The sequence below is a fragment of the Schistocerca serialis genome, chromosome 3 (assembly GCF_023864345.2).
Source record: "Schistocerca serialis cubense isolate TAMUIC-IGC-003099 chromosome 3, iqSchSeri2.2, whole genome shotgun sequence".
NCBI lineage: Eukaryota > Metazoa > Arthropoda > Insecta > Orthoptera > Acrididae > Schistocerca > Schistocerca serialis.
Genome location: NC_064640.1, coordinates 601,437,611 through 601,509,699, shown reverse-complemented (window position 1 = coordinate 601,509,699; position 72,089 = coordinate 601,437,611). Strand labels below are relative to the sequence as shown.

At 42.2% G+C, this 72,089-nt stretch overlaps 1 protein-coding gene across 1 annotated transcript; it reads left to right on the top strand.

Annotated features, from left to right (window-relative positions):
• The first annotated feature begins 21,177 nt into the window (after positions 1-21,177).
• Positions 21,178-69,157, top strand: LOC126470483 (phosphatidylinositol 3-kinase regulatory subunit alpha). The gene is made up of 10 exons (XM_050098353.1): positions 21,178-21,840; positions 24,583-24,717; positions 55,449-55,944; positions 62,752-62,880; positions 64,956-65,163; positions 65,272-65,502; positions 65,687-65,963; positions 66,072-66,496; positions 66,581-66,829; positions 66,917-69,157. Exons 1-10 carry the CDS (start codon positions 21,256-21,258, stop codon positions 67,170-67,172), a joined length of 2,991 nt encoding a protein of 996 aa, XP_049954310.1. The 5' UTR covers positions 21,178-21,255; the 3' UTR covers positions 67,173-69,157.
• Positions 69,158-72,089: the final 2,932 nt, after the last annotated feature.

The following is a 72,089-nucleotide window of genomic DNA, read 5'->3' as shown; positions in this document are numbered from 1 at the left end:
TTTGAAGCCTGTAGACCGTGGCCAATAGTTTACGAACAATGGTCAATTCCCCCTGCATCCGTACGCAAAAGGTGCAGTCTCTATCCATCTTTAATCAATTTTGGTCTGTACAACAAAGAAGAATGTAACTGTAATTCTAGCACTCGTCGGACGCAATTTATCTACTTCCACTACGCTACTTACCGTTTTACTACTCAACGAAGTCAGTTCACACAATTCACAGGATAAACAAAGTAAAATCCACAGATACAATTCACTTCTATGCTGAATCACGTAAAAACAAAAGCTAAACTGAATCCTATGTAATAAACGGAGATTTCTTTGCTGCTAGACCTATCGTTGGGCTACGGGACGTTGGATTTTAACGTAGCGTTGCGTTGATTCCGATGGAGCGCTAGCTTGAAATGAACAAAAAATAATTATATAAAAGCGGCTGTGCACTTGTTGAGGGAACGATACTGGCATTCACTTAACGCGATCACAGGACTGTAATTTGGAGCCGTTCCACGCCAATACAAGATAAATGTCTAAACTATTGACATTTCGCTGAATACAATTCTACTGTCGCAGATTGCTTTCTGCAAAGAGTATACACCAGTCGTGGATTGTTTTCTTTTAAATCGATTAAAATACATAAAATTAAAAGTACTTTCAAGTACATGCTTTCTACTTTTCTTGTGCAAATACGATACATATTTTTGAGAGTTCTCCAAATCAACAATTAAAATGTATCAACTTAAAAATTTTCATTAGCGTCCAACTCTGAATGCCTCAATCACTCTAAAAACCACAATTCCTTAAAAACTTGAAAAGTTTATTAATTTTGTACTTGCAAGCAGTAAAGCAGCAGTATACACGTTTCCCGAGTTTTTGAGAGCAGAAACAAGTTTTGCGTTTCCTAGTTCCATATGTAGGACAGTGCAGTCATTCCAAACCCCCACAGTAAATATAAAAGCTTAACCATTCATGATACTCTTCAAAAGAACAACTTATACTACTATTCATGCACATCGACGAAATTTCTCCATTCTGTAGCGTTTAGCTATTCGCCGAGAGCGGGGTCAATAGGTGCTGATTAGCGTAACGTATCGCAAGATATGAAAGTAACTATGACGTCACCAACCGAATAAGATGCCTGAACTTTGCTTCTGTCGGCGTTTTGTTGCACTTCTTGGTGTGTAGGCGGAGGAGAAAAAGACATAATTTTGGAACCGACGTAAAATAGTTACAACGAATACTACAGCTTGAGCTTTTGCACTGTTAAAGGGCTCTGCGCTACAAAGATTCAAAGTGTTAATAAAAGAAGCTAATTTCAAGTAAATATGTGCTATTTGTAAACGTTATAGGATGACGGTGGGCGGGTTTAAGAACTGGAGAATGCGCAAAACTTTAATAGCGGTAGATAGACTGTGATTCCACCCACAGTTCACTCTATTAACGCGGTAAATTGTAAACGTTACGGCACGTAACCTCACATGAAGGGCAGTATTTCAAGAATAAAGATGTTACAGAGGACTTCAGTAAACATCAACGGTACTAAAGTTCGACCATACGCATTTCAGTGCCGCAACAAAAGCGTTGCAGTCGGGTTACATGATACACTGTCCTTGTGTAATAATGTTTATCTTCAATTCTTTGACGTAAAATCAACTATATAGTTTGTTCATAGGCTTCTGTGTTCACTTCTTTCATTGTTCTGGGAGACTTCGTGTCTTCGGCCTCACACACAGGACTTTATTTCGTATTCCGTAGAAACCTTTGTTCTAAATCCAAATCTTAACCCATCACTTGTAGCTGGTTCGTCACTACTTCAGAAATCTCCACCAAGACGGAAAAGGATAATAGTTCAATACCAAGACACGTGCGAGCGCACTAAGGTACAACACTCGCCACCAAAAACGAATTAGAACTGATCATGCCCGCAGCATAGAATAAACTTCAGAATTCTTGTAAGGGAGAATAACTGCCGAATCGCTAACTTTGACGTCCATTAGCAGTAACACTACCAAACAGCAGAACCATTCCAGAGAACCCGCAACTTGCCTCGTACATCAGGAATTCTGTCGGACGGTTCCTAAACTTCACCAACATCAAACCACTCCTGAAATTTTTAAAATAAGTCTTTCACCAAACAGGCTTGCCGAGCAGAACACAGTTATTGTCATTGGTAATCAATTTCCGTCGCAATAGAACAGTTATTGTCATTGGTAATCAATTTCCGTCACAACAGAACACAGGTATTGTCATTGGTAATCAATTTCCGTCACAATTTGCACTCCTTATCCCTCTAATAGCAGTTCTGTGGAAGGTACTGTCCTCTGCCTGGTTTTCCCTATAGTTTTCTAATGTAAATTGGTACGGAAAAAATACTTAGCCGCGGTAAAGCTTCGAATTCATGAGCGAGTCCAGCAGACGCGGACAGTCACTCTCTCCAGCATGCATTCTACTACATCTGTACTCCACAAGCCGACTTATTGTGCCCCCAGGGGGCTCAAATCTCTTGCGAGTATTGTGATGAGTATGCAGTACTGCTCCCTTTCCTGTGCTGCAGTCTTACTGAATTTATCTTCTATCGGACCTATTCCGTAGGACAAGTTCACTACAGATTTCTTAGCTGTACCGTGCCACTTATTTCGATATCAGCCATTTTGATGTTCGTGCGATGATTTAGTAGAACAAAAACAGTACAATCTTCCTCATTGAAACAGGGTGGAAAAAGGCGTTTAGTATTTCGGCGTTATGTGTTATCATTCGTTGCAATGCCATTATGGTCACAGTGTCTGTACTGATGTAACATGATACCAAAACTTCTTAGAATTTTCTGTCAAGTCGGTTCATGAAATTTACTGTCGAATTCGTTAGACGCTTCACGCATTATGTACCTCTTCTGAGGCACTCTTTACGCGGGTCCCGGCAGTGGACAGAGTCAGTCCTCTAGCCCAAAGAACTTGAAATGAAATAAAACCGCCGGCCGTTGTGTCCGAGCGGTTCTAGGCGCTTCAGTCCGGAAACGCGCTGCTGCTGCTGCTGCTGCTACGGTCGCAGGTTCGAATCCTGCCTCGGACATGGATGTGTGTGATGTCCTTAGGTTAGTTACGTTTAAGTAGTTCTAAGTCTAGAGGACTGATGACCTCAGATGTTAAGTCCCATAGTGCTTAGAGCCATTTGAACCACTTGAAATAAAGCCTTGCTCCATAAAATCTGCATAAGTTACTAGCTCCTTTGAACTACTTAACCTTTCAGTACATCAATCGATTTAGGTAAATTACCGAACAAATATGGTAAGATATTAGCACACTGGAATAGCTGTTGAGAGGGGCTGGATTCACCGTCTCCCCCTAAATCGCTGAAGGAAAATGCCAGAAAGGTGGCTTCTTTCGATAATTTTGTCGGGGCCGAACTTGGGCCCAGCATCTACTGACACGGTCGATGAGGGGGCGTTAAATTCCAATTTACCTTCTTTCGTAGAGAAACTGAGAAAGTTATAAATCATTCCGTGATTTGATTCACTTCATTACACCTACGTAATTTAAGCTCAGAGGTGCTATGCATGGCATTAGTCACAGTCCGTGGCTTTATAAAGATCTTATTGGTTAGAAGAAACTAGGCGTTCACGATTGCGTCTGAGTCGCAGTTATAGCCCTGAAATCACACAATTAATTTGTCACGTACTTGGGAAAAAAGTGTTCCACAAAATATAGGTTGAGTCTTTCAAAGAAGAAAACACCCAGCCATTATTGATAATGTTGTTTATCTAGCGTGCTTACTCGATACAGCGGCGCCAAATTAGTATAGTGCGATATTCGTTTTATCAGTATGTGTTAACAGGAACATTAACACACTGTGAATAACCAACATTCCGACAGCGACTCTCTGTACGGCGCCGACTGCTACCGCCAAGCAGCAGTGGTGCGCAGTCCCAGCTAACGTACTGGTTATTCGTCGTGTTTTAATGTTTTTCTTAACACATACCAACAAAGAGAATATCGCACTAGACTAACTTTGGTCAGGTTTATCGAATAGGCAGGTAAAATTCTGCTTAACGAATCATTTTGTTTGTGACGGAAAACATACCGACGCCCCCCTGTCGACGCTAGATTTCGCAAGAAATATGTGACAAGCAGTATTTGTTTGGGCTGACACCAACTTCACATAGCAAAAACTTGATTGCGAATGTATGCCGAAACAACAGATAAAATGCACCTGATCACTCATATGAGGGACACCCGGCATGTGGAGCGGAAGCTCGGAAGGCTATCCGATCGCGAGAAACTTGGGACTCTCACCGAATCCAGATAACGAAGTCCTTGAGAGCGCACAGTTCCGAGTAAGAACACTCAAGTATCTAGCCTGCCGCTACCGAAGCAAGACAACTTCTAAACTTGTGCATTAGGGTGATGCCATTAAAACTGCATGTCAGTAACACAGAAAGCGACGCGTTTTATATTAAAAAAAGTAGACTATATTCAATTCATTAAGAGACTTAGCATTCATCCTTATATGTGGATACTACTTCTCGAGTAGGAATTATCTGTTGTGTATTGCCTCGTGTTAAGAGCTGTCAGCCCACTAAAGGGTAGTAACTGCATGATCTTTTTTATTTAAACGTAACATAATGAAGGTGAATACTTTTAAGCCTCCTAGTAATTCTTGTTTTCTAAAATAGTTATTATTTTTGTTCCAGGCAATGACTATATTTGGGGCACTGGAAGAGTTGGTGTGCAATGCGAGCGTAAGTAGCCTTCAAATTTCAGATCATTATACGTGGAAACGTGTAACGTTTGCATAATCTTCACATGTACACTGATTAGCTGTACAGTTATAATAGTGAAAGGCATACTGCAACCTCAGTTCAGTCTGTTACGTTAGAAATAGTTTTGAAAACTTTGACATACTGTTTTATGCTGGCGGTCGTTGTAACTTGTTTAAGTTATGTTTATAATAACATGTGTTCAGTCACAGTCGGACAGTCAGATTTGTATTTGTTATTATTGTTTGTGGTACATTCCGTCGGTACCTGGAAGAACATGAACATATTACAAACCGAAGTACATAGTGTTAATGTTGAACACTAATATTTATATTTCGTTATGAACAGGCTTTCAACATTCTAGGCCACCTCAGATAACTTAAGACTGAATAGGTAGTCCACACAACATAAGCGACAGATTATAACTGTACAGAAATTGTTGTTTCTGAAGACGTGTGACCATTTTACGGCTACGTACACTCTCTCATCAAATGTATCCTGACACCCCTGTGTAATGCGGAACTGACTACTGGATATCGCGGAAGGCGGACCCGCCAGCATAAAAACAAGCGGGGAGTAGTGTTCCGGCCGTAGAGAAGCAGTGAAATCAAAATGGATCGGTCAGGAGAGGTCAGTAACTTCGAACATGGATTTACAAACCCATCGGTGAAGTTTCAACACTTCTAAAGAGCCCTAAGTCGACAGTTGGTGACGTAATTGTGAAGTGGAAACACGGACAACACAACTAAACCAAGGCCAGATATAGCTCATGTACTGACGGACTGGGACCATCAAGCGCTGTGGTGGCTGGTTGCAAAAGTCTCATGAAATCAGCAGAAGGAGTCACTGTTGAGTTCCAAAATGCTACCAGCAGTAAAGCTAGTACAGTGATTGTGCTTAGGGAGTAAAAAAAAAAAATTGTTTACAATGGTCGAGCAGCTCCTCATGAGCCACACGTTTCTGTAGTCAGTGGTAAGTGAACCTTGAGGTGTAAAGAGCGACGCTACAGGGCAATGGATGACTGAAAACGAGCAATTTTGAGTAATAAATCACGATGTACCCTGTGGTAATCCGATGGAAAGGTTTGGGTTTGGAAAGTGCGGGAGGAAGATACGTGCCATCACGTGTAGTGCCAACAAGGAAGTACGGAGGAGGTGGTGTTAGGGTGTTATTCGCGATTCGGTTGTGGTCCCCTTATTGTGTTTAATATAACGCACTGTTTACAGAATTGTGCAGTGCGTACTATAGAAGAACAATTTGGAGACGATGACTTTACCAGCATGACAATGCATCCTGTCACCAGCATCATCTGTGATGCAATGGTTTCTGGACGGTAACATTCCTGAAATGGACTGGACAGCCCAGAACCCCGACCTGAACTGAATGGAACACCTTTGGGATAAGTTAGAACGTAGATTCTCCTCCAGAACCCAGTGTCCCAACGTGACTACAGTCTCTGGTTGCGGCTGTTGAGGAAGAATGGGCTGGCACTCCCCCGCAGACACCTCAGTCAACGTGTCCCCGGCAGAGTTCGCCGCCATCATAAAGGTGCAGGGTGGACCCATTCCATATTAATGTCCGCTAACAGGTGTCTGGATACTTTTGATCAGATAGTGTACGAGTATATTTACGAAAAACTCTAAGACTATTGAAATACAGAAATTGTTCATATCTTCTTTGTATATCATATTTAATATGTTCCAGAACGCCGCGCATAAAACGGGATTTCACGGTGCTCGTACCTAGGGTTTTATTGGTGATAAAAAGGCAGGGTCAAGTGTTTTGGATAGCCCTTGCTCTATGGACCATTTATATACCCAATAGAAGGCTCATCTTACTATCACTATCCTACATTACAGAGTCAAAGTATGAATATTACATATTTTCTTCTGTGTAGGTAAACGGAGCAAATCGGTGGATTCTTTTTGCATTTGATGTGGAATACGGTGGGCATGATGGGACTTAAGGAGGTACCATTGGTTCACGGGTGGTTCCCTGGAAATCCTCACAAAACGGGGTTTTTACTAAATTTTCGCCGTCCCCAGCGGACAAAAGCTCAGATGAGATTTCCAATACAGCTATGCACAGCAAATGGTTGAAATTTTTACCTATATTCCTAAGACGCAGATCTCAAACAACCTTGAAAATTTTCGTGATACCTTCATCCGTATCCACGATACAGAGGTTCAAAGTTACACTACATGTACAAGTAAAATACGCACGTGAAATCCGGTTGAGGCGAAAACGTAGTTTATAAAGTGACTTGTCAAGTGTCTCCGAATGTTCTATTACTGAAGCACATGTAAAATTTTTTTGCACGTAAAATAAGGTCTGAGGTGGAAAATTAGTTTTGCATTATTTCAGTTTCACATAAGTAAACTACCTAAATTTTACTGACCAATACATTCGTTTTCATGAGTTACATATCCAGCTGTAGCAGGCAAAAGGAGGGAACCAGCGGGAAAATGCTCCTCTCGGAGGACAAAAAGGTGTTCATGTTTATTAAAATGACTCTAACTGAAAAGTAGCCGGCCGGAGTGGCCGTGCGGTTCTAGGCGCTGCAGTCTGGAACGAGCGACCGCTACGGTCGCAGGTTCGAATCCTGGCTCGGGCATGGATGTATGTGATGTCCTTAGGTTGGTTAGGTTTAATTAGTTCTAAGTTCTAGGCGACTTATGACCTCAGAAGCCAAGTCGCATAGTCTTCAGAGCCATTTTTTTTAACTGAAAAGTGGGATACCAGCTTCCTTCATTCTACCTTACTCAGTACCTCTAATAATTTTCCCAAAAATTTGGGCATCCTAACGTATTCGCACTTTTTTATGCTTAGAGAGAAGACAAGTGGCAGTGGCAGAGGGGCGGACAATGAGTTGGCCTGAATGAGTGGTTGAGAAAGGGCAGCTTGGAGTGGATGGGTATGCTCCACTTACAGCGATGGACTAGTAAGTGAGAATGAGTTAGTTAGGAGAGCCTGTGGTAGTTTAAGATGAGTTACGTGTTAAAGAAGTCGCGAATGTATTTGTATGCCAAAATTTTTGGGAATATTTTTAAAGGTGCTGAAGAAGGTAGAATGAGGGAGTTGGTACCCCAGTTTTCAGTCAGTCTCATAAATAAACGGGAACATTTTTTGTGCTCCGATCGGCGCATTTTTCCGCTGGTAGACGTATAGTCGTAAAATCGTCACATGTCTTTGGAAATAACACTTGTACAACTGCAAGATCTCGCTGATGATACTTGGACTGTCTATTCAGTGTAAATTGCCTGATCGGGCCTAGGAAGCCGTAAGCTGGTTCACTGCGAAATATAAAATAGATATTATTGTGGAACATTTATACTGCGTATTTCAGTTTTTAATGTCGTCGTCGTCGTTGCTGTTTTAGTAGCTGAAAAACACCCACTTCACTTGGTCTTCTGTTTTCTTAAAATATTCGACAATATGTAAAAACCAACATTCACACAAATCATAGAAATCTTAGTATTTCGCGCACAAAAGTACTCTCGGATGTTCAAATAATACTCTCACATCTACTTGCTTTCTGAGTGTCACACTGTTAAATGTTAAGTAATATTAACACACTAACATTCCACTTAAAACACTGTTCACTACCTCAAGAAATCGACTTTGTTAAATTTATTTCGCTTCCTATCACCTCCCCTTTCCCTTGAAGTACTCTGATCGATTTCGAAACGTATACCGCATGCATCTCGCCATCGCCCATGGAGGGTGGCCAAAACTTTCTGAAAAGCTTGCAAGGGCGTTGCGGGGTCGGTTCTGCTGAGAAATTATTTTTCAGAAAAAATTCGGTACCCTGCGCCGTTTCAGAGTTAATTAGCATTAAGTTAGCCAAATTGAAGCGGCCCGCCAGGTACGGTGTCGCCAAATGTATGCTTCTTTTGGTTTCCGAAAACCGAACAAGAGAGCGGCGCAAAAACTGGATGTGGGGCGGTAGCAAAGCCAACGGCTGAACAGTCTCGTGCGCTACATTTATGCTATGAGAGCAACTGACACTAACTTGCCCGCAACGGCCTGATGGCCGAATTTAAATGCTAATTAACTCGGAAACGGCGCAATGTAGCGATTTTTTTCCTAACAATTATCTATCAGCACAACCTACCCTGCAACGCCCTTACGAACAAGGGACCGATGACCAAGCACTTCTGTCCCTTTCCCCCTCTCTCTTAAACAAACCAACCCTTACGAGCTTTTCAGATTGTTTCTGACCACTCTGTATATACCTTCTGAGCTGGAACATACACCATCACTGCAGGCATACGGAACATCTCCAACATTCGGGCCAGTCTCGGTCATTTTGGCAATAGATCGCCAGTGGCTCCACCGACTTCATGGTCAAAGTCCACTGGTGCAGTACCCTCTTTTGACAGACACACACACACACACACACACACACACACACACACACACACACACACACACTCTTTCGAACACAACCCCCCGCAGTTCCAAGCTGAAAACCACCTTCATGGATGGGGGATACAGGGCTACCATGTAATATAGTTTCCGTGGGGCTGCGGAGGTGGATTGCGGAGTTAGAGCGGCACGCACGAACAAACCACGTACTCATATTTTGATTCCTGTGTCGTGGCAAATGAAAATTTCTGCTATACTGAGATCCGAACTGTAGATTTGAGTTGGTCCTGGGAGCGTGCACACTCATGGCATTGTCTGATCTGTTAGGAAGGCCATCCATTTTCAAATCCCAGTTTGGAACAAATATTAATGTTCACGGCACACAAAAAATATAGTTGGAACTGCAAGAGTTGATTTCAGTGTTTCCATATATTTCTAGTTCTTTTCAAATTTGTGTGAAGTTCTAATTGTCACCGTCATCCCCGTGAACTTTTCAAGCAGCTCACTTTTTTTTTTTTTTTTTTTTTTTTGCTATTAAAAGTTGGTTCATTAAATTGTGTACTGTCGAAATTATTTGGCACCGGACTGTAAATTTATGTATAGTACTCCTGGACTCACTTATTCCCAAGGTACACGTGTCACAGTAATGAAGTTTCTAACCGAGTGCTTAAGTAATACGTACCCAATCGAACCTTTACTCAAGCTGTTCTTAAGAATAAAAGAAATTTATGAAAGTTGTCTTCAAACTAGTACCAGTTTATAAAGAACAATGAATTCACTATGCTTTAACTTCAGAGAAAAATGGCCTGATGATATCTTTGACTCACACGAGTCCATTGTTCCTTTTTGAGTTATTCATTGCTCTTCGAGTAGATAGGGTTGCCATAATATATTGAATCTTCTCTCAGCCAATACGAAACTTCAGTTAATACATGATTATTACACGTCGTTGGACGTTTCCGCACATCGCGGTCCCCCCCGACCCGACTCGACCGCTTCCTGCTTCCGACTGCATCAAATAATATTCCATCCTGTGTTGAGTAGCATAGAACTGACGTTAATCCACCAAAATTATTGTTCTCGCAAAATTTGACTCAGTTGGACGCGCCATGGCGCGCAACCGCGACCTGCCGTACAGGTTCACGCAGTCTGAATCATACCTGATGTTACGGTCGCAGGTTCGAACCCTGCCTCAGGCATGGATGTGTGTGATGTCCTTAGGTTAGTTAGGTTTAAGTAGTTCTAAGTTCTAGGGGACTGATGACCTCAGATGTTAAGTCCCATAGTGCTTAGAGCCTTTTGAACCATTTTGAATCATAACCTGGCACCAAATCGGCAGTCGCCAAAATCACAGCTAACAGGGATGATGAGACATTTTCGTGCTCCTGTGCTACTCCGAAATGACAAAGATAAGTATGGGTAGATTTGCTTCGTGAACTACGCTATCGATGTATGAACTCTTCCGAACTGTAGAGTACTTTCACTTACCTTTATACGTTTACTGAAAGTATATACACCATGGTGATATTTGTTTACATTCTAAACTAGCAATAAGTTCTACCTTTCTCACTAGCTCATCAAATCATAAATGGCTTTTATTCCTGTAAAAGCCGGAGAAATAAACTGTTTCTGTAATGTACAGTTGTCACTGAGGAAAATGCTTGCTTTGGTTCAAATGGTTGAAATGGCTCTGAGCACTATGGACTCAACTTCTGAGGTCATTAGTCCCCTAGAACTTAGAACTATTTAAACCTAACTAACCTAAGGACATCACACACATCCATGCCCGAGGCAGGATTCGAACCTGCGACCGTAGCGGTCACGCGGTTCCAGACTGCAGCGCCTAGAACCGCACGGCCACTTCGGCCGGCAAAATGCTTGCTTTGATGATTCCGATACGTCAAAGGCCGTGTGAGAAAATGCTGCTATGACCTATCTACAAGAAATCGTTAACTTGTGCGATAACTAAGCTTTGTGACCATGACGAGTTCGTCAGCAAGTTACTCAGTTGAAGAATAAAAACTCTGTAATCTTGTGCATATTTATGAGATTAAATCGGGTGAACGTTGGTAAAACTCCCTGTATTGTACAGCTGTTTTGGAAAAGGATGTTAAATTTTGCCATGATGCTGGCGGCTGTGACTTAATTTTCATGGAAAACGACTACCGTCCCCATCGAAACGCCCGCGTTGGTGTGATATTCTTAAATGAGGATACCGCTCGAATGGAATGGTCTGAATACTCATCAGACTTGAGTTTTACAGCGTTTGTATCGGATACTCTTGCGAATGTGTTGCACTGCTGATGACCTCGCCGTTGAGCGCACGTTAATTCCAAGATTTGTTGCGCAGAGAATGGCATCACCTGAGTTAACAAGAAACCCGAACTTTTGAACAGCCTCATTGAGTGTGTCTGAAATCCTGTCATATCACACACAGCTGTCTGCGTGATGGTGGTCCCAACTGCTTCTTTTTTTTCCAAGCATGGGGCACAAACAAGAACTGTCTTGAACGATTTTCCTTTAGAGTGCCCGTGGTGGGAATTCCTGCCGTCGGTATATTCAATATAGACAATCTGCCAAAAAGATGCAGCGCCCAGAAGACATGATCGGATGTCAGTCTGACTTCACACACACACAAACTGATTAAGAATTGCAGTCCTCTGTGACAGAACGGCCATCAGGGTTGCGTCAGTGCCGAGCGGGGTAGCCGCACGGTCTATGGCGCCTTGACACGGTTCGCGCCGCTTCCCCGCCGGAGGTTAGAGTCCTCCCTCGGGCATGTGTGTGTGTGTGTGTGTGTGTGTGTGTGTGTGTGTGTGTGTGTGTGTGTGTGTGTGTGTGTGTGGTCTTTGCGTAAGTTAGTTTAAGTAGGGACCAATGACCTCAACAGTGTGGTCCCATTGGAGCTTGCCACCGCTTGAGTGCACCAGTATTGTTTGTGCTTAGTTTTGTTACCATACCTGGTAGGGTATATAAGGGACGTGAACACCCCCAGATGTTGAGCGATCGCTATGAAGGACACGTAGATCCCGCATACTCTTCTGAGAGGGCGTTTTCTGAGAGAGCGGTATCAGTGCCTGACAGTTTGAAAGAGGCCTCATTGTGGGTGTCCATTTGGCTGGCTGGTCGAATAGTTCAGTATCCAGATATGTGGGGTATTTGGATTTGACAGTGGCCCTACGTTGGACTGCGTGGGAACGTTCCTACGTTGAACTGCGTGGGACCGTGAGGGCAACCTTATCGTTGCCAAGTTTCCGGTCGACCCCGTCTGAAAACCGCAAGGGAAGATCGTGGTATTGTACACCGAGCACATCGTTATCCTTCACATCTGCGTCAACCATCCGAAAACAAGGAATGGAATTTCTGCAACATTTTGGTCATCCCGCACAATTGGTAGGAGGCTAGCAGCAGCCGGACTAGGGAATTACCATCCCATACATACACTTAAGTATTGGAGGGCAGCGTGGAGGGTAAAAATCGTAGAGGGAGATCAAGAGATGAATACACTAAACAGATTCAGAAGGATGTAGGTTGCAGTACGTACTGGGAGATGAAGCAGCTTGCGCAGGATAGAGTAGCATGGAGGGCTCCATCAAACCAGTCTCTGTATTTACAACAACAACAACAACACATACTTTGCTGTTAACACCACAACACAAAGAGCTGCGATTAGAGTGATCCAGTGGCTGGGAAGCGTGGACTTCTGGTAAGTGGCTTCCCATTGTTTTCAGCGATGAATAGAGCTACTGCAATACTCTGGATGACTATCTTTGCTAGTATGATGGCGAATGGAGGAGAAATCCCATTCTTCCAATGTTTGGGAGAGGCCCGGTGATGTTAATGTGGGTGGTATGGCATGGGCACCGATCGGGTGTGATGGTAGTGATGGAGAGAATTCTGACGGAACTACGGCATGTCATGGACATCGTTCGACCTTATGCTACCTCTCGTGCGACAGTGTAGTGGAGCCATTTTTCAACAGAACAATGCTCGTTCACTCATGGCTTCTCAGTATGAACCGTGTGCGTGATATTGAGGTATTCCCATGGCCAGAAAGATCCCCAGATCTGTCTCCTATAGAATGTGTGTGGAACCATCTCTGGCGTCAACACCGTCCCAGTGCTAGTGTCCGGGCAAGCTTGCCGCAGGAAAGGATACAACGGATGTATGCATAAAAGGCCAGAGCGGACGCAACGTCATACTGATGTGGGCTCATACTGCCAAATTCTTTGTAAACTTGGCTCGATTTTGTAATCACTGAAGTAACATCACATATACCTTCAACCTGTAAAGTTCCATTTCGTTTCCTCTTCCCTCCTGAGTGCTTCACTTTTATTGTCTGGTTGGTTGGTTGGTTGGTTGGTTGGTTGGGCCCAACCAGCGAGATCATCGGTTCCATCGGATTAGGGTTGGATGGATGAGGACGGAAGTCGGCCGTGCCCTTTCACAGGAACCATCCCGGCATTTAAATGAAGTGATTTAGGCAGATCACGGAAGACCTAAATCAGGATGCCCGAACGCGGGTTTGAACCATCGTCCTCCCAAATGCGAGTCCAGCGTGCTAACCACTGCCCCCAAATCGCTCGGTTTTTTGTCATGTAGTGTGTGTTCTCATGAACTTCTGATGCCTCAGCCCCCACGTTAACAGAATGATGATCTATGATAATTCCTAAAAATGTAATCAGTAACAATTGTCACCTTTCTTCTTCTCCTCCACGCTCAATAATTACAAACCTTCTAACAAAAATTTTAAAAAAAATTGAGATAGACTGACGCTACTAATAAGGGGACCTCCCCATCGCACCCCCCTCAGATTTAGTTATAAGTTGGCACAGTGGATAGGCCTTGAAAAACTGGACACAGATCAATCGAAAAAACAGGAAGAAGTTGTGTGGAACTATGAAAAAATTAAGCAAAATATACAAACTAGATAGTCCATGCGCAAGATAGGCAACATTAAGGACAGCGTAAGCTTAGGAGCGCCGTGGTCCCGTGGTTAGCGTGAGCAGCTGCGGACCGAGAGGTCCTTGGTTCAAGTCTTCCCTTTAGTGAAAAGTTTACTTTCTTTATTTTCGCAAAGTTATGATCTGTCCGTTCGTTCATTGACGTCTCTGAAATAAGTTTAGTGTCTGTTTTGCGACCGCACCGCAAAACCTTGCGATTAGTAGACGAAAGGACGTGCCTCTTCAATATTCATTGACCTTGTTATTGAAGTTGCGAGCTACATTTGCTGGATTCATATTGCCCACGGAATACATCTCACGTATTTAATGCACTCTCGTCCAAAGTAGCGAACAGTCAACTGCCAGCCAGGGAGCCTCGTTAGCAGGGATACTCTCTCTTCCGTGCGCTGTAGTCGACTGACGTCGTGAGTTTCGATGTTTGTGTAAGTGTAGCGTCCCCATACTACGGCGCAGTTACCTCGCATCGGACGGACGGACAGATAATAATTGTCTGAAAATAAAAAATTAAACTTTTCACTCGAAGGAAGACTTGAACCAAGGACCTCACGATCCGCAGCTGCTCATGCTAACCACGGGACCACGGCGCTCCTGGGGTCACGTTCTCCTTAATGTTGCCTATCTTGCGCATGGACTACTCAGTTTGTATATTTTGCTTATTTTTTTTCATAGTTCCACACAACTTCTTCCTGTTTTCTCGATTGATCTGTGTTCAGTTTTTCAAGGCCTATCCACTGTGCCAACTTATAACTAAATCTGAGGGTGGTGCGATGGGGAGGTTCCCTTGTAAGTGCTCAAGTATGGAGTGTACATCCCTCTCCCATCCTCTATACCCACAAAATCCTAACGCGACGTGTCATTGCTTTAGCTAATTTATCGTGGGTTTCTGTTTACCTCATGTTCCGTTTCTCCTTTCGAACTCTAGAACACCATGTTCAGTACTTCCTTTATCACACCTGTTAACATTTCTGAGAGCCCACGAACAAGTCTGCAGTAAACCGCTTATCCAGTGCAATTGAGCTGATTAGTTTTTATAAAACTGATCCCAACGTCAGGACACAGTTAAAGTTCGAAAACCATTAGCTTATTAATACCTACGAGAAAACGTTTCTTAGTTCCAAGAACGGAAGAAGGGCAACACCGGTCGTAAAATTTTAAAATATTTATTGCAGATCGATTTCAGCTACTGTGTTGCTATCTTCAGTGCTGCAAGAATGGAAGACCATAACGAGAATCAGGCATTAAAATACGGGGTGACAATTACTGAACTATATCAAGAAAACGTAAATTAGTTACAAACTACGGCGTGCACACACTTTATTCCACCTATAAACGTCACTACCGATATTCGGATTTAGGTTATGCCATGTTCGATATGCCTGCCACCATTGGCGATGATATGGCGTAGATGAATAGCGAAGTTCTGCATGAGCCGCGGAAGTGTCGGAACATCGATGCTGTCGATGACCTCCTGAATGGCTGTTTTCAGCTCGGCAATGGTTTTGGGGTTATTGCTGTACACCTTGTCTTTAATGCAGCCCCAAAAAGGAGTCTCATGTTTTCAGGTGCGGAGAATATGATGGCCAATCAAGGCCCATGCCAGTGGTATGTGTGTACCCCAGAGCCAGAATGCGGTCCCCAAAGTGCTCGTTCAGGACATCAAACACACTCCTGCTTCGATGGGGGCGAGTCCCGTCTTGCATGAACCACATGTTGTCGAAATCAGGGTTACTTTGGATAATGGGGATGAAATCATCTTCCAAAACCGTACCATTAGTTTGTCACTGTGCCATAAAGGAATATCGCTCCGATTATTCCGTGACTTCACATTGCACACCACACAGTCTCCCGTTGGGGTGAAGAGACTTCTCGATCGCGAAATGCGGATTTTCAGTCCTCCAGGTGAAGAGACTTCCCGATCTGGAAATGCGGATTTTCAGTACCCCATTGCTCCATTTTTGCTTATTGACGAACCCATCGAAATGAAAGTGTGCTTCGTCGCTAAACCAAACCATGCGCATGCGCGTACTAATTCCTATCATGCCCCACGGCCAATCGTGCAGTTTGAACGTTTATATACCAGTTATAAACAAGCCATGATGACTCATCGTAAGTAAAATCGTACATGATACCACACTACTATTAAAAATAACAAACAGTTAAACTGAACTTGCTGCTTACATTTCCAGCAACTAACCTCGATATGTGGCGTCAGTATTAATAGCGCCCTCTTTCTTACTGTCAGCAGTATACTACATTTTTCACAAATATTTTTAAAAAAATAAAATGTATTAGTTTTACGTAAAATTACAGCGGCATCGTTAATACTAAAGTATATTCAATTGTGCTAAAACTAGAAGTAAGACTCCACACATAGGTGGCGCAAATTGAAATAAGAATAACATTTGTTTTTGTATAGAACAAAAAATCAACACCAATATTTAAAAAAAAATTACAAATTGTGGATACTTATCGCACCCACACAGGGAACCCATTGAGTGTGAGGCCACAAAAGGCCCATGATGTTTACGGCATTCGACGCCAGAAATGTTGCCTACTATGTAACTACAATATTGCCTACTAATGGCAACAGAGGGACGGCGCTGGAGATATCCAATGGTGAACACAGCACGCGGCTACGGAGCGTAGTTGAACTGCTTAGTCGACGAGTAACTCAGAACATAGCTACAGTGCTAGCTAGCGGTGTTGATTCAAAAGCACCGGGCGAGGTGGCGCAGTGGTTAGCACACTGGACTCGCATTCGGGAGGACGACGGTTCAATCCCGCGTCCGGCCATCCTGATTTAGGTTTTCCGTGATTTCCCTAAAACGCTGCAGGCAAATGCCGGGATGGTTCCTTTGAAAGGGCACGGCCGACTTCCTTCTCCATCCTTCCCTAATCCGATGAGACCGATGACCTCGCTGTTTGGTCTCTTGCCCCAAACAACCCAACCCCAACTCAAAGCAGAGCAATGGCAACTATAAACAAAGCAACAACGGTTGCCGAAGTTGACATTTCGTCAGAAAGGAACGCAAGGAATTTTGCTGAGTGAGAAAGAAATGGCAGATTAAATATTAGCGTTCCTGTAAGATGAGTCAGTAAACTGTGTGGTGTCGTATACGCTCGACTGTGCGGACAGTGTACGCGAGGAGTACAATGACGACAATATGTGCTCAAAAAGTGAGAATGATATTGAAACATATTTCGAACTATGTAGTCCATCATCATTGTCTGACAGGGAGCCACAAATCCTGTCTCCAGTGAAACGTAGTAGGGGACAATCATTGTCAAAGGAGCGGATACTAAACATAATTATGTACATAAAAGATCACTTCAACATAGTAAGATAACAATTATGAACATATTTCGAACTACAAATGATATCGCATTAAGGCGGGGATTCACTCCCTTTCGCTTGTTGCCTGCTATTTTTTTTTTTTGGTGGTGAAGACTAGCCAAAAATTGCCACGGTTTATGTATCAAATACAGAGAATGAGGAACAAAGTGTGAAATCAGAACTGCGACCACTGTGACATAGAAATGTTACCTAAGGAATTGTAACCGCAGACATACACAAATGACCGCATTAGGACTCACATACAATCCGTGGGTATGTACGACTGAAAAAAAATGCAAACCCTCAAGGACTGCGTTCAGAGGCAAACAGAAGAGTTGTAGTGTTAGTGATTCATTTGTTGCGGTTATCGGCGATCAGACGGCGCTCAAGAGGCCTGTCCGTGCACCCTCTGTTTTGACTCTGCAGCCAGTAAATGTGCTGAGTTTAGAGGTGAATAGTGTTTGCAACATTCATTCTACGGTATAACCATGACCACCCTTCCAGTGCGTACTCCAGGTGGACAGCTTCAGTCGTTTGAACAGGGTCGCACCGAAAGATTGCGGGAAACTGGATGGTCGTATCGACAGATTGCTGCACGTGTTGGGCACAGTGTATCGGTAGTGTGTCGTTGCGTTCAACAGTGGTCTGTGGAACATTCGCACACCCGTTGGCCAGGCTCTGGACGTCCTCGTAGTGCAGACGCGCGTCAAGATCTACGAGTTGTGCGAGCAGCGGTGGCCGACTGAACGTCGTCCAGGGGCGAATTCCGGGGACACGTTAGGCTGTATCTGGTGCGACATAAGGGACCATTGGGAATCGTCTGCTTGCAGTAGGATAAGATTACTTGTGTCTTTGGCCAACCTACCACTGGATACCACAATGCCACCAAGCATGGCTACCGTGGCGTAGTGAAAGAGTTGACCGGAGAGTGGAATGGTGCTCTTCTCTTCAGTGATGAGAGTAGGTTCTGTATTTATGCGAGTGATCGACTTGCATGTATATGGCGTAGACCTGGTGAGCTGCCTATTCCAAAGTGCATTCGTCCACAACACACAGGTCCCATCCCAGACGCCATGGTTTGAAGGGCCATGAGTTGCAACTCGCGATCTCATTCGGTGTTTCTGCGAGGTAAAAGTATGTGTCGCTCGCTACATAGCATAGGCTGTTACCCCCGTGCTACTGCCATTTCTTCCACAGGAAGAGAGATGCTTTTTCAGCAGGACAGTACACGTCCACATACGGCCGCTGCGACGCAACGTGCTCTTCTGGTGTGGCCAGCAAGATCACCAGATCTCTCGCCAATTGAACGTGTATGAGACATGATGAAGCGGAAGCTTAGTCTTTCTCCAGGGCCTGCAAGAACCATTGCCGAATTGTAACAAAAGACGCAAGACGCTTGTGACAAACAGTTGCTGGATACCAGTCTGCACCTTTATGATCATTTGCATGCGAGAATACACGCCACCGTTGTCGCCAGAGGAGGGTACACTGTGTATTGATGCTACTGTTTGGGCACCCTTTACTGTGAAGTGTGTGTTTCATTTTGTCTGAATTTACCATATACTCCTCACTTTCCAATAAAATGATCTTATCCTTAAGGGTGTTGCATTTGTCTCGGCAGCCTGTATCTGTTCAAGAAAAGGAAAAATAAACTAAACTTGTGAATACAAGCTTACAAAGTTGGCAACTTAATAAGTATATATACTTTTCTGCCTTCTTCTCAAACCTGTGTGAAGATAGCAAAAAAAATTCAAATATAACCGATCTGTGGATTTCCTGCTTATGTTTATACACTAGGTAGTGTCTACAAATGTTTTAGTATTTTTTACGATGTGGATATAAGGGAAAAAATCTGAAACTGAAATATTATGAAACGTATCAATCCCAAATGAGTCCCAAAAGTCAGTCTGTGATGATTTTGCGGTTCTAGCTTGTCAGTGTTCTATAATGCTTTCGGTGTCACGCTGCTATAGGAACATGTGCGGAACTAATAATGAGCCTTTTGTGACGGGAAAACGCTTGATACGTTACCTTAAACAAACGATGGTACAGGGGAAAAAAGCTATTCTGTAGGTTTAATGAAAGTGTAGAAAAATGTTTTCTGCTGATTTACGAGGGAACAGCATTATAAGGAATGGCTCTTCAGTACCTTTAGTAATTCATTTCGATAGAGCCTTGTATGTGCTCATTTCATAGTTCATTTTCAGCGACTTAAGTTCATTGACGCCCTTGAATTTAATCATCAGTAATTGATTATATCTCTGCGTCGGAGAAGGCCTCGGAAGGCCCAGCGGTACTGACTGACCACCGTGTCATCCTCAGCAGATAGGCGGATATGGAGGGGCACGTGGTGAGCACAACGCTCTCCCGGCCGGTTGTCAGTTGTCGTGACCGCAGCCGCTACTTTGTCAAGTCCTCAATTGGCCTCACAAGGGCAACTGATTACATTGGTGAATCAGTATTCCATTGTGATGAAGATGGGTTATATTTTTGGCTGCATACTCCACATTCGGTGTTGTCATTGCATGGTGATAGTTGTCATAATAAACTGATTAACTCGTAGAGACGTTATACACTTTCTACACGTCATGTAAAACGTCTAGATAGACAATATTCTGAATGGTTAACTTATATAAACCCCATCTCGTTACAAAAGGGAAAGTTAACGAACCTTTGACGCTTGATTGGCGACACAAAAAAGGTAGAGATTATGCGAATAATATTTTGCAGCCGTTCGCTAATGCTCCAGCAATATCATTTCATAGGTGAGGCCCAGTTTTTCAGAGTGGAGGTAGAGGATGGCACCTGCCCTTGATTCAAGATAAGTGATATACGTGTTATCTTCTTTGTTTTTCGGCCTCTTTTTTTCTCAGTTGCGCGCATACTAGTTGTGTAGGCCAATTGTCTTTAGCAGCCGAATAAATCTTATTAACATCATACGCGTTACGCTTTATTTTAGAGCATCTTCAATGATTAGGTTTTTTTGTTTATTGCATTCTTCTTCGTCTTCCACATGTGTGCTCGAGTTTCTGTAGAGGACAGTGATACTTCCCCATGCAGAATGTGAATGTGCAGTGAAAGTGCTGTGTGCAAAAATTGAACGCATACATGTGGAAAACGAAGAAGAATACAATAAACCACAAAAGAACCTGACTAATGAAGATGTTTTAAAATAAAGCGAAACGCGTCTGGTCTTAATAAGACATTTATTGCCGTTGCTAAAGAAGGCACTTAACCTGTACAAGAATTAATATGCGACTGATCATGCTTTGTCTTTGTCCCCCTTGCACTATTAATACGCAAACTATTCTAGATTAGAGAAAGTATTTAAGAACAGTCATAACATCACCAACTGGATATGCAGTAATACACACACTATGGGGTCTCCACAACCCAGAATGTAACGTTAACACTGCTCATTGATAGTCAGCAAATTGGGTTCTGTCGTGGTCTTCCTTAACAGCAGTTGCAGGAATGAGGGGAGGGGGAAGAAGGGTTTACTTGGACGAGAGGCAAAAATAATCTAGAAAACGTTGGCTGTGCTAAATGTGAGTACGTGCGCCACGGCGTTGCCCAGCAGCCGGCAGGCTTTGTTCTGTATGTGGCGAAGGTCGTGCCAATAATTGTGCCGCTCGGCGCGCTGCGTGCTGGCGCGCATGCTCCGTGGAGCGGCTCGCTTGTCGGGGGGGGGGGGGGGGGGGGGTCGAGAGGAGGGGGAGGTAGCGGCCTCGCGACTACCTTGCCAGTGCGAGTGAAGCCGGCGACGTGCGTGTACGCCGCACTGGCCGCGTCCCAGGCGCGCCGCATGCGCTGTCGCAGTCTCCGTGCACCAGCGAGTCATGAGGCGCACGCTGCTAGTAGAGTCTAGCGTACCTTCGTCCAATGCACTCAGTTCTGACAATGACGAAGAAGAAGACGTTGTCTCGGTGCAACAGCCAGCCTTGAGACGTTCGCGGCTGCACAAGTCCAACATACCACTCCATTCTGACGACGATAACGACGATGGTGTCACCGAGGAGGGTCCCTCCTACTTTAAGCCGAACGTGGACGAAACTGCCAACATTGACTCTGACAGTGACACCAAGTCGTACGATAGCAAAATGCCAAGTACTGCCGGCGCGGTAGCGTCGGCGCCGCCGATGCCACTGAACGTGGACGCGGACAACTACATGTTCCGGCCGCGTTCGCTGAGCTTCACTCAGGCGTCGGCGCCGGCGCCCGTGCCGGCGGCGGCAGTGGCTAGGACGACGTCGCTGCACACACTCGTCTGCTCGTGCCACCTGTCATGCTGCTGCATGTGTGTGTCGCTCTCTGCCACAGATTGCCACGCCTGCTTCCACAACGTATGCCTGCGCTTCGCCAGCAACCATGTGTGCCAACGAAACAACGAGATCTTGCCGCCCATCACCCATCACAAGGAGAAGGTAAAAGTTTCTCTATTAACCTTATTTTTTGCTGACAGCTTCGCACGGTAGAACGTGGAAATTATATTAAGACGGCCCACGACCTGCTGTGCATGCTTAATGATTGCGTGATTGAAATTTATAAATTGGTAGTTACAATTAAACACGATTAAAATAAATAGTTTGTCTAGGCTGTCGTATGTTATGCGCATTTTATGTTGTAGTTTGTGTTTTATTTGTACCGAGTACCGCCGGATAATACTGTTTGGTCCATGGTGGTTTAGGTAGTAGGGAGTCCCCTCCATTGTTATACCTAAATGGAAATAGCTTGTCATTTGTATAATTAAATCTGCCGTTCGGTGATCTGTTTTCCGCTCCATGGTTTATTTGGGATGTGCTTGATTTATTGATTCATTGTGTGGATTGTTACAGAAACATTGTTGAGAGTCCCATTCTGTGAAGGTTTCATACGTTTTCCATAGTATATGTTGTCCTGGAAAATACTCGTAGAATATTCACTTTTTCATTTTGGAGTTTACCCTCCGCCACTTGTTCTATAACGCGGCAATTGCGGTGTCCGAAAGAACGGATCGTCTATGGAGAGCGGAATGTGAAAACAATTTTCTTATCGCTGTGAAGGGTTAATAAATACTCCGAATTGTAATTTACGTATTTTTGCCCAAATGCGTTTCAGGCCTATAGCATATTGTTTTAGGCTAACTTTCCGAAAATTAACAGTTTCTTGTTATAGTGCCGTAATTGCATACATCGTCGTGTATGCCACAGAGTGGAGAATCGCCTTGACGGCAAGAAATTTGCGTAAGGTCAGTGCCACTGTTCAATGCCGAAGATTCAAGGATTGCTCCTTCTGCCGTTTTACAATCCGGTGCAGGTATGTCGCATTGTGCTGTTATTTTGTTTTGTGCCATTTAATATAGATATTCGATGTCACTCTTCACTGTCGAATGACATTTTCCTTAGTACGCCGGGTACAAAAAGTCAACTTGACATTTCTGATACGGGAAAATTCATTTTGATGTAGTCAAATGCTGTGCAGTACACGACTTTGTTATTCATTATGCTAAAATATCAATTTATCAGCTCTGCCGCCACAGGAGAAACTGTGCGCTGCATAGGTACAAAGGCCTCGTTATTTATATCTTATGAAATAACGGAAAAAAAACTTTTTCATGTCTCGCCAGCTCTGTCAGGTAGACTGATATTGTCATTCTCGACAGCCTGTCGTAATTCTAAGTCTGTATGTGTTACTTTTTTGTTTGCTAATGCGGGACCTCTCGTCCCCCTGTTCTTGTTTTTGTTTTTTGTTTTTTTTTCAGTTCATGGAAAATGAAGTGCAGCATAGTGTGATTAAGGAACTTTAGAGTATACTGCTTCCTATTGGCCCTCCACAAAATCATTGATTCTCGTGAAAGTAAGTTTGTGTCAGCCAAGTACGTTCCCTTGATTACAGCGTACTGTGTTCACCGCTGATCTTAGATAGTATATCAAACTCCCTCGTGACTGTAATAGCCCTCCCTCCCCCCTTTTCCCTATTCCCCAATGATCAGTGTGTGTGACACCTGACAGTGCCAACAGAAATAGCCTTATCTACACATTTACTCGCGCAAAATTCCATTCTACATAATTCAACTATGTATTAACAATAAATCGCCGTTTTAAATACCTATTCTTGTCACTGTGTCCGCTAAATGGAAGCTATGTAAAACGCGACAGCATTAGTAACAAAATGGTTAAACTGTTCAGTAATGTGCCACGATGTTAATAAATTGTCATCTTACTGGAAGTGCGAAAGTATTTTGTTCTTTTGCAATCTTCTTTCATCAGGGATCCGACCTTAAAGTAAAAGTTGAGTTTTGTGTATTTCGTGAACGAAATAAAAATGGGACATACATTTCATGAAATATTTGTGCCATTTACATACCTTGTATATTGTATAGTCACACCTGTTAGGATTTCGTGTAGTCTGTGATGCGGTTTGTGCCTGTGGAAATCTTGTTTAGGCACAAACTTACATGCTACTTTTACTGCGGATCATACAAAAAACATGCGTATTGTTGATCGATGACAAAGACGAGCGCGTTACGGACTTCAAAATCATTTCATTGTATATTATTAATTTTCGTAATTGATGCTGATTAGGCTTTGATTTCAGATTAAAATTTGTTACTTAAAGCTAATACCTCATCGTCACAGTAACCACCTATTAGTGGAAAGGTTCACGCACATCCATCTCAAACTGTAAGAATTGACGCTAACCAAACAATTTACGAAGGGGCGTTACTGGGATCCCCGCCTTATTTTCTGCTGCAATTCTCGTCTGCTGGGAAACAGATTCCCTAGTTCACGATTTAGTGTTTTCTCTCCGTGTTGTTGAAAAGGAAATAAATGGGGCAAGTGTGCCTACACTGTATGGTAAACGTTACAAAAATCGGAATTGCCCGTATTTTGAATGCTCGAAGCATGGCTGTGTTCCACTTTGAGGTCAAAGCTTTGCATGTATGTGGCAACAGGGTTCAGCTATGCCGCAGCTCAAAGGCAGTCTGCTGCCATTGGCAGACAGCGGGCCAATCACAGACAGGCGGCCACCAGCGGCTGTGAGTTGTTGCCGGGCCACTCCCTGGTTTGCTATACATTAATGCCGAGTAACATTTTATGAATATCGTATTAACCCGTCCTCACGAACCTTCGACCTAAAACCCAATAAAGACTTTCTTCAGACTCTTTCTTTCTCAATTTTTACAGCCCATCAGCGAATGGACGTCCGCCAATGTTGTGGAGTGGATGGCAGCTCTCAATTTGTACCGCTATGCCGGCGTGTTCAAATCGAAAGATATCAAAGGCTCTGATCTCATTCTCTTGGATCGCGAGAAGCTGATGGTAAGTATACGGTAAATTTTATTTATGATTGTACATGATTTTTTTAGGACCCAATGATAATGAGAAGAAAATTGATTCTAGCTGTGCTGGCGACATTGTCAGAATTAAATAGAAAGCATAAATTTCCACAACGAACAAACTACGTACGTACCATCAGATGCCAGTAAACCCGCGACTGCATATAATAGGAAATTAGCAATCCGTATAGAATGATTTTGTTTTGGTCTTCATGTGTTGAATATTTTTCAGTTTTCCTTAATTTTATTGTTATTTTATCCCCCTCCTGCTCTTACCATGTCACAGCTTCATCTTATAAACAGTGATGGGGCAAATGCATTTCGTAAGATTTCCCAGTGTATGCTGACGCTTTCTGTAACCAGTCACCAGGAGAGCTGTACGTAATACTTGTCATGTTTATTATTAAGAAAGCGCTCTACGTTCCATTGTTAGATTTTGCATTTGCGTTGAAATACAGGACTCCTACCGGAAGACACCCATTTCTCATGTTTGCAATAAAAACAGCAATGGAAGTAAAATTTAACTAGTCCTACGTTAGCTACAGGGCCATGTGTAGAATATAGTTTCGAAAACATCACAATATAATTACTGTTGCGTATCTGAGTAGTGTCCAGTTCCCGTTCTGTACATAGCCTTTTTCTGCCCCATATACTTACAGAGCCTGTAGTGTCGCGTTGTACTTGTACTGTCCATGCATTTATCGGGCATCTGTACTGAAAACTCATTTTCAATAAGCTGCTCTCTTGCAATGTTTAGCAGTGGGTTCATAGAACCAGTTTGACTATTTCTCGGTTGTTCCACTCTGGAATGGCCCGTGGGAAAAACGAACACCTATATCTTCCCGTGAAAGCTCTGCTTTATTTTATCACGACGGTCGTTTCTCCCCAAGTACGTAGGAGTCTAAAAAATATTTTCACATTCCGGGGAGAAATTTTTTCATTGAAAATTCGTGAAAAGATATCGCCGCGACGAAAAGAATCTTTTTTCGTTTTTTAACTATGCGACCTAACTTCTGAGGTCATCAGTCGCCTAGAACTTAGAACTAATTAAACCAAACCAACCTAAGGACATCACACACATCCACGCCCGAGGCAGGATTCGAACCTGCGACCGTAGCGGTTCTCGGCTCCAGACTGTAGCGCCTAGAACCGCACGGCCACTCCTGCCGGCAAAAGGACCTTTGTTTTAATGATTGTCACGCCAGCTCGTGCATCGTATCCATGACACACTCCTGTATTTCGCGATAACACAAAACGAGCTGTCATTCTTTGAATTTTTTTCAGTGTCCTCCGTCAATCCTATGTGGTAAAGATCCCAGAAGAGGTTGGACAAGTGCATATTGTTGACACGCTCTCTAGTAACTGTGTTGCATATTCGAAGTGTTCTGCCAGTAAAACGTACTCTGTGTGATCATTCCACTTGAAGCTGTTCGTAATTGTATTCCTGGTATTTATTTGAATCGATAACCTGTAACTTTGTATGATCTATCGTGTGACTGAAATTTAACGGAATTTTTAATGCTAATTGAAGGACTTCGCACTTTTTGTTGTTCTCGGTCGATGGCCACTTTTCGTACCATGCAGATATCTTGTGTAAATCATTTTGTAATTCGTATTGATGTTCTGACGTTTAGCTGACTGTAAACGAAGATTCTTTTAATATTAACTGAATTTTCCGTCGGTGCTTGGCAGAATATGATGATAATATTAGGAATGAAAACACTTCCTAACGTTTTGTAAAGTTATATTTATTTGGTCACGCACCGGTTTTCGGCTTCTCGGGCTATCTTCAGGTGACAGCTGAATGTCGCAGCCGTCCGTTGTGGCCGAGCGGTTGTAGGCGCTTCAGTCCGGAACCGCGCTGCTGCTACGGTCGCAGGTTCGAATCCTGCCTCAGGCATGGATGTGTGTGCTGTCCTTAGGTTAGTTAGGTTTAAGTAGTATTAAGTTCTAGGGGACTGATGACCTCAGATGTTAAGTCCCATTGTGCTCAGAGCCATTTGAACATTTCAATGTCGCAAACACAGGTAAACACGATGCGCGACTTTCACAGATATAATTTGTACAGAAGATTCAAAAATGAGAAAGTGATTACCTATGAAAAATTGCGATAATTCATTTCGTAAAACAGGGGTAAATGTAAAAATGTAGTTTACCCCGTTTTATATAGTGTAATTATTGTAATGTTTTCCTATGTAAACACTTGCCATTTTCGTATCTTCGGTACAAATTATATCTGTATAAGTCGCATATCATGTTTCCAGTGTGAAGATTCTTTTTATCATAAAAATATTCCATTTGATATGTCCCTGAGGATTCAAGGAATTATCAGTTTCGTAGTGGCAGGGGGGGGGGGGGCGGCATTAAAATTGTAGATGGCGAGCAAAGAATGAGAGTACAGTAAGAACGTTCTCAAATGGATGTAGGTTGCACTAATTATTCAGATATGAAGCAGCGTGCACGGAATAGCCAAGCGTTGACGGCTACACCAAACCAAACACGACAAAATATTTTATGTAAGGCTCTGACACTGATTAATTCATATTAATACTGACCGCCTTGTGTCAACTGCCTAAACTAGTTGCTCAGTGTCATAGTTCGTCGCGTTCTGATTCCTGCATGGCTCCCAACTATCAACGCGGCGTGTTAATTGGAAGGCGACTAGCTGCTTCACTCTGATGCGCCCTTAAGATTTCCCAAATGTCGAAACGGTTATATGTCTACCATTTTCCAGAAGTATACTTCACGTCTGTTGATCCACAAATCTGACCGATTTTTCAAGTTTTTTAAGTTCAGTTACCGCTAAGTATGATGTCATCTCCAGTTATCCGCCATACTGAATTTGTAGCCATTTAAATAGCTGTGGTCATCACTGTCATTTTGCTACATGCAGGTCTTCCTTTATGTTAAACGTCCGGATAGCCGTGCGTGTTAAAAAGTGCCACTTCCGTGACAGTTAGGTCCGCCTGGCGGATCGACGATGGGGGGTCGGTGTGCCGGCCAATCTGGATGTCTGTTTTTAGGCGGTTTCCCACATCTCACAAGGTGGATACTGAGCTGGTACCCAAGTTTCGCTTCAGTTATAAACTTCGCAAACATTTATAAAACTTTCGCTCATTTTCACATGAAAAACCCTGCATGCAGAGAGAAGGGGTGCACATATTCCTTCCTTGGGGGAGGGGGGGGGGGGAAGGAGGGGGGCGGTATGGGATGGCGACAGAAAAGGCATCCGGCCACCCCTTTAATTAACTGTGCCGTATCAGTTAACCATGGCAACCCTGTGCTGATGCCGGACAAAGGCACAAGAAAAAGAGTAGAAGGTCTTTATATTGTGTTCATGATACTGATCTTAAATATGGAAAACCTACCTAAAGATGAAACGTAGTCGTCCTGTTACTATGAAGAGACACTGAAAGGGAAATTTTTGTGCTGTAACTAATTTGGTTATGAAAAGAATCGATATGTGGTAGTTTATAATGGTATTTGTGCACGAAACGCGGAAAAGAAGGTAACCACAAAACAAATGCTGACTTCTGTCTGTAAATAAGATCATCAGACGAACGTTGCAAGCAAGTGCGTGGATGAAAAGACACTCTAGAGATTCTTCTCTTTTCCTACAGAAATAAGTTATTAAAATTCTTTTAGCGCAAATTTTCCTATTTGCAAGCTTGTTATGTGTAAAACTTTTATATTAGGAGGACAGAAGTCCGTCCGTCGTAATACTAACTAAACTGAATGTGATAATTTATGTGCTGAACCAGAGGCCAAAAAGATGCTGTTGAATTCCGTTAAATTTATCAGACTGTTATGTAGACCTATCTTCATACAATGCCTCTCTGGGAAATATGCTCTTCAGTTACGCTTCAGAACGTTCTGAGACAATCTAACGCCCGACTTGTTATTGGTGTAGCTAGTTGACCTTAAGTAGCTTTTACTTAGCCGCCGGGGCACACGGCGCTAAAACTCATTCAGCTTTCTGCGTCAGAAGGGAATGTATGCTAGTCGCTATGTTGAAGAGGGTTCTGACGTTCTCTCTTCCTCCGCGGTAAAGGACCGAGTTGTTGCACTTTTCGTAAGTTACATATTTCCTGAGAGCAAAGTACTTTCTGCAATATCAATTGCAGGTTTAGTGTATTACGTTTCACTGCTGTTCAGTGGGTATTTTGGGCATTTAGAAATGTCGAAAAAACGAAGGTAATCGGTCGGGTCGTGCCCTTTCAAAGTAACCGGCCCGGTGTTTACCTGGAGCGATTTAGGGAAATCACGGAGAATCTAACTCCAGATGGCCGAAGGCGGATTTGAACCACCACCCTCCCGAATGCGAATCCATGTGCTAACCACTGCACCACCGTTTATACTGAAGAATGCGAAATGAAGTCGTCAGAAAATATGCCGGTGTCGCTTTAAAAGATCATCTGTTTTCCCCCAAAGTGATTGTTTTTTGGCGAATGTGGGGATAGAACTGTGTGCAACCTATTCTGTCTGAACTTGAGGTGATTCTCCACTTTTAAATACCATACTGACGTTCGGACCTTAAGTCGCAATAAGAGTTACCCGTCGTAACAAACTCACCGTTCTGTAACTCGTCCATATTATTGTCGAGATATCAGTGACCAACGAATTATTAGCTTCCAGAACCGTTTCAGGACATAATTGAGTGATCTTGAAAACATTACGATCAAGAGTATGAATGGCGCGACTAGTTTCATAAACCTTCCTGGTGTTCACATGGCGTGAGATAGTTACGCCACGCTGAACCTAAATTATCGTGGCAGATCGAAGATTTCATCCCAACTCGTCACTGTTAAGAGTTCAGTTTCTCGACTACTGACCCATCTCGCTCCATGTCTGAACTTCATATCAGATAATAATTGACAGGGTCATTTTTTGCCTGCTTCATATTTAAGCCGCAGAAATCTTCTTGAAAACTGTCGATGTCATTGTCATGTGGTGCATACATTGATGTCTGGCCAAGTTATGTAAAGGATGATGCACTACCTTTGTAAAATGATACCTCACACCTTAAAAGGCACTAAAACATTGATAAGCGACGGATCTTAGCCGTGTGGGGGCAAATAATTGAGTGGTGGGTATCTAAACCAGAGTTCTAAGCCAGAGTAACCCTTTCTTGCTCACCTCTTTGGGAAGGGCCAACTCCTGAATGAATAATCCAGATACTGCGTGAAAACTGAGAAACAACTTTTAGTCCGTAAATGTTTTTTTTTTTTACTTGCCTTATTAGAACAACTGTCATAGCTGAAGATAAATAACAAAATTGCGCCAATGCTTTTTCCTGTTTTTCCCATGGAATCAGTGTTCTGTAGTTCTACATTGTACAAGAATGTAGTGTATCTCATCCTGTCGCTCCCTTTCGCTTCGAAGTCTTTAATTTTTTTAATAGCAGCTCTTTCGTGAAAATTGTGTGATACTACAGGTGTTATTCCACAGTAAATGATAGGCGCTGTATGGCTTAGGCAACCTCATAGCATCTGGAAAAGTGTACCATTCTAAATTTGCCGTTTTCAGTTCCATGATTACATACAATCGCGCATGACGTTCCAAAAATGTCCAACGTATTTAACAAGGCACATATGCAACTTCCAACAGACATATCGCTATTTCCCAGGCATTCTAAGCCTTAGTACTGTGCTCGAGGAACGCTGTATACTGGCGAGTGCAAAACAATACTGGGAGTAGAAGTGGCTTCAGCGTAATAAGCGTTTCAAACACTGTCAAGCTCTTTGTATATATGGTGGCGTGTCATCTATCTAGTGTGTAAATGGTTGCGTGCGAGCGCACCCCTCTACTTCCGACACGTGTGCATACTTTCTGCGCTCGCCTGATGGGACGTGACGTGGAAAGTAGCGACTAGACACAAACAGCGCCTCACATTCAAGCAGGCTTCCAAGCTGGAAACATTTTGCGTAAGACAGAGGCTGTAAGTAATGTTATCTGCATAAATCGTACGGAAAATTTGTTGACTGAAAAAAGAAGGCGATCTGGTTGTAATGAAGGGTAGGCAACTACGGATGCTGACTATGGGAGAGCAAACACTCTTTTTATGGGAAATCCTTATCGGCGCAATTGAATTGATACAGTGCTTCCTGACGGACCTCCACAATTTGCAAATGACTGTCTGATCACTGGGAAGTTCTACGACAGGGATTCAGGAGTTGGAGGTCAGGAAAAATGTTGCTGAAACAGTATAATGCACGTGATAAAGAAGGCGGAGATGGATATTAAATAATTTTACTATGCAGCCCTGAAACAGATAATGGGAAGCCAACTGACAGGTACTGTAGTGCATGTGTACATCCCAAATGTATATTGGGCTTACCTTCAAGTTTGGAAATCCTTTCTGTCTTGCTAGTATTTCCCTGTGCATATTTTCACCTCCTTCGATAAAGATTTGGTGGATCAGAACAAAATGAAAAGTCCCAATACACCAATCATTCTGTTTTAAATTATCACATTTGGAACATCGATAAAAGAACTCCCGGAAAGACTTAAGGGTGTCAGTGTGTCGTAAAATACACGTTCAGTTAATACGACACACTAGTAAAGGTGGACGGTGAGAATTGTAATACGGAGTATTTATGCAATCAGAACAGTACCGTGTCGCCCTGTACGGCGCTCCATTGTCTCTACTGGTGACATGGCGTAGTTAGCATGTGAATTAAGAGCGGACTAATTTATAATAAACGGCTAGTACCTCTCTCAGTACCGCACAGGCTCTCAAATACTCGTCCATTGCTACAGCAGTGTAGCGCACCAGCCGTTTTGACTTCCCTGTTCATACGACGTGACAAGGTATTTTACGAACAAAAACTTTAATTCTGGCTTTTGTGGTGTAAAACTGCTAAGAAGTTACTTCTTTACTGAGTTGTCATCAATAAAGATGTAACCTAGGAGGAGAAACAACTGTTGGTAACACGAAAGAAATTGTTTTAGCTACATGATGTAAAATTTTAGTCGCACGAAAACGCCTGAACACTCGTCCATTTGGTGGATCAGAACAAAATGAAAAGTCCCAATACACCAATCATTCTGTTTTAAATTATCACATTTGGAACGTCGATAAAAGAACTTCCAGAAAGACTTAAGGGTGTCAGTGTGTCGGAAAATACACGTCCTGTTAATACGACACACTAGCAAAGGTGGACACGGCAGAGAGATAAATAAAGCTTCAAACACCTGCGGCGTAGTATGCGGAATCAGGAAGTATGGCAGCAGCAGACTATCCTATCGTTAATGGATGCGAAATATCAGCAGAGTGACAGACAGACGGACAAAAATTGGCACTTTCTGATTAGAAGCGTGTCGTAATTTCAGTCCATGTAAGAGACTTTCAAACTCCAATACTGAAAATATTTAAAAACAATTGATGACTACGTGCTCGCGACCCAGAATTGCCAGTAAAATTAACTTTTGTATGTGGCATACAGTGAGAATGCTGAAAGGCAGAATACCGCTAGAGATATTCAGAGTAGATATGGATAGCAATACGGGACGGGGAAGGCTACTAATAAGATGTAAGCGTAGCACCGACATAAATACTGCAGAGATGAGTAAGGACAGATACTGGCGGGAAAGCAGAGAAAGCACATAATGAACTAGAAAAAAAGCGATGAATAGCAAAGAAACAAATATGAAATTCGCTTTACTCTCGACAAAAATAGCCCACCCCGTTTTCCCGGCCACAAACCGCGCGTTAAGGGGAGTTGGAATGCCCTATCTCGCCAATGTTAAATTTGCTAACTTTGTGTACCTTTTTCTTTGGAACTATTATCTTCAGAACTTTGAAATTCTGGCAGAGGTTTTCAGCATATATTGTGAGCCCACTGAACTAGAACCAATGTTTTCTTTTTGTTGGTATAGTATTTATGAATTTTTTACCATTAAGCCATTTTTTATTGGAAAAAGTATAACATAAACTTCCCTAGTTCAGAGAATAAGCCAGTTCTTGTCATGATTCTAGTTCAGTGGCCTCTTTGAACTGTTTTGCAGCATTTCTGAAAATTTGAATGTTGTTGGTTGAGTGGTTTATGAGATAAAGGTACATGTAACACTAAAAATGTCAAATGCCAGAAAATGCGATTAAAGTAATTTATTATGAAAATTCACAAATACCTTTTATTCTATTATCAAAAGTGTCCAGCAGAGTAATCAGGGTCATCTTCTAGTTCTTCTTCTTCACCTAGAAGCTTTCTTCTCCTTGCTGCCCTTGCTTTTTTTGTATTAAATTCAGCTGCATACTGAGCCTTCCTTACTCGCACGCTGTCCAGAAGCTGAAGACCTCTGATGGTGTTGATACCAGGAGCAATGCCGAGCCTTGCCATGACCTTTAGCCTACCCATATGACCATCATTGAATGAAATAACAGCATCACTGACTCCCCATTTCAATGTTTTTATCCCAACAAATACATTCTTAGGTACACGAGTCCAAATGAGGTTGTTGAACGACTCGTTTTGATTCTGGGTACAACCATGAAGACATTTTCGCAGAAGATCAGGATGCCCCAAGTCTCTATATATTGGTTTAATTACTTCCATAACAGCCAATGGAATATAATTTTTATGGTGATAAGGATCCCCAGTAGCTTGAGATTTTCTATAATTGCACCATGACTGAGGACCATCTGGACAAGCAAAATGTTGAGGATTATCATCAGTTGATGATCGATGTAAATATGTGGCCCATACAGCTTGTCTCATTTCCTGCAAATTATTTGCATTATTTCTTATTGCCATACCATAGTATTGTTGTAATTCATTTATAATTTTATCTGACAGGCGACCTCTAATGGTTTTACCATCTGACAAAATTTTGTCCTTCAGATTCTGTTTCAGTTTCCTTAGACGAGTGCCCATTCGTTTCTGAACATGACCGACACATTCTAGTTTAGTTATTGTCTTATTGACATATGGCATGGATTCTGTAACACTTTTGTATGCCTTGGAGTCCCCATCTCCAAGGAATTTTGTGTAAAATACTCCCCGTTCTTTTTCTGATCTGCTAAACATTTTCACAGCAGCGGCAGCCTCCATGCCTCCACTCGTACCTTCATAATTCTTGCTACATATGTGAGCTGCTTCTATCTTACCAGATGCACAATGGTAACAATGTTTAGTGAGCACTTCATAGTCCAAAACTTTACCGCTGTCCACACTAGTAACAGTAGCAACAGCATTTTTGGATGTGTGACCCCTTTTCTGCCAGGTTCCATCAAAAGCAACAGGGATATCTGGGTTTCCTTCATTTATATATTTTGCTTCACTGGCAGCAGCTTTCATTGATAAATCTGCTACAGACTGAACAGCATCTCCTATCACTTCAGTGTAATTGTCAATTTTAGCAGGTGGAGGTGGAAGATTCATTATGGCACAAAATGTTTGAGCAGCAGTATGTCCTTTACCAATTGCTCTCATTGCATACATTAGCCTGATATTACTCTCAAACAAATTGCTACTGCATGTTTTAGAGCTCCAAAAACAGGTCTCATTTTCACAACTGGCACAAACTATAGCAATTTTGCAGGAAAGTCCTATAGATTTTGTTATGTTCATATCAAAAGAACCTCCACAAAGATTACAACACAAACATTTCTTCATAAACTCAGTAAAAACAGGAAAGTCGACTAAAACATATTGTTCATTAGAAGCTTCATCTGTAATTTCACTTGCACAGTTTGATAACTTCTTTTTTGATGCACTGGTGGGCGTGTCTCCTTCACACATCTCAGCTGTACAAACGTCAGAACTTTCACCAGCATCAACAGGTGCTGAAGCAGAATCACTTGAACAAACGTTATTTGTAAATCTATTACCGCGAAACTTTCGCTTTTTAAATAATGATGCACTCCTAGGCATCGTAGAAACTACGCACTCACCACTGAAAGTCAAAACAAGACAGATAACAAACTCCAAATGAGCGACAAACTAAACTCGAGGCTCAAAACAAACACTCACAGATCAAAAACTGAACAATAAACACAGCTAGTCGTAAAAACAATGGTACCTATGGAAGGATCAAAGATTCTACAACTGAAGAGTGAAATCCACAGCCTTCTATATGTAATGTTTTCGGAAATGCGAAGATTTAAATGTGTACAAATCACAAGATGGGTAACTTTGCTGGGCGCACATGTAATTTTGAAAAATTAAATAAAAATACTTCCAATTGGAATTTCTTAACAAATTTTGCACCATTTTAAGCAGAAAATTTCAAATTAAGTTATAAGGTTAAAAACTGAAAATGTGAATTTTTTCCATTTTCCGGCATTCCAACTCCCCTTAAGAAGAAATGTTCAGTGTCGTGTTAAGAGTGGCGGCGAAACTGGCGCGCACCACTGCTGTAGTAGTCTAGTAGAATGTCTGGAAGCCTGTGCGATAGTCATGTTATTCATGTTACAAGTGCAAAATAATGTGATAGACATTTCATCGCCCTAACTGGTTTTCTTTGATAACGGCGTTACATTTTTTCCCATCCCTCTGAACCATAACATATCAGGAAGTGTTGCGCGTTTCCGTTGCGTCTATGATCTACCGTCATATCGATTATTAACAGGTTCCCAACGAGGGCATATCGTCGGAGCTCGTTTAGTTAGCACATTAACGACACAAATCTGATAGGGGTATTTGGAGCCACTGTATCTGTTGTACAGGGTGTATAAAGTAAAAGAAGTCTGCTAAGCGCTATACGACACTGATAACCAGGAAGATTATCATTACCTTTATTGAGGTATGTGTGAAACAGAGTACATACAGCGACGCGTACTCAAACAGAAATATCATAGTACACGTGTTATTGTCAGGCCTCAGGAAACAGTGATTTCAAAGAAGAAAGGTGCACAAAACCTGGACCACCGATTACCTGGACCGGAAATGCCTTGTGATCCGACGAGTCCACGTTGATAATTCTCTACTGCAGGACACGTTTACATGTGGATAATAACAGGGATGGTGTATAATCTAGACAATCATCTTCTGTCTTTGAAGCAGGTGGAGATTCAGTCGAGGCAATGACGGCTATATTATGGTCACAACGGGTGAAATATGTGAAACTATTTCAGGTGGCCACGTTCACTAAGTCGTACACGAGTTATTCCAATCAGGGGATCGCATCTTTCAGCCTCTCGCATTTCTGGAAATGTTTGAACTTGATCAAGAAAATGAAATAATGTCTTCACTGGCCTCCATAGTCAGTGGCTTCGAATAGTAACATTCCCCGACTATCTCTCTGGTAATGATAAATTTCTTTGCAAGAAATGAGAAGAAACAGTTTTGCCCACCATTCAAGATTAATGGAAATTGATGTCAACTAGTACCCAAGCAGTTTTGGACGCCAAATGTGAGCCTATACAATATTAGGTGGATGTTCGCATTGTTTTATCCAATCCTTGTATCCGATTTTTTTTAAATGGTGTATTTCCATATACCGATGTATTTCGGTTACTGACAAATCGGGCCGGTAGTGTCTACTATTGTTTCTTTCGTTTTACGTTCTGCAGTTGTTTTTTCACTTCACGCCACCTGAATCAGTGTTATCTATCGCTGAAATACATTCCGCAAATCTTAACAATGTTTGCACAAATTGGTTTTCCTTGTCAAGTTATCAGTCGAGGATTTTTATTTCGCTTCTACTATTTTCCATGGAAAATTTCGATGCCGTGATAACTATTTATAATATCATAAACAATTATCATGACACCGAAATTTTCCCAGGTGACACACAATGTAGAGAGTCTTGGTGCTTCCGTTTGCTTCACCATATTCTCTCCACAATTCAAGGTCACTTTTAGGATTGTCAGATCCCTCTATACATACCTAGTTTCAAATCTGTGCTCATCATTAACACATCAGTGCCGAAAGGGTATTTTATTTGAAAATAATACTCTGTGGTCAAAGAGCACGACCAACATTGCTCCGCACTTGCATGGCACGGATTCAAATATATTGATAGCCTGTCGTCAACCAAGTGAGATGTCCGCCTCGGTAACTGCGCTGTCAGAGCGGTGGATTGCTAAGCAAGAGGGGCCCGGATTCGATTTCCGGCCGGGTCGGTGTTTTTCTCCGCTCGGGAACGGGGTGTTGTGTTGTCCTAACGTTCGTATGTTCCTAATTGACATTACATTATTGAAATGGCTGAATATACATTATTGAAATGGCTGCAAAAAGGAAAAAAAGCTGAAATGTACAAAGAAAGCATTGTAGTTCATAAAATGGAATTAAACACAAGTGGCACCAGCATACGGCAGATAAAAATTACATCCAATCTCTTCTATACAACATAGAGGCTTCAAAAAACGTGACGTGGATATTATTACTTTGGCAACTCTGTATTATTGCCTATACCAGTAGTTTGTCACTACGTTATTGAGATAATTCACACGCATGTATATGTGGTTTGTGTTTGGAGACTTGAGCCTTTGCAGAATAAACGCTGCTTCATTCGGTGTGCTCTTATCCACGATATCCCTTCGACCAATGTCGTCAGTCATTACAGGGTAACGTCTTGTTGCTAATTCACCCACTTGCATAAACAAGTTAGGAGATCTATTAGTTTCGACTTATATTATGTGTGCTGTTAGTGTTTTAACGTCCTACAGGTAAACTATTTTGTGACGCATACTCCGAGGGCTGCCTTTGTTTCTGACTATAGTTTCCCTGATCTCCAAATACCTCCCTTCGTTCGAAAGCGAAGTCACATTCGTGAAATTACTCTTTGTGACGGTCCACTGGCATTTGCGTCCTGGCGCTGTGCCTAACCAGCTTCTGTCCTGCCAGTACTATTCCTTGTTACTGAGATAATGCATCACTTTTATTCATATTAGCCCGAGCTCCGGCCGCTTCTGGAGCACTAGTGCTTCACTTGCCAGTCACGTATTTAGCTCACAGGTAACTAAGCGAGCCGGGCGGCTTTTTGCTTCTTCCTGTATCAGTACAGGGTACTTACACTCTGTTTTATCCGGAACAGTTTATTGTCTTTAGGATATCATGGTCGTGCTTCTCTGACCAGCATGCAGAGTGATAGTTGTCAATGAAAAGACTTCTGCGGTTTGCAATACTTGACTATTAAAGAAAAAGAATTAGGCACCACTAGAATTTTTAGCTGCCAACAGTCAAAACTTCCTCTAAACGGTATTCTGACTATGAGCCAGCCAGCACCTTTTGCAACTGAATTTTGTTTCTTAGCCAAGCACATTTGATAAAATATTTTAGGCACTTTCAGTAGTCTCCTATTTTCTGTTCGTGTCCACTGGCTCTTCGGTTAGCATGTGTGGAATTATAATCGCGAAACTTCTCGCTATAAACCCCTGCAATGATATTACTGTTGCACTTGATCGTGCTACCACTCTAATTTTTAGAGAGAGTTGCGGAGAGAAGTGCTGCCGTTCAGAATGGCAGGAGGAGAGGGAATAAACTTCCTCCCTAAAGTAGTGTTACCAACGAAAAGAAAAATGCAAATGTAATGAACACGTATATGTTTCATGTAGAACGTGAAATATCGAGTACGGAAGTAGATTCGTATAATGGTAGGAACTGCATTATAAAAAAATGAGTTTTAACAAAATTTCGAAGTAATAAAGGTTGAACATAGGCTTTATTGTTGTTATTATGCAGAAGAGTTCCTAGATTGCAAAGGCTGGTGGTTACTTCAAATGGTTCTGAGCACTATGGGACTTAACATCTATGGTCATCAGTCCCCTAGAACTTAGAACTACCTAAACCTAACTAACCTAACTAACCTAAGGACAGGACACAAAACCCAGTCTTCACGAGGCAGAGAAAATCCCTAACCCCGCCGGGAATCGCACCCGGGAACCCGGGCGTGGGAAGCGAGAACGCTACCGCACGACCACGAGCTGCGGACTTTGTGGTTACTTACTGGGGACTATGGAACCGACAAGTAAACAGTCATCAGCACGGTGCATTTACAGAGGTTGAAACACCGTGAGAAATGCGTGCTTGAACATACACACGCTAGCCAAGCAGGCAGGCTGCGCTGTTCTATTTGACCACAAACGCTACCTGTGCAAATTTCCTCAATGTGTGGTCAGAACCGTGTTCTGTGTGTTGTGCATTATACCGGAGCTAGGTGAATTCGAACGTGGGCAAAACGTTTGCGCTCGAATTGTGAGTGCTTCTGTAACTAATCTAGTCGAAGTGTTTGGTTTGTCAAGAGGCACTGTATCAAATATTTGTAACGCACACGGGAAAAGCGGAAAAACATCATCCGCTAAGTCGCAACGCGGACGGACGCATGTGTTGAGTGTTCGTGACGAAAAGTAAGAGGACGACAGCTGCAGAAGTCGCTGCAGAACTGAATGTCGCACTCGCGAACCTTGTCAGTACAGAAACAACACAAAGTGAGCTCGTAAGCAGAGAATTTCAGAAGAGCTGGAATTTCAATCATGGACTTTGCGGCTGGTCTCGGCGGAGGTTCGAGTCCTCCCTCGGGCATGGGCGTGTGTGTGTGTGTGTGTGTGTGTGTGTGTGTGTGTGTGTGTGTGTGTGTGTGTGTGTTTGTCCTTAGTATAATTTAGGTTAAGTAGTGTGTAAGCTTAGGGACTGATGACCTTAGCAGTTAAGTCCCATAAGATTTCACACACATTTGAACTTTTTTTTTTGCATTTCAGAACCGCTCATCAGTGATAGAAATGCCCATAACGGGAAAACCTGGACAATGGAGCAATAGGAGAAAGTAATTAGATTGGATGAGTCTTGTTTGATTCTGTTTTCAAGTTCTGGCAGAGTTCACGTCCCAAAAGTGAAATATGGCGGGGGTTAGGTGATGATTTGGGCACCCATATCATGGTATTCCATGAGCCCCATGGCTCCTCTGCTAGGTCGCTTTACTTCCAAAGATTGTGACCATTTTGGCTGATCAGTTCATTCTCATGGTACAACATTTGTTCCTCAATGGTGATGCTGTGTTCAGAGAAGACAGGGCCCCTTCTCACACACCTCACATTATCCAGGACTGGTTTTCTGAGCAAAAGGATGAATTGTCGCATCTACCCTGACCACCAGATCTAAATATGGTATATTTTGGAGAGTGGTGCGTGATTCCTATCCATCGTCATCATCGTAACCTGAACTTGCCACTATTTAGCGGGAAGAATGGTAGGATTTCCTACGCCTATTACGTATGGTTGTATGTTACGTACGTTGTTTCCATATTTTTATCCACTCGTTTACGTGTGGAGTAAAATGGCCTGAATGCGGGATGGGATTCTTGCTGTGCTTCCTCAAATGTGTTAATTTCTACGCTCAGTTCTTCACGCAACGGATTGATATGTTTATGTAGAACGAAATACCCGATGATTTCTGCAGTGCCGCCATCGATTCCATGAATCATCCCTCACAGTAGACAGAAAGAATATTCGGTGCACAAATAATGAATAGACATAGAACTACGGTATATTTGATTACTTTTTCACATACCCAAAGTGTCCTGGAGGTGACAATCACTTTACTGTCCTGGAAAAATACCTTGGTATCAACCAGACACTGACTGTAGGGCCTTCCCATTCTAAAGTCTTCACTTACACAAGTTGCAATCATATCATCTATGAAATTAGTTACAGTGTAACTAATATTATAAATTAAATTAATATTGTATAAAATGAACGTCAGTTGTCCTTATCGCACTTCCAAGGGATAGAGACACAATTACTTTTGTCTCTGTGGATGTAAAGTTTGGCCGCCCGGGGTGGCCGAGCGGTTCTAGGCGCTACAGTCTGGAACCGCGCGACCTCTACGGTCGCAGGTTCGAATCCTGCCTCGGGCATGGATGTGTGTGGTATCCTGAGGTTAGTTAGGTTTAAGTAGTTATAAGTTCTAGGGGACTGATGACCTCAGAAGTGAAGTCCCATAGTGCTAAGAGCCATTTGAACAATTTTTTGACGTAAAGTTTTATATTGTGCAAACTAATAGGTCCTCACTTCTCACATCTGGTTAGATATCCAACACAAACATATATTCTTTTGTGTCTGAAGCAAAATCTTTTCGAAAGTCGGAAAACACCAAATCTACTTGGTTATTTTGTTTACTGCTAATAGGATATTTGTGTGAAGAGAAATCGTTGTTGAACACTCTTTGTTTTGGGACTCGTGTCAATGAGCATTGAGAAGACGGCTCCGTTAAAATTAGGACATGATATTTGAACTCTGAATCTACACACATCAAAAAAAGTTTTGTATCACCCCAGTTCCCAGAACTCCTGAAGATAGACGTTGATTGTGGATACTGTATCACAGACAAAGTCCCTTCGACTGGTCAGAGAGATCACTAAACCCGCCCAAAGATGTAAACAACCATGCATGAACAGCGCCTATTAGACGAAGGGGGTCAGACAGCCGATCAGTACCAGTTATTCCACCAGGAAGGAGGTACACGGCTCGTGTTGTCTGTAGTTCAACCATGCCTAGACGGTCAATACCGCTGTTCGATCGCGTCCGCATTGTTGCTTTGTGCCAGGAAGGGCTCTCAATAAGGGAAGTGTCCAGGAGTCTCGGAGTGAACCAAAGCGATGTTGTTCGGACATGGAGGAGATACAGAGAGACAGGAACTGTCGATGACATGCCTCGCTCAGGCCGCCCAAGGGTTACTACTGCAGTGGATGACTGCTATCTACGGATTATGGCTCTGAGGAACCCTGACCGCAACGCCACCATGTTGAATAATGTTTTTCGTGCAGCCACAGGACGACGTGTTACGACCCAATCTGTGCGCAAATAGGCTACATGATGCGCAACTTCACTCCCGGCGTCCATGGCGAGGGCCATCTTTGCAAACACGACACCATGCAGCGCGGTACAGTTGGGCCCAACAACATGCCGAATGGACCGCTTAGGATTGGCATCACGTTGTGTGATGAGTGTCGCACATGCCTTCAACCAGACAGTAGTCAGAGACCTGTTTGGATGCAACCTGGTCAGGCTGAACACCTTACACACGCTGTCCAGCGAGTGCAGCAAGGTGGAGATTCCCTGCTGTTTTGGGGTGACATTATGTGGGGCCGACGTACGCCGCTGGTGGTCATGGAAGGCGCCGTAACGGCTGTACGATACGTGAATGGAATCCCCCGACCGATAGTGCAAACATATCGGCAGCATATTGGCGAGGCATTCATCTTCATGGACGAGAATTCGTGCCACTATCGTGCACATCTTGTGAATGAATGACTTCCTTCAGGATAACGACATCGCTCGACTAGAATAGCCAGCGTGTTCTCCAGACATGAACCCTGTGGACGTGCCTGGGATAGATTGAAAAGGTCTGTTTATGGACGGTGCTACCCCTTTCTGTGAAAGAATATGACCTGGCCTCGCTTTTTCTTGTATAAAATATTTTTCTGTTCAGTAAAGAATGTTAGGAGTGGCGCTAAAATCCTGACATAAATTTAGACTGCTCGCGGATGATCCCAGCTTTTCTTCTATCCACTTAGTACCGATACAAATACCGCTCATTTTAGTGGTGCGGCAGTTTTATATGAAGCAGGATTACTTAATTCTCTCCATTTGAGAAACATTTAGAAAGTGAGTCTTTTTGTTGTTTTTGCCACTCCTCGTTAAGTATCTGACAAATAATTTTTGTGCCACTGGCAACCTAAACGTATGACCAAAATTTCTCGGTGTTTTGGACGTGGTCATGAGGTAAGGTTTTGCTTCGGTAGTCTTGGAAATGAGTTTCGATTAACACCTGTCTGTCCGAATCTCTACTCGTTTCATTGTGATTATAATGAAGGGGGCACTGTTTCTCAAGAAGCGTCTTACTATATACTTTTTATATCATGCGAGGGTGTCAACCATTTTTAACTGCTCTGCAGGCTACACGTTTTATGCAACGTTTTAACAGCTATTTATCGGAAGACTAGCCACAGACCACTACATTTCCAAAGCCAAAATTAAGCTGTTCAATTTCTCATGTTTCATATGCTACACGACCTCCTGCCAGAGTAAATACAAAATTTGTACACGTTTTGTTGCTTTTCTAGCCTTTCGGCCTCTTCGTAATCATTATTACGACATCTTGCTCATTGTCACGGATCCTAGTTTCTATGCGAATGGAGTATCTTCCAAGGCATCTGATTACTTCGTCTAGTAATTTTTCATTGTTAATGGTTTCGCAAACAGTCCTCTTTACGTACAAAAATACGGATACACCAAAAACACAACACATTACCATATCTAACACCGTGTATGAAAACTGGTGGCATTTAAAATAGCTATCACTCGTCGCGGAATGGATAAAATCAGCTCCTGTATCATTTTCAAGGAATCTTATACCATTTTTGCTGTAGGTTAGTGACAAGTTCAGGTAACGTTCAAGAATGTGGATGGAGATCACACACCCTTCTTTGCAAAGTAAACCATGAATGCTTAGTATTGAGTCTGGTAATTGTGATGGTCGGGGAGATACAATAATTCATCCTGGTGCTCACAAAAATAGTCCTAGACGATGCGAGCTGTGTGAACAAGTGCCCTGTCCTCTTGCAACACAGCATCACCATTGGGGATCAGATATTGAACAATGGGATGGACCTCATCATCCAAAACGGTGACGTAATTCTTGAAGTAATGCGACCTTGTGAAGTACCCATGGAACCCATAGCACACTATGGTTTCCCAGATAATCACCGAATGCCCGCTGTGTTTCAAACAGTTTGAAGCACTGTACAGCAAGACCCATCCGACCGAACGACACACTACCATTGCTCCACAGTCCAGGTTTTATGGCTACGGCACCACGTTTTGTTATTACGGGCATTTGTATCACTGATGAGTGGTTTTGAAATTCCAGCTCGCCTTGCAATTCTATGCTTCTGGGTGTGTCTTCCTGTTGTTTTTGGTGCTGTGAGGGTTGCGAGTGCGACATTCAGTACTGCAGTGACTCTTGCAACTGTCGTTAGAGCAGCTCCGACATCATGCACTGTCTACTGCACAGAAGGCTGTTCTGACCGCGATTGACACTTGCAACGTCACGAGTGCATTGCTGAGATCAAATACAACAGTGCGACCTTCAAAAGGTTCAAATGGCTCTGAGCACTATGCGACTTAACTTCTGAGGTCATCAGTCGCCTAGAACTTAGAACTAATTAAACCTAACTAACCTAAGGGCATCACACACATCCATGCCCGAGGCAGGATTCGAACCTGCGACCGTCGCTGTCGCTCGGCTCCAGACTGTAGCGCCTAGAACCGCACGGCCACTGCGGCCGGCCAGTACGACCTGCGGGCTTGGCTAGCATCTGCATCTCTGTTCAGGCATGCACGTCTCGTGGTGCTTCCATATTTTGGCCAACCTCTGTACCCATGGGTATATGGGAAACGTAACTGTGGACAGGGCCGTGTATATGATCTATAGGCCCCTAGGCGGATCTAAATAGTGAAAATACTGTGGTAACTAAGTCGAAGCAAAATCAGTTTCAGAATTAATTGTTTAACGCACTATTTAAGGCTTAATATTTGTGTAAAGTTTTATTACTCTTTTTATGATAGAGAAGACAAGATAGAGAAATTAGAGAAAGAAGGAAAATATGATTTCAAGGACAAAGAAGCAATGGATTTGACATTCAGGGAAATGAGGAACAACAATTGACTGAAGGAAGTAGAGGCAGCAGACGGTAAAATGGTGAGTGAACCCCAAGCAATAATGAGAAGATTGAAAGAATATATAGAATGGCTATACGCTGCAGACAGACGACCAAGTGAAGAAGAGCTTGGGGTAGAAAAAGATGAAGTATCAGATGATAACTAGTGAGATTGATGCATCTATGAAGGAGCTGAAAAATGGAAGGGCAATGGGAATTGATGAGATTGCTGCGGAACTGTTAAAGTCATTGGAGAAAGTAGGGAAAAGGGAGTTGATTGAATTGTGTAATCAAATATACATGACAGGAAAATGGCCAAAGGACATTACAGAAAGTATGTTAATACCTATATAAAAGAAAAAGAACATCGAAAAGTGTGAGGAACATCGAACAGTATGCCTGATGCCGCATGCAGCCAAGGCTGTATGGAAAGCTGAATTGCGTAATAGGAGATGAACAATTTGGTTTCAGGCGAGGAGTGGGGACTAGAGATGCCATTGGGCGACTGAGAGTGATAGGGGAGAGGTACATGGAGAAGAAAAGGAAGCTGTATGTTGTGTTCATTGATCTTCAGAAGGCTTTTAACGGTGTCATATGGGACAAACTAATGGAAATCCTAAAGAAACATGGAGTTGACTGGAGTGATATGCGGCTAATTAGAAATTTGTGTTTGAACCAGATAGCAAGAGTAAGAATATGAGGTGTGATGAGTGAAGAAATTGAACTGGGAAGAGGTGTAAGACAATGTTGTTTATAACCAACGCTGTTCAGTATCTATCTGGAGGAAATTAAAGTTTTGATGAAAGGAGAGGAGTTTGTAAAGGGGGTCGGAGAGTGGAGTGTATAAGATTTGCAGACGACATGATTATGATGGCAGAGAGTGAAAGAGAGATGGAACAAATGTTAGATTATCTAAACACAAAATTACAAGAATATGGAATAAAGATTAACAAGAAGAAAACGAAAAGCATGGTAAATGGAGGAAAGGGCAGAAAATGTCGTATGAAAATAAGGGGAGAGGAAATAGAGCAAGTGAATAAATAACTTCAATTACTTGAGAAGTGTAAGAATTGATTATATGTATTGCTCAACAGAAATTGGGAAAAAAATTACAATGGCAGAAGAAGGATTCAAGAGGAAACAGAAATTACTTTGCGGACCACTAAATAAAGATCTGAGGAAAAGACGTGCCAAATGTTACATCTGGAACGTAGCACTGTATGTCGTGGAGACCTGGACATTGAGGAAGGAAGATGAATGAAGATTGGAGACACTAGAGATGTGGATATGGAGAAGAATGGAAAAGGTGAAATGGGAAGACCGAATAAGAAATGAAGAAGTATTAAGAAGAGTTGGAGAAGAAAGAAACATGTTGAAAGTCATCAGAAAGAGAAAACGGAACTGGATTGGACATTGTTTGAGGAGGGACTGTTTATTGAAGGAAGGAATGGTGGAGGGAAAAAGGGGAAGAGAAAAAAGAAGATATCAAATGCTGGACAACATCAAAGGAGACAAATATTCAGACATGAAAAGATCAGCTATGGACAGACAAAAGTGGAAGAGGCTTAACCCGTAAAATGACCTGTCGTAAGGCAGAATACCATACTATTACTACTTATGATTTTAATGTGTCGATGAGAGTAAGTAAATAAAAATAATTGAACTGTTTACAGTATTCGTAGAAATTTAACATCACTATGAACAACTACAATTAAAAACAATGTTGAGATTCATATCCATAGACATATCTTGCGCAATAGATTAGACTTGGTAATCTAGGGACACAAAAACCTCAACGGCAAGCAACATTTCAATGTAAATTGAAGAGTTGGTACGTAGATGTATATGTAATATTGAGCTCATCACTTCCCCCTCTCCAGAGTTCTGAGGATGATTCTGGATGACAAGTGAGGGTATATCATTGATGTTTTTCAGAGCAGCAAATGAACTTACCTATAACTTGATTTTACTGTTATTTCTCTTTTGTAATCTTTCGTTTAGAACCTCCGCTTTTTAATTCCTCTCCATTTTAATGGCGATTAATGTGCTTTTACAGCGGTACGCAGCGATAGGTATACTTCCGTTACTTTACTGGTATTAGCTTGAAATGACGGGTACAATACTGTGTAATGCGCTACGATGATGGCATTTGTTTATCTTTTAAATTTCCCGCGAAAACGCCTTCGATGACGTTATGACGTCACGAGTCAGTAATCAGTTTGTCAGGCGCTATGGAAGTTAAGATAATCTTGTAAGTTACCCATAGTATCGAGTCAACGAATGTTACTTGAAAATAGTTTTCCCTAGCTTCAGCAGCTCCAGAAATCGGGGTTCCGCGTTATGTAACTTATTTCAGAGTCCTAAAATTCCATTATTATGCATCCAAAAGTCTTAGCGATTTTGCCAACGTAAATATCACGCGTTTGATTGGGCGAAAAAATAAATTTTACGAGAGGGGCAGAGGTTTATGACGTGAATCTTATCTGCTGTCCATTGAAAAATTCAGGTGAATAATTAAAAGATGCAGAGGTAATTACTTCGTGTGGGCTTGGTTTTAAATTTTTGTGGCGCGGCCCCTATGCAGGTTAGCCTGCGGCCTGCCTGTCAAGATTTTCTCGGAGTCCATCAGTTATTTGGCTGTCGGTATGGACAACATAACTTTGTCTCCCCTTGATAGTTAAGTTACTCCAAACGCTTTCGCACGAGTGAGTAATCTCTCCCTCAGCAGACCTGATATTTGAGACTAGTTCATCTCCAATGCCTTATACCCTGTCCTTTCAATAAAAACCTGAGAGATCTCACTGCTGCCAATTTCTGATTTTAGGCAGCTGTCGGAACCGCATATGACGTAAGCTCCTCTCTTATTAGGAACTGTTTAACTCTGGTACGTTTTTTGCCAAAGTTTCCACAATTTTTCGTTGATACATCTGCCCACATACTAGGCAAGCCAGCGTGTGTTGCCTGACGGAAGTTACCATCTACCACTACTAGTCATTTCCTTCCCTCTTAGATTCGCAAACAAAGCAAGAGAAAAACGACTGTTTATGTGCCTCCGTATGAACTTAAATTTATCTTCGTGATCCTAACGCGAAATGGACGTTTGCGGCAGTAGAACCGTTCTGCAGTCAGCTTCAAACACCGGTTCTCAAAATTTTCTCGGTGGTGCTCCGCAAAGAGAACGCCGTATTCCCTCCAGGGATTCCCATTTGAGTTCACGCAGCATCTCCAAATACTCCCGTTTTGATCGAACCTAGCGGTAACAAATCTAGCAGCCCGCCTCTGAACTGCTTCGATACCTTACTTAATCCGACCGGGTGAAGATCCGAAACACTCGAGCAGTACTCAAAAATGGGTCGCAGTAGTGTTCTGTGCACCATTTCCTTCATAGACTAGTTAATTTCCTAAAACTCTCCCAATAAATCGAAGTCAACTATTTATTTGCCTTCTCTACTGCGTCCTTAAATGCTCTTTCCATTTCAAACAGCTTTGCAATGTTAGGCCTAGATATTTAATCAATGTGACTGTGTCAAGCAGCACAACACGAGCACTGTATTCGAACATTACAGGATTGTTCTTCCTATGCATCTGCATTAACTTAAATTTTTCTACCTTTAGAGCAAGCTGCCATTCATCGCACCAACTAGAAATTCTGTCTGTCACCTTGTATCCTCACACTCAACGACGACACCTTCCAGCACACGACGGCATCGTCAGCAAACAGTCGCAGATTGTTGTTCACCGTGTCCGTCAGATCATTGATGTACATAGAGAATAAGAGCGGATCTGTCACATTTCCCTGCGGTACTCCTAACGAAAATGCTGTATATTATTAATACTCGCCTTCGGAAACAACATAATGGGTTCTATTACTTAAAAAAAAATCTACGAACCACTCGCATATCTGGGAAACTATTGTGTATTTTCGTACCTTCGTTGAGTATACAGTGGGGCACTATGTGAAATGCTCAACCGGAAATCTAACAATATGGAAACTGCGTGTTGACCTTCATCCATGTTTCGCAGGATATTATGCGAGAAAAGGACAAGCTGAGTTTCCCACGAGTGAAAACCTATGTTCTGAACCGTAGGTAGCACTTCTTGGGATTGACAAGTTTTATAGCTACAGTCATTCATACAGGACTGAGAAACACGCAATTTTACAGAAGAAAACTTTTTTTTGCTCCACGCCGTTAGCTACAGTAATGGTCCACATTCAGTGACTAATGCTCCCCTTACTATTTCGGAGTACCGTATGGAGAAATTCTAGCCACTACCTATGTTCTCACAGGAACGCTAAATCTACGACCAAGACGTTACACTCGACTTGAAACCAGATTCTGCGACCTATGATTAATATCTTGTTTCTCGTCGAAATACCTCGACAAAGACAGCTCATTTCAAGTGTCACTGGCTAGTACCTAGTATGACCTCTTGTCCGAGGCAACAGAAATCCCTTTTTTTCCGAAGTTTGCAAGTGGTTGCAATAGATACCCCCCTCTGTCGGTTGGAACTGCTTCTTCAAAAAATTGCGACAGGACGCCATCTTGTCATTCCCCAACAGTTTCAGGTAGCACTTCATAGTTGTTAAGAGGGATGGGAACAGCACACACAGATGTCACTGACGCGCCATCGTGTTGGCTGGCAACTCGCAAAGGAGTCGCTTCTGGAAACAGACATGGTCAAGGCGGTCTTGCAGAATTTTGAGTTTCACCCTTTGGAAATCACCGTTACCTGAAAATGAAAATACGCTCTTCTAATATGTCAAATCGTATTTGCAAATGGATATGTTTCAGTACGTGTGGCCGTAGTGGGTTAATTCACGATGCGTTTCAAAATGATGCTGAAAAACTTCAAGGTATTCGCCCACCGTCAGTTCGATCACCTGCCTCAAAAGTACGAGTGTGTGCTGAAGAGTAATACTTCCGAATTTTTAATGTGAATATTTATTTCTCAACATAGTCACCCTGGTGACGAACACATTTCCCCAAACGAGAAACCAGTTTATTAACCCTAGGACTCACTCTGGGGTCATAGGTGACCCCAATCATCTTTACTATGGATAAAATAATATTTCTATTTCTTGTAAAAATCCAGAATTTTATGACTTTTACCACACGGTATTGTAGTTCTTTCACAAAAATTTTTAGAGCGCTTGACGCAACATTTAAATCAATAATTAACAAAAACTACTGTTGGGGTCAATTATGACCCCAGATAGATTATATGTAACATTCATAGAATGTATAGATTATCAACTATCAATCTCTTTCTTAGGTATTTTGAGTTGGTAACACTGACTTCAGGTGTTATTCAGGTGTTACTCAGAACTAACCTCAAACTGGAAGTTCGTTTGTACGTTTGTTGTATGTTTGTTGTTGCAGTGTAATTTCAGCATGGATGGAATACGTTTTGCTCCTGGCTATAGTGTAGAACAAGCTATGGAAGACTTATTTCGTAGCAGTAGTGATTCAGAAGGTAGTGACGCCGGAGATGATGGAACAGACACACAGGTAGACCAAAGTGATGAAATTTGTTTACATGAAGTAGAAGAAAATGATATTCTTGCTGAAAATGATGACAGTGGAGAAGATGGCAGTACTGGTAAGCAGGGGTCGGGATATTGCATGGAGTACAAAAGAACCATCAATTCGTAGGTTTCCAATCCGCAACATACAACGATTTTCAGCAGGTGTTGCTAGTACAGTTAGTGTTAGCTCAGCTGTTGACTGTTTCAGGCAGTTTATTACTAATGAATTGCTGGATATAATAGTTCAGTTCACAAATCAACGAGGAAATGAATTGAAAGTGTCTGGAAAATTAGTTGACTGGCGTGATACAGACAGATGCGAGCTTCTTTCATTTTTAGGCTTGCTGATTCTATATGGCGTACAGAAGAGCCGGGGGAAACCTATTGACGAATTTTGAGACTCTGAATATGGCGCTTCTCTATTCCGTGCTACTATGTCGAAGAGGCGATATCAGAACATTCTGCGTTCACTTCGTTTTGACGACCGCATCACAAGACTTGAAAGGAAAGAGAGGACTGGAAATAAGGCGGAAGCTGTACAGGAAATATTTGATTTGTTTGCCGTGCAATGTCAAACATCATTTATACCTTCCAGCAACATTACTGTTGATGAACATCTTTGCGTGTAGAGGGGTCGGTGCAGTTTCAAGGTCTACATTCCTTCAAAGCCAGGAAAGTATGGCATCAAGATATGGTGCGCAGTAGACTGTGAACATGGTTATCTGACAAATCTTCAAATGTACACTGGAAGGAGTGGTGATGTGAGAGAAGTGAATCAAGGCAAGAGATTTAGTGCGTCATCTGGCTGGCAGTGGTAGGAATATTACCACTGACAATTTTTTCACGAGCTATGACCTTGGCCAAGAATTGTTGAAAATGAAGTTGACACTTGTAGGTACTCTACGTTCTACAAGAAAAGAAGTCCCAAAAGAGTTTTTTTGCCTTCGAAAACTAGGGAAGAATGCACTACCAGATTTGCATACAGTGGTAACACCCTATTAGTTTCGTATGTTCCAAAAAGAAATAAGGCTCTGCTACTCCTGTCAACACAACAACAATCATTTGAAGTGCCCAAAGAAAACAACTTGAAACGAAAACCAGAAGTAGTGTTGTAATACAACTCAACAAAATCAGGTGTTGATACGCTAGATCAAATGAGCTCTTACTATTCTGTGAAAAAGGGTACAAAACGTTGGCCATTAGCAGTATTTTATGATCTTGTCGATCTAGCTGCACTCAATGCCTACAGACTCTTCTGTGTTGCTGTTGAAAAAACAGAGAGACGTCTTTTTCTAGTGAAGTTGGCCAAAGAAATGGCAAAGCCCCAAGTGGAACGTCGTTTGAGTTTACCACAAGCAAGGAACAAGGATATTATTAGCAGTATCAAACGGTGTGGATTTGATGATCTGTTAGACAATGGACATCCACACGTAATACCCGACAATCAGAAGAGAAAGCGAGGCAGATGCTCCATTTGCCCCAGATAAAAGGACACAAAATACAGTTCAACATGCAAGAAGTGTAACAAATTTGTTTGCAAGGAACATTCTGAAATAGTTACTACTTGCAAAATATGTGCAGATGACTATGGTACGGATTCCGGTTAGAATTATGTTTCCTGTTGAGTTGTTCATCACATTTTCTGTAAATTTGAAGCCATTGTGAAACATTTATGAGTGAAACAAATTATGACTTAGAGTAATATTGTAACTTCTGATATGTAATTACTCTGCCATATGTAATTTAATTCTACTATGTACATACCTGTTAAAAAAGCTGTGAAATGTGTCTAAATAATAAATAAAATGTAAACAAACAGTATTAAACGACAGTACGTTGTTCTCTGAATGATTAGTACACACAGTCAATTATGTATTGATTGGGGTCATGTATGACCCCAGATGGAGTACTAGAGAAATTTTAGCAGAGTGAGTCCTAGGGTTAATACCGTAACTGTAGAATCTTTGACTTTTTTGCCAGAGTCACAGCCTCACCTCTGCTTGCACCATTTCATCACTGTCAAAGTGAAATCGTAGAATGCGTTCTCAAAGTTTTGGAAATAAATGAAAATCAAATGGGGCCAAGTCAGGATTGTAAGGATGATGATCGATGACAGTGAACCGAAGACACCAGATTGTTGCAGATGTTGCAGCGCTTGTGTATAATCCGGCATTGTCATGCTGAAGAAGAGGGTTCTCCATTTGTGGACGAACTCTTAGAATTCGAAACTCGGTTACAGCATGCTGTTTCTCACGCATCGACATAGTTCGTTATACCGCCATGTTAACGCGCTACAATTCGGAGGCCTCTTGCAGAAAAGGGCTGCAAATATGCAGATATGAAAAATAAAAATGTAGAATGTTAATAACGTTTGTATTACTTAAAAGTCTTTGAGTTTTCACATAAAAAATTCGGAGCCATTATTTTTCAGCACGCTCTCGTAGCTGGACTTCTTGCCAGGACATTCGAAGTTCGAACACCATCTTTAATTTTTCTTCTCCTTTTAGCATTAGCATGAATAATAGCACTTATTTCTTCAAACTACTGTTTTTCCGAGCACAGTAGGAATGACGAAATCTTCAAACGTGTATTGTTACTTATGAATCTCGAATTAATTGCCGCATTGCCAAGTGACGACGATAACTGTAACTTGGGCTGTGGCGGCACACTAGTAAGGTCGATCCCATATTTTAACCCCTCTGTAACATCGTTGGATGAGGTTTCAGAGTTTGAATTCCGTTTCGTAACTTGTTTCTCCAGGCACAGTATGAATTTTGAAACTCGCTTTATATTCCCTTAGCCGATATTACATGGAACATGAGATTGACCGCAAGTGACTCCATTTCATGTCAGGGCGAGAAAATAAATTTTACTGAAAGTTTACAGTTAAGGACTGAGAAATAGACTTCAAAATGATTATAAGCTAACTAGTTCACAGTACCATTCATTTATGACATTAATGCATAACAGCTGAATTTAAGAACGGCGTAGCCGGCCGCGGTGGCCGAGCGGTTCCAGGCGCTTCAGTCCGGAACCGCGCGGCTGCTACGGTCGCAGGTTCGAATCCTTCCTCGCGCATGCATGTGTGTGATGTCCTTAGGTTGGTTAGGTTTAAGTAGTTCTAAGTCTAGGGGACTGATGACCTCAGATGTTAAGTCCCATAGTGCTCAGAGCCATTTGAACCATTTAAGAACGGCGTACGAATGCCCAGAGCGATGTGACATGAAACGATCATATCAGCTCTGTTGTAGGCAAAGAAAGAATCAGCTTCGAATTAATAGAAGCTCTCAGAAAACGATAACAACTTAGAAAGCATTTCCTAGTTTTTTTACTGGAATACGTTTCAGTATGACGTTTTAGGAAAGACTACAAGGGTGGTCATCGCTTTGTTCAACACATTACACCTTATTTCCGAAACAGTGAACAGACTAAATTTCTAAGACATTTAAAGAAAGGTAAGTCCTTTTTGCGTTGCCTTTTCACATTCCTTTTCCGTTCATGAAAACACAAGTACGTACGTCGACGATGGAATCTTTGGAATTCCCCTCTTCCCTCATAATAAGTATACTATCGGTGATACGTCTTACTGATTTCTTTGGAATACCATACGCAGTACTACCGCAAAGCCAGTAGTGGCTTCCTTTATTCGATTGCACGCAGCGCGCAGGCGCCCAGCTCTTGCTGGCATTGGACCAAGCGAGCGGGCAAGACACTGTAGCACGCTCGCAATTAACGTCAGGACGTAACGCACTTCCGCGCTCTTAAGTAAAACGTAAAAACACTCTTTTATATTCTCATATTGACATGAAACCGGTTACGGTACGTGTCGTGCAGTCACTGCGTCTGAAAGAGCTTTTTATTTTTGCGCTTGCGGTTGCATTTTTTTAATTTTTTAATTTTATTTTCTTTTCTTTTTTTTCCCCCCTCAGGTAACTGTATACCGTCCACGACATCGCTATCAGACGCAGGTATTTTGATTGTATTTGTGTCCTGTTGACAGACGGAATGTGGGAATCATAAATCTTTGCATATGTCTCTGTGCGACAATGATGATAACTTCATACGAGGACTATGGATAGTAATGGCTTAAATTCTTTACAGAAACAAGAACCTCACAACTATTAAAGGAAAGTAACAGGTCTCTTCAATGCCATCTATCCAGAACTCTCTCTCTCTCTCTCTCTGTCTGTGTGTGTGTGTGTGTGTGTGTGTGTGTGTGTGTGTGGCGCGGGGGGGGGGGGGGGGGGAGTCCAGTGTACTAGAGGACGTTATCAGTACGAAGAGTGGCCAAATTTGCTGATACAGCTCCTAGTCGAACTTGTCACTGCACGGCGGATTCGGAAGACCACAGCACGCCGCGTACTGTCGACGGTATTTCGTGCGTTATTCCTGATCAAATGTATGGAACTCCTATCTACTTGTCATTTTGAATATGGGATTGTTCGTTGACTGTAAAGATTTTCAACGTTCCACAGAGAGGTAAATAAACGGAATGACTATGAAATTGTGGTTGGTGGATGCGATAAACACGGAGGGGAAAAAATGGGGTGGCGAGAAAGACTGCGGTGACTTCGGTCCGATTACACATCTAAGTAATGGAAAAAGTGGGAAGAAAATGAATAACGCTCTTCATATCATTCAGTATTCTCGAAATATCTTTTGCGATCTGTCCTAGAGGGCGTTTCCATTTTCGGCAACTAACTTGCGGAAGATGCGTTTTGACTGAGGTTTCTACAGGTCTGTCTTTGAAAGTACTTCAGGAGCAACAGATGCGAAGGAACTCCTGCACTTTACGAACTTACTGCATGATCCCCAGCAGACGTTCAAATCACTCACCTTTATTCGAGACAAGATATCCTCGCTTTATTAAATACACTCGAGCTTTAATACTGTCAGTTCTCGTAGGTTAAACTGCCGACTCATGTCGCCGATTGGTCATTTCGTGTAAGCACCTTCACTCATTTAGAAACTTTGTAAAACATATTTATAAAGCATTTTTCTTTTGTAAGAATTATTTCGAACTCTTGTTAAGAGGTCTGTAGATACTTGCAAAAAGTGAGGAAAGTAAACTCACGAACAGCGCTCGGAGCAATTGGAATCCTATAAAAGATAGTTGAAAATTACTGACACGGACATAAGCCTTAACGTATGCGTGTTGGTAGGTCCATAGCATCAATAGTTTTTCGATTTGCGGGGAACGTTAAACGAGGAATTCAAGCTTACAGTTAAGGAAAGAGTAAACTGTGGTTTAGCAGGCTGTCTGGCAAATAAAAGCAGATAGTAGAAGTGTGTCAGTAGTTCATTAGATCGTCAGGTACATATGATGGTAGATTTTAATTTTCGTCATCCATTTGGTTAACTTTTTTTGTGCTGGAATGTCCACGGGATAAACTTCACAAGAAGATTTCTCGTGTGGAAGGAAAAATGTTTTCTGCCTTAAGTTAGGTTGTTCCAATCTGTCTTAATAGGTTCTAATTACGTTTACATCGTAGTAATTGAATAACAGATTTTCTGGTTTCTTTAGATCAGTGCTGCAATTACATGTTTGAATTATTCCCCTTTGTAAAAGACTGCAACTGATGTTTCAGAATATGGGCATAAAGGACGAATTCCATCAAAAGGCTATACTGGTGTGTATCGATGAACTGTGCCGGTCGCAAGAACAGGAACCTACTGTGGCCGAAGAAGAGCGTGGTGGTACTCCTCACAGACTGCGGGAACACAGCTTCTCTAGCCTGGAACGCTGTGACAAATGCAATCGATACCTTCGTGGGCTGGTGCACCAGGGTCTCCTGTGCCAGGACTGTGGATTTGTTGCTCATCGCACATGCCGAGCCACTGGATTGGGCTCGTGTCTATCCGCTTCACCCGCATCGTCTTCTGCATCAAGACCTCGCTTCTGTTCATTGTTCGGTGTGCCTCTTTGTGTTTCTGAACGACCTGGTCCCCCTGCAGTCGTCGTGAAATGTGTCGATGAACTAGAACGCCGAGCGCGCCTCGTCTACAATTTGGACCTGTACAAAATGTACCGTTCATCACCCAGTGCTGATAGGGTTGCTGAACTACGACAAAAGATTGATGACGGTAATATATTACTCCTGTTTTGAGATAATTTCAGGCATTTTTACTAGAATGTTAGGTGTATTGAAAGAGTGAAATTTTGTTTTCTTTTATGTACTGAAGGAATAATTAAGTGTACAAGTAATATGGGAATTATTTCCTCTTTTGTGACTATAAAAAGTCTTATTTGGACCAGACTCATTTCATTTTATAAAGTGTCTTCAGTAGTCAGTTTTTTGGTTCCTACATTATTCTTAACTGCAATGTGTATAGAATAATTCATGGGAATAATGTGAGAGCCAAAAACCAACCACTGGGATACATAAAGCAAAAAATGTGTAACCCCCCCCCCCCCCCCCCCGGGGGCCCACAGTCCATTTTGTGGGTACATGTGTGGCTTGCATGGGGCTCCGAGCTATTGCAGCCTCCTTCCTTTTTCCAGACTGCATTACTGTCCCTGTTCCTCTCCTTCCCTGTCCTTGCTCCTTTCTCCCTGCCCCCTCCTTTCCCTCTTGGTGGACTTCTTTATATAGACCTGGCTATCCTCCCAGCTTTGTTTTGGTATGTGCTATTGTTTAGTTTGCTGTTTCCATCTCCTTTTCGGCTTTTTTGGTACCCTTGGGGTTTGACTGCCATTTCCAATGTTTTCTGTTCAGTATGATTCGTTTGGGGATGAACTCCGAGCCGAGTTTCCACGGTGCCGGCTCGTCCCCCCCTCCCCCTCCCCTCCCTTCCATTTACCCCTTGCACCCTGGCCCCCTTCCTGGTAGGTCACCAGGACAGTAGCCAGTCCGTGTGGTGGAGCTGTTAAGTACCCATTTGGCTGAGCCCCCTGACAACACACAAGGATCACACTGCTAGTACCTGAGCTGTTAACACCTCGTGTATGCCAAGAAGTCAGTGCTCATCACTTTGGGGCATCAGAATTCCCAGCAATGGCCACTTTGCCAGACGGCCCTTGTTCTGGCTAGGTGGCGCCCATTGGGCGAGCCCCTGGTCGGAGTGGGTGGTACTAAGGCGGACGCCTTGCACATGAAGAGAAAAAAGCTTCAACATCCTGGCCATTATGCAGCCGTCTCTAAGAGTGATAGAAGACATGACACTCCTTTTTCTGATTCTTCAGCCTTCCCCTCCCTGGCCACCCCCTGGGAAGAGGTTTGAGCTCGCCAGCTTGGGTTGAAACCTTTCCCTCAGAGCCTGGTTTGTACCAGGACAGATGGCAAAAGTTTGGCCATGACCAAGCCTTTGTTATTCATGGAGACAATTTAAGATAAGTATGGCAAAGTGGAATCCATGAGTAAAATGTGGTCTGGTTCTTTGCTCATAAAGACATCTTCTGCTGCCCAGTCTGAAGCCCTGCGTGCCTGTGACCATCTCGGTGACATCCCAGTCTCTGTCACACTCAGCAAATCTTTGAACTCGGTACAGGGCATCATTTTCCATTGGAATCTTCTTCTCCAAACTGACGAGGAGCTCCGTGCAAACCTCGAGTGGCAAGGAGTCCGATTTATCCGCTGTGTACAGCAAGGCTCTAAAAACAATCGCACCGATACAGGTGCCTTTATCCTGGCCTTTGAGGAGGTACCCTCCCAGAGAAAGTAAAGGTGATGGTGTATCAGTGTGATGTAAAATCTTATATTCTGCCACCGATGAGATGCTTTAAATGCTTACGGTTTGGACGCATGTCTTCCCGCTGCGCCAATGATCCCCTCCGCGGTGACTGTGGGTGCCTCCTCCATGAAGGGAGTGCCTGTGCTCCCCCACCTGTGTGCATAGATTGTAATGCGTAGCATTCTCCACGCTTGCCAGCATGCCCGGTGTTTGTGAAAGAACAACGGATTCAAGAGTACAAGACCTTAGATTGACTTGCCTACACCGAGGCTTGTCGAAAGTATGACTGGCTCCATCCCGCGCCTATAGCTTCTACTTTTGCTTCAGTTACATCCATTCCCCCTCCTACCCCTACCCCTTCCTCTTCCCATCCCCGCCCTATTTGCCCCGAACCTTCCAACTCAACCTCACTCTCCCACTCCCGTTCCCCCTCCCCATCAGTACCCATACCCACCCCTTCAGTGCCCATACCCACCACTTCAGGTGCTGTTCCCCCTTCCCCACCAGAGAAGCGGTCCCCTTCTTCAGCAGCCACTGGTACTGGAGTTCCCTCCCAGGACTCCTCTCCCTGGCACCCCCCCTGAAAGGCGATCTGCAGCTCCACATTGGCTGCGTGATCCGTGGCCAGTGGACGCCAAGATTGCAAGGTGTAATTCCATGCCTAACCTCGCTGAAGTCTGCTCTTCTCTTTGTTCACAAGAGAAGAAACAGAAACACAAGAACAAGGGCAAGGCCTCTCCGGTACTTCCTGAGGTGCTGCCTCCCCTCCTCCAGCCAATGAACAGAGTCTGACCCTACCTATGTGGACATTACCCCATCCTTATCAGTGACAGATGGTGACTCGGTGGCGTGAGTGGCTCCAGTCCATTCGCTTCCCATTTGGACTCCAGCTTGAGAATCCACCAGTGGAATTGTAATGGCTATTTGTGTCACCCCCCCCCCCCCCCCTTGTTTCCTCCCACTCTGCTGCTTGCATTGCTCTCCAGGAGACCCATTTTGTCAATTCGTACTCACCCACCCTTTCTGGGTTCCACGCTTTCTGTCGAAACTGAATTGGCCCCTTGCGGGCTTCTTGTGGTGTTTGCACCTTGGTCCACAAGGACACTGTTAGTAAATGGGTTCCCCTCTATACCACTCTGGAAGCAATTGCTGTCAGGGCCCATCTGGTCACTCCAATCATAATCTGTAATCTCTACCTCCCGCCTGACAGGCCACCCACATCCCGTGGCCTAATCACTCTTCTTCAACAACTCCCTTCTCCCTTCCTGCTTCTAGGGGACTTAAATGCCCACAGCCCTCTTTGGGGTAGTCACACGACTACTGCCCTGGGCAGGACAGTTGAAGCTGTTCTGGCAGGGTTTGATCTCTGTCTTCTAAATACCATTGCTTCCACACACTTTAGTGTGGCACACGGCACTTTCTCTGCCATTGACCTCTCCATCTGCAGTCCCAGTCTTCTTCCCTCCATTCAGTGGGGTGTCCATGATGACTTATATGACAACGATCATTACCCAATTGTTTTGACCTTCCTTCAGTATATCTCGCCCTGTCACCCTCCCAGGTGGGCCTTCTCTAAAGCTGTTTGGGTTCCTTCTCCTCTGCTACCATCCCTCCTGTCCTACCATACAGTAGTATTGATGAGTCTGCACAGACTTTGACTGCCACCATTCTTTCCACAGCTGTTTCATCCATCCCTTTTTCCTCGGGTTCGCCCCGTCGGAAATTGCTGTGGCCATGAAAGACTGCTGCCGTGCTGTTCAATGCTTCAAGCGGCACCCTTCTACTGCTCACCTTCTGGTCTTTAAATGGCCCCGTTACCTCATCAAATTTCAGAAATGGATTTGCTGGGAATGATATGTGGCTACCATAGGACCACACACACCCCCTCTTCACAAGTCTGGGTGAAACTCAGACGAATTTTTGGCCATTGTCTTCCCACCAACATCGCAGGAATTTCTGCGCGTGGTGTTGTCCTTACCCATCCGGACTTTGTCGCAGAGCATTTCGCTCAACACTTTGCCCAAGCATCTGCATCTACTCACTATCTGCCCATGTTCCTCCTCCTGAAAGAGTGCTCAGGGCGACTACCTTTTTCTTTCGTTTCTCACTGCTTGGAGCCTTATAATGCCCCATTTAGCAAGTGGGAATTCGCCAGTGCCCTCGCCCTTTGTCCCGACACGGCTCCTGGACCAGATTGGATACACAACCAAATGCTCAAACACTTATCGGTGGCTGGCCACCATTGTATACTGACCCTTTTCAACTGTCTGGCGTGAGGGGGTCTTTCCTATCCGGTGGCAGGAAAGCATTGATATTCCGGTGTTAAAGCCTGGGAAGCCCCCTCTTCAGTTGGATAGCTATTGTCCAATTAGCCTTACCAACACCCTCTGCAAGCTCCTTGAATGCCTGGTGACTCAAGGTGGTTTTCGCTGTGGCCACCCTACAGCGGATAACTTTGTCTACCTGGAGTCTGCTATCCGGTCAGCTTTTGCCCCTCAGCAACACTTTGTTGCAGTCTTCTTTGACCTGCATAAAGCCTACGACACCACCTGGCACCACCACATCCTCACCACCCTTCACAAATGGGGCCTTCATCGCGCTCTACCTGTTTTTATCTTTCCGGGTCCAAGCTGGTTCCTCGTACAGCACTTCTCATCAGCAAGAAAATGGGATCCCATGGGTTCCCTGCTGAGCGTCCCTCTCTTTCTCATCGCCATTAATGGACTGGTGGCAGCTGCTGGGCCAAAAGTGTGCCACTCTTTGTATGCTGATGATTTTTTATATCTATGTTGCTTCCTCTGTCATGGGCGCTGCAGAATGGCGTCTACAGGGGCAATCTATCGGGCGCAATCTTGGGCTCTCTCCCATGGCTTTCAGTTTTCGGTGGCAAGTCATGTGTCATGCATTTCTGCCTTCACCGTACAGTCCACCCCATCCAGACCTGTTCCTCGATGGCCAATCCCTCGAGGTGGTGGGCACCCATCGCTTCTTGGGTCTGGTCGTTGATGCCCAGTTGACATGGCTCCCTCATCTTTGCCAGCTGAGGAGGATGTGCTGGTTACATCTCAGTGTTCTTAGATGTCTGTGCAATACCAACAGGGGTGTAGACTGCTCTATTCTCCTGTGATTGTACAAAGCGCTGGTCCAGTCTTGTTTAGACTACGGGAGTCCTGTGTATGGTTCTGTGTCACCTTCGATATTGCAGATACTAGACCCCATCCACCATTGTGGGGTATGACTTGCGACTGTTGCCTTCTGGACTAACCATGTGATTAGCCCTCTCACAGAGGCGGGGATTCCACCGCTGCGAGTCTTGCACCAACAACAATTGATACCTCATGCGCTCCACATTTGCTGCACCTCAAAGCACCCTAATTATGGTCTCCTTTATCCAGACACGGAGATCAACCTCCCGTGGCGGCGGCCACGATGTGGGCTTACCATAGCTGCCCACATTCAGTCGCTCTTTTCTGAACTCCAGCACTACCCTTTACTGCCTCTTTTCTCTGCTCACGCATGTACCCCTCCGTGGTGCGTCTCTCGGCCACAGCTCTGTCTTGATCTCTCCATCAATTCAAAGGACTCTGTTCCTCCGGAGGCCCTTCGCCACAAATTCTACTGCCTCCTCAGTTCATTCCAGGGTTCAGAAGTGATTTATACTGATGGCTCCATGGTTGCTGGTCACACTGGTTATGCTTACACCTATGCGAGACACATGGAACTTTATTCCTTGCCAGATTTCTGTGGTGTTTTTACTACAGAATTTGTAGCCATATTGCACACACTGGACCACGTCTGCTTCTGCTCAGGAATGTCCTTCACTATCTGTAGTGACTCCTTGAGCAGTTTGCTATCGGCCAGTGCTTCCCTCGCCACACATTGGTCATAGCTATCTAGGACTCCCTTTCTCTCCTTGATCAATGTCGATGCCTAGTGGTTTTCATTTGTATCCCAGGCCATGTCTGGATCCCTGGCAATGAACTTGCCGATCGACTGGCTAAATTGGCTACTAACCATTGACATTCCGGAAAGAGACCTTCACTTGACATTATGTCATCAGGTTTTCGGACTTTGGAATGCAGAATGGCACACTCTTTCTTCGCTGAACAAGTACAGGGTGATAAAGGATTCTACAACTATGTGGCAGTGCTCCTTATGAGCCTCTCGTAAAGCCTCTGTTGTCCTTTGCTGGCTATGCATCGGCCATACTTGGCTGACTCATGGTTATCTCCTCCATCGTGCATCGTGAGGGGACCCCTCCCCCCCCCCCCCAACCCCTCTCTGTTTTAGATCAATGTTGACCGTGGTTCACCTCTTACTGGACTGTCCCGACTTAGATGCCCTGCAACAGATTTTTAGCTTTCCTGAATCGCTACCCCTGACAATGGCTCAGCGGCTGAACTAGTTTTACGTTTTCTTTGTGATGGAGGTTTTTATTGCTTTATTTAAGGATGGGACCTTCCACCTTATCAGTGGGTGGAGGGGATGGCAGGCCGTCTTGCTCCCCCCTTTGCCCCGATTGGACTGGCTTCAACTGGGCTTGGTGGTTCACCCCCACCCTCTGCCTTCCCACTCCTTTATTTATGGAGTCTGTTTTATCTTGAGTGTCTATCTTGTCTACCTGTGCTTCTTCCTTCATGCCCTTGTGATTAGTCACTTTCTTTCTGTCCTCTCTTCTTCCACCTTCTTCCTTCCTTCTCTGTCAATAATTTGTAATTTTATGGCCTTTATAGTTCCCTCTTAGTGTGAGGTTTTGTTGGTTTTAGTTATTCCAAGGTGGGAGGGACTGATGACCACGTAGTTTGGTCCCTTCTCCAATCCAACTAACCAATGTGTAGTACAAATAAAATTTTTTACTCTCGCAAAAGACTGCCGAACTCCCATATTACTTGTAAAATTGTGACTACACAAAAGAAAAAGAAATAAAAACACAACATGAGTAATTAAGTGATATTGCCTTCCTTTGTATACCAGTCTAAATGTAATTTTACTCATGACAATGTGTTCAGAATTCTCCCACGTGTGGCTTTCAGTGTGTTTTGCCTCTTTTTTTTGTGCACAGAAAACTTTAAGTTTACTTATTATCACACACACACACACACACACACACACACACACACACACACACACACACACACACACACAAAAAAAATGGTAAAATGTAGTTCTTAAATGTTATGTTCTGGACTTCATTTCAGAAGGCATTATTCTTTTCTCCAGATATCCATGGTGTGGATTGGTCATCGTATGAACCAAACTGTATTGCAAGCATCTTGAAAAAGTTTCTTAGAGAACTTCCAGATCCAATTATACCTGTCCAGTGGTATGACAGATTTCTGGAAGCATCCCGTAAGTACTTTATCTAAAATCTGATGTCCAGTTGAGCAACATGTTCATTATCAGATGTGCATAAGCATGTTTATTATACATTAATTCATTCCAAATAGGAATACTCAATGTGACAGTGTTACTGTTGAACGTCAGCATGGTTACATAAGTATATCTGGTCTTGGTTCCACATTGGTGGAGCAAAAATTATGCAAGTGCATATTTGCTATAACCGTGCAGGCTACATTCAGATCAGAATCCTATTAATTGCTGTAATTAGATTTCACACAAGTTAAAATCCTGACATTTCTGTTTCAGCTAATTTTATGAAACACAAAAAGTAGGAAATGTTGTACTCTGGGCATCTAACTTTTTTGTTAGCTTCTTAGCAGATAATCATTTATGTGTTTTTGTAAGTGTTTGTCATGTTCACTGTAAATTTCTGCTTTTGTATCAACCCGACATTTGCAGAAGCCTTTAGCCATTATGGCTAAAATGATGATAATACACTTGTTTAAATGATGTATCAAACCTGTTGTAAAACACATTCTGTAACATTGACTAAATTGTGCGTTTGACCAAATTTGAGGGGAAAATTGTGATGAGCATAACTTTCCAATTTAAAATTAGTTTAACAAATCACTTATTAGATTTTTGATTTGTATAATAATGTTTGTGTTATTAGAAATAATAGTAAATAATAGAGGATGTAAGTATCATGGTTTTAAATCAAGACCCAATTTTCATGTAGTAAAATCTTGGGAACTTCCCAGATTTTCTCTCTTCACCAATGACATAATAGATTAAGTGGACATCATTTGTGTAAATATCTCAGTTTGATCTTAAAAGTGTGCTGCACCTAACATAATTTATTATGCATAACATTAAGAATGAGTTTTGTAGATATAATGACATGAAAGTATACATTGTGATTTAAACAAATTGTCACATGTGATCTGAGGCTTTCCTAGCATATACACTGCTTTCTAGGTTCTTGGGTGTGTCGTATTCCTACAGGAGGTAGTATTTGTCAAAACTAGGAGTACAGCTCCTATGTTTAAACATCCAGAAACCCAATACCTGTTGAGATATGGGCCAATCTGTCACTTCAGTCCTATGTGTCTGTTACATACACTATAAGCAGTGCTGCATGTGGTTACCACACATTGTCACACACCCTTCAGTCCTTCTTCACACTGAATTGTGCAGTCTTTCAAATACACGTGGCTCCTTTTGAATAGTCAGATGCATTGATCACACATTGTCAGCGGACTGAACACACACCAGTGCCTTTAAATTTCCACATAGCCAGAAATCCAATGGATTCAGGTCTGGTGAATGGGGAGGCCACATTATTGTATCATCTTAACAAGCATCGCACATGAAATGTGACAGTGAGGTCCTGTCACGTGATCTGTGGAAAATTAGTAAACCACATTGGTTGTCTTTATTTAAGGGTAATGGTAATCAATAGCACTGGTAATTCATTGTGCAAAAATCAGTGCTATGCAGCACCTGTTAATCTGTTAGGTAAAATAGGTGGCCCTTCGAGCTGTCACTGACAATTCCTGCCCATACAATGATTCTGAAGTGATCCTGATCCCTCACCTCCAGGATTTGATCTGCTCACATGTGCTTATTATGGTAATTTACAATGCAACTCATGTGAATCCTGCCTCATCTGTAAATAAAATACGAGTAACAGATCTTCAATGGACTACACCTCAATAGGTATTGGTTTCTAGGCATATCATGAAAGGAACTTTTCTTCTAGTTTGGACCAGTACTACCTCGCACAGAAATAGACGACACCTTTTTTATGCCCTGGGATTGATTTGGAGCTCTCCTGTAGAATTGTGTATTATAAATGCAATAACTGTTTGATGTGCATTCAAATTTATAGTATTTTAGCAAATTATTTGGATTCAGAAAATCATTTGTCTTGTGAAGAAGGCCCAAATCTTGTACTGGAGATGATAGCAGGAAAAGAATATTTGTTGTAGATCTGTGTTTACTAAACTGTAAGAACAAGAACGAAATTCTTGGTGAATAAAGAATTTTTTGTAATGTGTTTTATTTTAACTGTCTGCTTACAGGAATCAGGAGTGATGAACAGTGTGCTGCAACTCTTTGTCACCTTGCAGCTGAACTACCAGAACATCACAAGGCAACTTTAAATTTCCTGATGGCACATTTCTGTAGACTCTGTCAAATGCAGCATGCAAGAGGATTCAGGGAGCCACCTACAGTGTTAATTCAGGTCTTGTGTCATATCTTCCTGCGTCCGCCGTGGGAAAGGATAATGTAATTAAAAAATTGCAGTTATACAATTATATGGCCTAGAGAAAAGGTTTTGTGTGTGTATATGTATTGTGTTAATTTTGATTACATTATTTACTCTTGTTATTTCAGACAAGTTGTTTACAACACAGAGTCTCATATACGTATTATGGAACTGTTACTGCTAAACGGGAAATGGGGGGAGAAACTGCCAGAATTTGCATCTGCACCAACACTCCCTCCAAGGAAGGTTTCAAGACCCCATCTTCCGGCTGTGGAACTGGAGACAGAGAAGGAGAAAACTGTCTCAGATTCTCCTCCAAGCCTCCAAGAAGCGGAATGGTACTGGGGTGATATTACAAGGTATGCAAGTGGTTGTTGCATGATAAAACTGGAGTTCATTTTGAATGTGTGCTACACTCTAGTGTAGATATTGTACAACTGTGCAGTTAACTCTTACATTAATATGTCAAAAATTATTTATTTCTTCAAAAGTTTTCGTCTTATTACTTTTATTTTTGGCCTACATTTTCCTTACTTTCTTCAGGGAGGAGGTGAATGAAATACTCAAGGATACACCCGATGGGACATTTCTTGTACGAAATGCATCCAGCAAAGGTGGTGAATACACTCTGACATTGCGGAAGGATGGTACGAGCAAGTTGATTAAAATCAGCCATCGAAATGGAAAATATGGTTTCTCAGAGCCTTTCAAATTTTCCTCTGTTGTGGAACTGGTTAATTTTTATCGGAATGTTTCTCTTGCTCAATATAATGCCACACTAGACATTAAGTTGCAGTATCCTGCCTCCAAATTCCAGCAGGTATTTGTTTCATGCTTTACTGATAAAGAAAAAAAAAAACATTAGCCTTTTGTCTGTTATTTTTTAGTGAAAAATAATTTGCTGATTGAAGGTTGCACTATGTTACAGGAAGACGAAATATCAAGTACAACTGATGTTCAGAAGGTGGCTCAGAAACTGAGGGAAATATACAGGGAATATTCTGTGACAACGAAAACATATGAAGTTCTTTCAGATGACTTCATTCGAACAAATCAGGAAATACAGTTAAAAGTACAAGCTCAGGAAGCATTTGCGGAAGCTATATCGATGTTTGAAGAACAGATTAAACTGCAAGAAAGATTCCAAAAAGAAGCGCAACCTCATGAAATTAAGTCTCTTCTTGCAAATTCCGAAATTTTAAAACAGAGATTAAAGTCACTCATAGAGAGTAAGAAACAACTCGATGATAATATGAAGCAACAAGTTGCTTATAGTCGCAGCTTGGATAGGGAGATGAATTCTCTGAAAGCTGAAATAATTCAGCTTCGTAGGCAGGAACAACGTCACTTGAAGTAAGTGAAATGAAGACCTGACTGTATATTGAGAAGATGTGAATGTGAAATAATTACTAAAGTGTGTAATTCTTGTTTTCTCAGGTGGCTAAATGCCCATGGAGTTAAGCCCCACCAGATAAAAAATATATTATCAGATGAAGCTGGAACATCGTCAGGACTAGGGCAGATCGAGATAGATGGTGATCTTGAGTCTCTGCCTCATCAAGATGAGAGTACCTGGCTTTTGCGTGACTGTTCACGTGATGATGCAGAGCAGCTGTTGAAAGGGCGGCCAGATGGAACGTTCCTTGTTCGGCCGAGCCGCACAGGGCAGTATGCCCTTTCCATAACGTAAGTCGGTTTTATTTGCCCATAAATGTAGCTTAAATTTATCTTTTATGTCATAACTGCCACTGAAGATAATCTGTCATTTTGCAGGTGCAAAGGCACAACAAATCACTGCATAATTTATAAGACTGAGCGTGGGTACGGATTTGCTGAACCGTACAACATTTACGAATCACTGAAACTATTGGTGCTCCATTATGCTCAGAACTCTTTAGAGGAGCACAATGATGCTCTGAAGACAACATTAGCCTACCCTGTGTTTGCCTCTGGACCCACTCAACCAAACCAGACGGCTTCGGAAAACAGCAGCTCGAGTTCTGGTTATGTATATTCACAGCCACGATGAGAATTCAGACTGTTCCATGACACTGCCGACTGTGATATGAACTATGTGCCAGAAAATATGTCAATGTACAAAAAGGAAAAAAGCCGTACATGCATCGGCAAATATAAATATGAAGAATTGTTGTTTTGTGTTACCAAAATAGGTGTGTGTGGAAGTGACTGACTGAAGAAGCATGATGTGTGTACTTGGTACTTTTAAAATGTCAGTTTCCAGAAGACAAAACAGGAAACATTGCTTTCAGTAATTACATGTGCTGTGTTTCTTGTGACTCCATTCTTTACCTTTGAGACTGATAAATGGACATTCCTGTGTACAGATTTTACTCTAGGATTGTACCGGACATTTATAGCCATACTTTGTGATGTTTTTGTACAAGATTAGTATTTTAAATATTTATTTACTATCGATTTGGGGTCTATTGAAGTAAGTGTATTTTGGCAGTGATCTTGTGAGTGATAACCAAAGAAATGTGTGTGTGCTATTGAAAATATTGGCAAGGACTTGCAGATTCTGTGTGTAAGAGTTGGCAAAATTTGATGAAAAATCTTTAGGCTTTGTCTCATATTTAAACACATTTCTGTATATCATGCTACCTTAACAGAAAAGAAATGTGTTTTATAGTTATTCTGTAAGAGTTTGTGTGTTGTGACTATTAACAGGAAACTGAAGAATGAAAAGAGTCAAATTCTGTATTTCCAGTTACGCGAAGTATGAAATTGGCTATGTGCTTTAAAGCTTTTATGAATGCTTTAAAGCTGTGCTCCATAAATCTGCCAGACCTCATTAAGATGTAATTTAAATTTGTGATGTCTTAGAACCAGAGCTTACTGTAATATATTCATCATCCATAACTCTCACTCTTATCACTGGTCATACTGAAACAAACATCACAATTGCTTTGTAAATGAAACTTGGTCAATAGAGTGAAATATTTTGTTCTACCATTTAAGAGTTTAGAGTGATTGGTGTCCACATTTTCTGCAACCTGAGTTGATCCTGCTCTATGTAAGTACAGGCCACTGCAATATAAGCATTTTTTCCAATTTTTGGCTGAGAGAGAAGAGATTATTATAAACTAATTGGTTCTAGCCAACATAGCCAGAGAAAACCAAGTAATGCTTTAAAACCATATGCTAATGGGTGAGCCAAAACTTTGGGATGATTCTATAATGCCCATAAACGACCTATAAAACCATGAAGATACTACATTAAGGATGGTGAATAAACTAGATTTCAGTTTGTTTTAGTATGAATGTGCAGAAATATCATTTGGTAAATCATAATTTGGTTGTTGCCAGATTGTACATTAAAGAACTTTGGTGCTTTTTTTTTTAAATGAAACCATAAAAATATCAGATGTTTCCAAATTATTAAAATCTTAATGTCAATATACGGTATTGTCCACTAAGTGTGAGATATTTGTTATTTTGTCTTCCTGTTGCACCCATTCACAATACTCACAATAATTATTGTAATTCTAATAATCTGATGAATTGTAAATGATTTATGTATACCTAAATTTGCATTCTTGCTGCACATCATCCACAGCTGGTCTCCATTCCAGTTCAGTATCTTTTAATTCTTCCATAAATTATAGTGGAATAGTTCGTCTAATCATTTATGCTTTATATTATACAATATTTTTCTTCCATTTCTTATATTTCCCATTCTGTTGGTGGTGCAAACAATTCAAGTTTTGCTGTTTTTGATGTCTCAACCAGATCACTAACTGTTCAGGCATTAGAATACCCACTACAGGAATGTTATTATGTTTCACAGTTCAATTAAACTAGCTGTGAAGAAATAACAACTGATGTTTGTTTTCTTTTATTTCTTCTACATATTACATGTACTAAATATTACATGTACTAAATATTACTGATATTTCACACTGCCTGAAAACATCTCCCCCCCTCCCCCACCAACCCCAGCTGTGCCTCTTTAGTACATAACAGAGAAAATAAAGTATAATAATAAATCGTACTATTATGTTGTCTGGCTGTCATATATGCTGTTACTCTACACTTATATTCAATCTAATGCCAGTCTGCAGAAACTGAGTTATATCCTACAAATTATACACTGACAAAGAACAGTAGGGGAAAAACGGGACAAATTTTGGTACAATGTTGATTTCAGTTTGGTACTGAGCAAAGTATGTTTTAGAGATAAAGTTTTGTGTGTTGGTATTTGTGTACTGGTACAATATTATCTTGTGATGACACTGACACCATTTACAATTGGCACATGAAGTATTTTCAAATTCAGTTGTCTCTCATAGCTGCAGTGTAAGAAAAATCTTAAAGAAGCACAGGTGTCGATTATAGTGTTCTTTATTATTTACACTAAAGGAATTTCAAGATAAAATAATGCAACCTATTGAAGAATGCACATATTTTTATCAATGAATCACCAGTATTCAAAGTTTCTAACCTTTAAATGGGCTCTCGGTAACTGTTGACTTCAGTCATTGCCATTTAATGCCATTTTACATTGTTTGTGCGAGACGTTGTCATTTGATTGCCAGTCAGGTTGTCTCGTATGTAAGGGATAATCATATCTTCTGTATAAGTTTTATTGTGTGTCATTCCTTTCTCAGATGGTTTGTGGGGAAAATATATGTATGGCACAGTGCATAACATACCATAAGTTCCTTAGTTTTTAATTTTACCATTATCATACAGGCAAGCATGAGGTACTCCTGCATTGTTCAGATTGATGAATGGTTTTATTGTGTCAACACTTCATTATGAACAATTATGTTGTTTGTCACAAATTATTAAGGCCACCGACATCAAGTTGCTTATTGGTTTCTACTGGTTGTAATTCATGTTTAACGAACTTTGCTATACAGGATTTCTTTAAAACTTCCTTTTGATTACTATATTACAATACTGAATTATATAACAAAACTTATGACAGAACATTGCAGTGGATGGGGTTTTAAGTTATATGTATAGACTGGTCCAATACTCCAATTTATTCTCAACACCCTGAATATTTCTCCAAAACTTGTTGAACCGAACTATTATGGCAACATTTTGTTATCTTGTTACAGTGGGGTTTATGATGTTTACCACTTATCATTTGCCCGTCTGTTGTCAGTAATGACAATCTCAGCCACCCATACTGAGCAATAAGAAATTATCTTTTACTTGAAGTAGATTGACTGTTGTCCTAGTAATGCATTCTCTCTTTCACAGTTGCATAAACTTTAAACTAATACTCCTACACCCACCAGATGTGCTCGAGTAGTGGAGTTGAATTGAGAATGAGATCTGTCAAAACACACACTAAAATGTTTCTTATGAGAGTGCATCACTTATTCTCATGTAAAACGTTCTTCAATAATTTTGTGTGGTGTTACCATTTTCAGGAATGGGCAGTTACATTGACAGACAGTATAATATTGACTCTAAATTGTGAGGGTATCTATGCACATATCGTATACATGTGTGGTTTTGTGCATTTAATAAACATTTCCCTGTACTCTAAAACCATCTTGTTACTATAACTGGAAGGACTAACTTTAAACATGAAACGTCTGGTGCAATTTGGTACACTGTAGGAGACAATGTTTACTGTATTCATCACAACATCAGAATCTAAATAAAATTGTGGGAAATGTAAGAATATAAATTAGGTGCTTTCTTAACAATACAGTTAAAATTATGTACTCTTTGGAAAACACTATGACTGGTCATTGAAGACCAATATGGCAAAAAGAATGACAGTGAGGTGTGGATTGGTGGTGGTGGTGGTGGTGGTGGTGGTGGTGGTGGTGGGGGGGGGGGGGGGGGTGCTGACAGTTTTAGATATCACAGTCTTCATTCAAATTTTTGTGCACAATATGCATTGTAAACCTGTGGTGACATTGGTAAAAGGTGCCAAGCACTGAGAGCAGAATAGAGGTAAATATAGGAAGCACAAATGAAATGTAAGAAGCACAGAACAGAAAACTAGGAAAAAAAAAAACAGACATCGAAGTTAAAAATAGAAAACCAAATGATGTTTGATTTTGTGTGGACAATGAGCACCATAGTTGTTGAAGATGTGAAACAATGAAAGTAACTGCACTTGCCCCCACTTGGTCATAATGGGTAGTGGCGGTCATTGTGGGGATTGAAAGAAAACTCTCTTGTACTACCGATACTGTTGGGGTGTAACTGTGTGATCAGCTCACAAAATAATTTGGTAACCTTATCCAAATTGCCTAACTGGTCAGTGGACAGTACATCTTTCATACTTAGCATGCAGGACTAATTATGAGAAGAAAGTTACATAACACTTCTCCCTCCCATCTGAATATACCAATATTACAAAATCAATTTCATAATCATTGCTTGGTTCAATTGGTGTGTTCACTGACAGTCTCAACCTTACCCATTTTAGATGTTCTGTACTGTACAGAAATTATACCCACACGGGATAATGGGTGAAAATAAGATTCTGAGGTATTTAGGCAATTTCCATGTCTCGATCTGTAGACTGCTGTTAATTAATCTTGTATTAATTGTACCAAGTGAAAATATTTTATAATCTGTTTCGTGAATATCAGACAGTGGAGCAAATTGAAATCAAAGTAAAAATGTATTTTCAGAGCTTCTTGCTGTATGTAGGAAACGTTAATTTTATTTTTGTGCTGTGGCAGCCATGTGTTGGTCATTCAGCTGCAGACTTACAATGGTGTAAGAGCTACAGTGTATAGCAAGCACTAGTTGTAATAGTACATGTTTTAATTGGATGTCCACACAATATGCAAAATGTGTGAACAACAATATTTTGTGCTGTGCAGATCTTGCCCATCCTGTATGCATATCACACTACCATCTGTTGACAACTGTATGGAAATTCTGATGACAAAAGGCAAATGCAGCAACTAGCTGATGATTTCATATGGATGAAATCACATTATAC

What these genes read in the sequence shown, in the direction of transcription:
- LOC126470483 (XM_050098353.1), top strand. Translation starts at nt 21,256, where the DNA reads ATGAGGCGCACGCTGCTAGTAGAGTCTAGCGTACCTTCGTCCAATGCA. An exon ending in CAGATTTCTGGAAGCATCCC is followed by an intron (nt 62,881 to 64,955) that starts GTAAGTACTTTA and finishes GTCTGCTTACAG; the next exon opens with GAATCAGGAGTGATGAACAG. An exon ending in CAGGAACAACGTCACTTGAA is followed by an intron (nt 66,497 to 66,580) that starts GTAAGTGAAATG and finishes TTGTTTTCTCAG; the next exon opens with GTGGCTAAATGCCCATGGAG.